The sequence below is a fragment of the Nelumbo nucifera genome, chromosome 4 (genome assembly GCF_055504915.1).
Source record: "Nelumbo nucifera cultivar China Antique chromosome 4, China Antique-T2T, whole genome shotgun sequence".
Classification (NCBI taxonomy): Eukaryota; Viridiplantae; Streptophyta; class Magnoliopsida; order Proteales; family Nelumbonaceae; genus Nelumbo; species Nelumbo nucifera.
This window is the reverse complement of record NC_142652.1, coordinates 21360042-21427128: the sequence shown is the minus strand read 5'-3', so window position 1 is coordinate 21427128 and position 67087 is coordinate 21360042. Positions and strand designations below refer to the sequence as shown.

At 39.2% G+C, this 67087-nt stretch overlaps 4 protein-coding genes and 1 long non-coding RNA gene across 5 annotated transcripts; 2 read left to right on the top strand and 3 right to left on the bottom strand.

The window, feature by feature from the left end:
- Positions 1 to 1682: 1682 nt before the first annotated feature.
- LOC104597895 (cytochrome P450 85A1-like) lies at positions 1683 to 6088 on the bottom strand. Its single transcript, XM_010259673.3, has 9 exons — positions 5496 to 6088; positions 4520 to 4841; positions 4001 to 4150; positions 3680 to 3925; positions 3503 to 3589; positions 3342 to 3420; positions 2418 to 2524; positions 1976 to 2100; positions 1683 to 1878 (listed from the first exon to the last, which is right to left on the bottom strand). Exons 1-9 carry the CDS (start codon positions 5837 to 5839, stop codon positions 1794 to 1796), a joined length of 1545 nt encoding a protein of 514 aa, XP_010257975.2. The 5' UTR covers positions 5840 to 6088; the 3' UTR covers positions 1683 to 1793.
- Positions 6089 to 20622: 14534 nt separating this feature from the next.
- LOC104597897 (PLC-like phosphodiesterases superfamily protein) lies at positions 20623 to 28167 on the bottom strand. Its single transcript, XM_010259674.3, has 8 exons — positions 27960 to 28167; positions 27716 to 27838; positions 24096 to 24233; positions 23902 to 24000; positions 23500 to 23803; positions 23164 to 23387; positions 22702 to 22788; positions 20623 to 22230 (listed from the first exon to the last, which is right to left on the bottom strand). The coding sequence occupies exons 1-8, from the start codon at positions 28044 to 28046 to the stop codon at positions 22189 to 22191; spliced, it is 1104 nt and encodes a 367-aa protein (XP_010257976.1). The 5' UTR covers positions 28047 to 28167; the 3' UTR covers positions 20623 to 22188.
- Positions 28168 to 30172: 2005 nt separating this feature from the next.
- LOC104597898 (cytochrome b5-like) lies at positions 30173 to 35572 on the top strand. Its single transcript, XM_010259675.3, has 3 exons — positions 30173 to 30481; positions 35007 to 35073; positions 35160 to 35572. The coding sequence occupies exons 1-3, from the start codon at positions 30395 to 30397 to the stop codon at positions 35402 to 35404; spliced, it is 399 nt and encodes a 132-aa protein (XP_010257977.1). The 5' UTR covers positions 30173 to 30394; the 3' UTR covers positions 35405 to 35572.
- A 1577-nt stretch (positions 35573 to 37149) lies between these two features.
- On the bottom strand, positions 37150 to 39231 carry LOC104597899 (uncharacterized). The gene is made up of 3 exons (XM_010259676.3): positions 39073 to 39231; positions 38845 to 38933; positions 37150 to 37526 (listed from the first exon to the last, which is right to left on the bottom strand). The coding sequence occupies exons 1-3, from the start codon at positions 39094 to 39096 to the stop codon at positions 37376 to 37378; spliced, it is 264 nt and encodes an 87-aa protein (XP_010257978.1). The 5' UTR covers positions 39097 to 39231; the 3' UTR covers positions 37150 to 37375.
- A 5965-nt stretch (positions 39232 to 45196) lies between these two features.
- LOC148792071 (uncharacterized) lies at positions 45197 to 47826 on the top strand. The gene is made up of 2 exons (XR_016085512.1): positions 45197 to 45675; positions 47241 to 47826. It is a non-coding gene; the product is annotated as an uncharacterized LOC148792071 (long non-coding RNA).
- The last annotated feature ends 19261 nt before the right edge of the window (positions 47827 to 67087 follow it).

Genomic DNA, 67087 nt, shown 5'->3' with positions numbered 1-67087 from the left:
GGGTTGTTGACATGCTTAATAAACATCCACATAAAAGTTTCCTCATCTAAAACTATTAATGGTCAGGTTTCTGATGAGATTAGGCTTTATTCCTCCTTTGAGTCTTGAGGTTTTCAGTCCATACATTATGTCATTACAGACTGTGAAGAAGACAGCAAATACCAATTTGAGAGTTGAGACATAAACATAGAAGTTTTATTTTTGCTTGAAACTTGAATGGCCTATAAATGGGCTTTCCTCTTTCACTGGCATTCTTTTCCAGGCAATCTTCATTTCTTTTCTTTTCAACTTCCTTTTCTTGGAAAGGCTACTGGATTGATTAGGTTTAGCTTTTATCATTCATATCCACGTGCTTTCTAGTCCTGTAAATCAGACAGAGTCTACCAATGAAGAGGAAGCCATAGACAACAGGACAGGCCCATTTCTGGTATCCCTCGCAAAAAGCCCGAAGTGAAAACTGGGGAAGTTATAATACACTCGGTTGGTATCGTTTGCTGAGACATTTTGCTATTTTTGGTTGTATTTCTATAGCCGCTTTCTACCTCAACTTCATCATGGGTTCTACGAATAATGCCAAGCCCATCTTGCAACTTGCAAGCTTGTGGGTGCAGGCCCATACCCCCCCCCCCCCCCTCCCCTAATGGACAGTACTCAGTAGTAGTAGCAGCATCGTTGATCCTCCTGCACTTTGTTGAGAATCATCTATATGCAGGGTTTATTTAAAGGAATGGGGAATGGAAGAGATTAGAGTGATGCTTGGGACCGATGCCGATTTCTCAGAAATTGGCACCACATCAGAGACACACCAGCAATTCAAAAATCACTGATTATTTTGGTATTTGGTTGGCCGATTTCTGAGAAATCATAAAATTATTATTAAAATCAGGGCTGAAAAGAGAAATCAACAAATTCAATAATTCCTCTTTTCAAACAGATTCTGATTAGTTTTTGATAATGTGAGATAATTTCCATAAACACAAGAATCATTGTTGGTAATCACTACCAAGCAAAATCATAACTAATTTTTGAAAAATTAGCTGACATGACATCAATGGTACCCTACAGACAATTTCTCTCAGAAATCAGTGATTTTTGGGAAATATCATCAGAGGACCCTAGTTGGTAGGTATAGAAAGTTAACAACTAGCAATAGGTTGCTCTTCACGCCCTCAGAAAAGTTAGCATTTAGCACCAGAATGGGCTGAGAGTAGTCAGCCAGAAAGCCGACGTGAGCTTGTGCTGTCATAGCGTTGCCTCAGATTCAGATGTGAATGCGATACAGCGATAGAGAGAGCCAAGCGGTTGCCGTAACAAGCAGTAACAGGTTAAGAAACGAGAAAAACAAGTTAAACAACGATCCCGTGAAGCTCATTTTTTTTCTGAAATCAGCCACTAATTAGACAAGGTTGTTTTAACAGTTCAACAGGTCTCGTACCAATGCAAAGATCCTGGACATGGCCCTCTGTAAGCAAATCTTGATTTTCATGTAATTTCGTCAACAGGGTTGGTCCTGATTAGCTTTCTCTACTTGGGCAGTTAAACGGTGGGCAAGTATTTCAAATATTCCTCCTCTTGAGTCTTTAGATTCTTCCAGTAGGAATTAGTCATCTGTCAGTAATTTGATAACATGAGCTATGACGACTAGGGTGCCATTTACTCGTATTCAGGAGCCAGTTTGTTGGTTTTGCCGACAAAAGGAAAATTTTGTTATCTCATTTTATTCATCTGTAGGAACATCTTTTACATCCAAACTTCTATAATGCTATATTTCTGTACATCCATCTGAAGAACAATTAATAACTTGAAACCCTTATATGAAGTCCATTTGGTGCTTCAACTCTAGGGAATTTTAGTAGCTTATCTCCTCCAACTTCCCACCTGCAACAAGATCATTCAAGTGCAGAGTTAGTCAAAGTCCATTAGATGTTTAAGATGTTACAGAAAAACAAACCAGGAGGGGAGTCGTGTAGATTACCTGTATCTAGTCACAAAATAGTGAAGAAATGTGGAGATTTCTGCTACACCCAATTCCTTCCCTGGGCATAGCCTGCTTCCTCCTCCAAATAGCATGAAGTAGTTGTGCGATTCCAAACTCTTATCCTGAATGGACAACAATGGTTATTTAGCCAATTAATAAATATGATTTACTAAATCTAATATTGATCATTGAAAGACTTGAAGCATGGCCACAGCAGTGTGGCAATATGGGGCTTCAGTTATGGCAAACTGTAGCTATGCCCCATAAGCAAATTTGGCCTTCCAAATAAGCTTGTACGCTTTGTAAGCAAGGAGGTAAAGTAAAAGAAAGATAATTGCTATTGACTCAAGGACCATCCAAGAGTTTCTGATGATACTGATATCGCTCTTTCCATGGCTCAAAACTCCAAGAAAAATAACTAGAACTCATGGGCACTAACCAGCCATCTCCATGGATTGAAGGTAAAAGGCTCTGGATATAGAAGTGGATCATAGTTGACCTCCCTTGTGTAAACATATATTTTCCACCCTTTTGGAATAACAAATCCTGAAAATAACAAAAAACAAATGTTAACACATTTTGGTAATCAACTTCTAGTAATACTCAATGAGCATCATGTGATGAGAGGACATGAAATTGACTATCCCCAACCCCAATGGGGGCTTAGCAACCGGAAGACACAACATATCGATCAGATCACTGAATTGGTCCCCACTGCTTGAAAGAGTGAAAGGAAACTATGGGAGCACCAGAGGAACCCAACTCTCTGATCTAGAAACAGAAATGGAACATGATAATGTTCTTGAACTCTGTTTTTGTTTTGGAAGGCAAAAACAAGTTGGTTTTGTTTTAAAAAACAATGCATGTTTCTTGGAATCATCAAAATATTGTTTTTTAAAACCATAACAAATTTTGTAGTGTAGAAATTATATGATTATGGAACATGATATAAAATAACCAGATAACACATGTTCTTTAAATCAGAAGTTCAAGAATATATTGTTGGTTTCAGTTTTGGAAATGAAAAACATGCATATAACCAAAAACATGCTTTCTGAGTTTTTTTTTTTTTTTAAGAACCAATTTGTTTCTAAACCAGCTGGTCTTGTTTTGTTTTGTTTTTTGGAACTGGAAACAAGAAAAACAATTAACATTGAAGATCACCCCCTAAATGCTTGGAACACTTTTTCTAAAAATCGAAAGGAGTAAATAGTTTCCCAATAGGAATTGTTAACCATGAAGTTTATAAAAACAGGAAAGGGAGAAAAGACAGAAAAATCAGTCAGATCAACACCATGATGTCATTTCACCAAATAGCAATACAAGTTACGAACTACAACTAGTTCAGGACTCTTGAACCCACCATTCAATTTCATTTCGTGAGTTGTTTTCCTCAGCACTCCATTAACAATGGTAGCTAGTCTTGCAGTTTCAAGGATCACCTGCATCAAGAAAGAATAATGAATTTCATTTCTTTGATTTCCTTTTAATTAAAAGAAACAGGTGGATCACTAAATTGCTTACAGCACGAGTAAAACTCATGGATTTGTAATCATTCCAGTTGATTGGATCCTCTGGTCCCTTGCTTCTTCTGATTTCTAAATGTTCTTCCTGAAACAGAAACCAGATAAAAATCAGGAAATCAGACAAAAGAACATAAAATGAATTTATAAAACCTAAAAGGAGCAGTTCCAAACCTACCCTTAATTGTTCAAGTGCTCTTGGATGATCATGGAGGAACTTGACAGCCATCATTGAAGTGGTTGATACAGTCTCATAACCCGAATACAGGATTGTAATTAGCTGATCAATAATCTCCTCATCACTGAGTTTGTATCTTGAGTCTTCTCCTCTCAATAGGCCACCAAGCATGTCATGGTGGATAGATGAAGAGGCTCGTCTTCTCTCTATGATTGTTTTCAACATGCTAATGATATTCTTCCGTGCCTGTGGAACTACAGTAAGTGAAAAGGTTCACCCAAAAAAAATAAGACATCAAGAATCATTTTTTCAATAACATACCTGGAATCCACGTCTGTAATTTGTCCCTGGTAGATTGATTGGCAGTGAAAGGGTCCCTAGAACCAGTTTATAAAACTCTGGCTTGAAGCCTTCAGCTATCAAACTGGATTCGGTGCCAGCAATCTGATTGAGTGATGACAACAGAGCCATCTGCACAAGAGAACAGAATACTGTAAATTAAAACTGGAAATGACCAACTAATGGGATTTTCCTCTTTTTTGCTGTTCTGTCTATTTTTCTTGGAAATATGCAAGTTTTTATTCTACCCGATGACTCGGTGAATGATCTATTGATTCTGTGAAGCTTAAAAAGTAAATTTATATTAAAAGCTAATAAATTTCTCTCTTTTTGCTTCTCTTCTGCTATTTAACCACAAGGCCTTTACGGTTGTTCACTGGATCTCACAGTTTATTTAATTGAAATGCAGACAGAAACAGCAAAGAAATTTAGCTACTGTTAATCGATAATGTGGTTCGTTTCTGAGTCAGAGTTGTTTTGGGTTCTGAAGATTCAACTAACCTCTTTCGTTTTCTCTTGGATATCGATAGTTTTTCCATCCCAGTTACTGAGGTGGGATCTCATAAACTTATCAATCTTTGGAAGAAGTTGCTCTCTGATCATGACAGGGCTTATGAGGCTAAGCAGGGCTCCTCTCATAGACTTGTGTAGTGGACCATGAACAGCAGCAATGTTGCATTTCCCCAGAATATCCAACATGGACTGGGGGTAACCGGGAATAAGACCTTTTCCTTCGTTCAACAGTATATACCTGTTGAGCTCTGGATCCATGGAAACTATCGTAGGGCAGCCCAATATGTGTGATTTGAATAAGCTTCCATACCTGTTTTGTGGACAAAGGAAAGGAAAACTTTCACATATTGATGAAAATTGTAGAATTACAGAGGGAAGCTGTAAGAACGATAAGTGACTTCGAATGGTAATTCAAATCTAAATCAGCAAGAAGACCCAAGGTTAAAACTGTTTCATAGAAAGAAAACCCAAGACATAAAAGCTTTTTCATGCTTAAGATCTTCATAGCCTTTTTTTTAATCAAGAAATAAACCACCTTCTTGAAAGAACCAAGAGCTATTTCTCATTAACGGTATTCTATTCGTGGGAGGTTTGCTAGACTAGAAAGCTAGAAGACCAACTTATATCAGTAAAAAGGAGGTTCCCTTTTTGCATGTAAACTAACTTGGAAAGAGAGCTAAAAATAGCTTAAACAGGATACACGTTTTTGCAATGGTAAGCACCAATGCATCTGAACCAATATGGCCAGAAAAAGAGACAAGGAAGAAACCATCCCTAAAACAAGGAAAAACTGGTGATCTTAACCATCAAAAACAAGCCAGATAAGGAGAAAGAACAAAAAAGAGCAAGAAAGGCATGGTCGTGAAAGAACCAATATTTCATAAATGCATTAAAATGGGTAATTAGCATCGAGAGAAGAAGAAAAGAAGAAACACCAGCCATAACAAAAACAGGGAAAACAGACCTTGCTCTCTGGTTTCTCATGAAGCTTGGCCCTTGCTTCAAAAACTCTGTAGTCTCTCCAGCCACAGGCCACCCCATTGTCCCCGGAGGCAGCCCCTTCTTCCTATATCTCACCTCATTCCATCTCAACAGGGCAGTGCAGATACAGAGCCCCAAAACCACCCCAAAAACCACCACCAAAACCGCCATTGGTTCTCCCAAGAAGCTCAAAACACTCACTACAGAGTTCAGAGAGCCGTAAATGAAATGGATATGCTCTGATGCTCCGTTGCTCACGTTCAAGTCAGTCAGTGGTATATATAGACCGCTGGACTGCTTTCCAAGGAGAGAGACCACAGCGCACATAAGCCAAAGGCCATGCACGCCCACCCAGGATCCTATAACCACTCTATTAAAAACCCAATTAAGTCAGTAAAGCACAGGAAAGACTAAAGAGCTTTCCTTTTTTTTTTTTTTTTAACCAAGCTCTAACCAGCCTCTGCTCATTCAAGCGCTACGATTCCAACTTTCCAAGATTTGGTAATTAATTATTTGGGGGGAGGGAGTTGGAGAAGGGTGAAGGGACGGAAAGAGAGAGAGAGAGAGAGATGTGAGATTGAAGGTTGTAAATTTGAACAATTATGTAGGATATTGCAAATAAAAGATTTTTAAGGAATTAAACTGTGAAAAGGAAACTCCCCATCTCGGCCTCCCGCCCCACTAACGTGTCATAGGTGTGAAGTGGCACATGGTCGCCACACTATTGGAGGCAGAATAAAAGTACTCTAAGGCCCAGACCTTCACATGCCTGTCAACAAGATCTACTAATTCCAATGGACAAATCGCTAACAGACGGACTCTTGGGCTGCCATGTGAATTTCGGATTATGTGTGTGAGAGAGAGATAAAGAGAGGGTTCGGCGTTCCTGTTTTTAAGTTTTTAACTGCAGAGCTGTTAGGATTTTTCTGGGGAGTGAGAGTTGAGACAGACAGCTCCTCTACCAACAGGTTCTCAAGTTTTAACTGCAGAGCTGTTAGGATTTTTCTGGGGAGTGAGAATTGAGAGTTGAGAGTTGAGACAGACAGCTCCTCTACCAACAGGTTCTCAAGTAAACACTCTTGTCGTATGGTGAGGTTGTGGACTGAAAAAATCTGAAACTCAAAAAAGATGGTCCATAGAAATTGTTGTCTGTGGACTTGCTATGAATTACATGGAAAACCTCCTACTCAGTCAATGAACCAGTGATCCGGTTCGTTCAATTATTGAACCATTTGACCGGGCAGTGGATCACAAGTCAAATATTTTTTTTTTTGTTTTCTTGTATTTTTAACCATTTAAATTCATTTGTCACACTTAAATCAGAGATATGTCTTTTTTTTCATTGGTTGAGTTCACTCAACCAATTTAACTGCTAGCCCACCACTTTTTTTTAATAAAATTGAAAAACCCACAACTTGGACAAACAAAGAAATTCTAATTTTAGATCAATTTTAAAAACATTGGTTACCAAAATACCCATGTTATTCAATAATAGCGCGGCTTCATTATGAAATTTGAAGTGGTTTTGGTTTGTTAATAGATTTGTTTTAAGTTATTTAAATTAATGTTTTCAACACACCATTAACCGGATCAGTAGGACCGGTTAACCTGTCACCGAACCAGGACTTTTGGTCTGTCTGGCGCCTAAACTTTTAATAAATAGTGTCGATTTATTCAACAACCCAATAACCGGTTTGGTCAAACCAAACCATCATACTGTTCAACCCAATCAGTATATCATGGCCATGGGTCAGATATATCTTTTTTTTCTGTATTTCTTGTATTTTTAGCCATTTCTACATTTAATAACTACTATTCTCACTCATTATACTTGTTTTTTTTTTGTTTAAACTTTAAAATGATGAGCATATGATACAAGAAACATGCCCAATTTCTTATATAATTATAACACCACAAGTCCACCTGTTTGACTTGAATGATTGAACCACTGGCTTACCACCCAAGAGGAAATATGGTCTATTTCCATCATTTTTAAAATAACACATATAAGTTTCTCTATCTACAGGGAACCAAACACCTCCTTAGAGGGTTACAAATGATAAAATGAACCATTATTCCAAAGGGAAGCAAACGCCCCCTTATAAGTTAACAAGTCATTAAATAGTTATAAGTTGATTGTGACCATTTTATTCATTATTTATACTATATAAAAAGATATTTTTATGTATATTTACCTTGAGCTAGTACACTATATATACTAATCTATTCAATTAAGCAAGTAGAAGGCATTGATCTTCCTGTTTGAATGATGTGATAAACAATAAATAGCAAACTGGAACTGCAAATCTGTCTCTTTTTAACCCCTTCAAAGGAGATGAGTATATATATATATATATATAACCATTGTTGTAACCTATAAACCTAACCTAAATGTGGTCTGTTTCCAACATTCCACTGGTAGGTACTAGATCAGCCACTTTGTCAGGCTTTGTAGGCCATATCGTGAGCCATTTCATTAGATATATGTTCTATTTACAATATACTGCAACGCTACTACATTAACAAAATGTGTCCACAGATCAAAAATTTATAAACTATATAGAAAAAGGAGTTGGTCTTCCTACTGGCCACTTGCCTCATCAGGTCCGCAATTAGTACTTTAGCATCAGATACAAGTGAAATTCTTCTTCTTCAATCCCATATTTTTGTCTTCAACTGGCGTAAAAATTCGACTGGATAGTGACTTCAGGAAGACCATCAGATTCAGTATAATCCTTAGATAGAGATTTGACATACATAAGGTTTCATTCTTTTATTTATTCAATGATCCATCAAATTCACCCAAACGATATCTTAAATAAAAAGCATAGTGAATTACGACTTGACAAGTATCATTGTACCTTCTAGTAACATACATACATACATACATTTCTCTAGTATTGCCACGTGTATATGCCTTTAAATTGTGACAAGTGGCATAATAATCCTATCTTTTATTTAAATTCGTCAGAGGAGAAAATGTTGCCGACATTGAAGCCTTGTCTTTAATTTAACCCATGTAAAGAAAAAGAATTAAATTAAAGCATGCAGTATAAATGGGGATATGAGATGTGAAAAACAACTAAGTAAGAATAATAGTATATATGAGGGGGGAGGAGATTCACATGCATCATCTTCTGGACACGCTAGCAAAGAAACAAAAGACACGCCACTAGTTACAATGTCAGTCATATTAACTATTAATATTTTTCTTGCTGATGTGGCAATTAGTGGTTGAAGCTAGGGATATGCATGCAATGTGTGGAGCTAGCAAAATACATTAGTTATGGTGGGGTCCAAACAAGTGCAGAAAAGGGGTAGTTACTAGTTACATACACAAGGAATAAGGGAAAGGTGCTGGCGTAAAGGGATGTATATGTATTAGATATGGAAGAAGGAAAAGGGAAGCAACAAACCCATACCCACACATGCCATCTTTTATCCTTGCTCTATTAATAAAGTTATGATAACAACCAAGCCTTGGTTGCACGAGGGCCTCTTTTTTGTTCTCTTGTGCTTTTATTTTGGGGCTGATGGGTTCTGGGTACCTCTCCTTTTCCAACATTATTTCCTTTTAATTATTGATTCCTCAGACACTTTCACACACACACACACGAATGGGCACAAGAGCTTCCACTTCCAAACAGCCAATCCTATCTCAACCACATGGAAGGATGCATCATGTGCTTAGCCTAACCTTCCATTGCATAGTCTTCCCCATCAAAGCCAAGCTGCCATACAACTGTGGTCGGTTTTCCAAATCTTGGTTGAAGATGAATAACCCACCAATCTAAGCTGTTCTCCTTTTTTGTGGCATGGGCCATGGAGAGATGCCCAAATTCAGACAATTTATAAATCGGGAGAACTTAAATTTTGATCATGTATTTAGATATTTTCCCACCATGCTTCTCTACTTCATTTAAAACTTTAAAGGGGTAATTTGCCACGTGGCAACACCTTCCAAGATAAATAAATTAGTCCGCACTATAAATAGAGGGTTAGGAAAGCGTTTGTTTGGCATCGATGTCGTTGCTCCAAAAAACGGTGATATATCAGCGTCACATCAGAAAAATTAGTGCTCCTGGAGGAAACGCTTATTTGTTTAAAGCCGTTTTCCTTAAAAAATGGTGCTTCAAGCCATGCTTTGGAAATTGAACCAACGCCGAATTTGGTGTTTTCTTAGATTGCAGCTCATTGTTGCTAATGAGGATGTGATGTGGCGGTGACGTGAACTTTCTATAATGGCTATAGTGCTGAAAACAGACATGGACTTTTTATTCGGCGTTGCTCCAAACTATGCCTTCTCGATTTCCAAGACGTGGCTTGGAGCACAATTTTTTATGAAAAACAATTCCAAACAAATAGGCATTTCATAGAGAATCGTTTTTTTTTTTTTCTGGCATAGTGCTGATGTGTCACCGTTTTCTGGAGCAACGACAACCACTGTTTTCAAAACTGGACCGGACCAGATGGTCAGATCGGAAAAACCGGGCCTGACCGGTTCTGTTTTCCTCCAAAACCGCTTTTTCCCCCCAAAACCATTGATTTTGGTCAGCAAACCACTGAACCGGCCGGTTAATCGTTTGAACCGTTCAAACGGTTTTGACCGTTTTCCAATTTTTTTATTTTTTTTATCAGAACGGGCTGGCCGTTCGGGTCGAAATGGTCAGACCGTCTGAACTGATAACCGGCCGGACCCTGACCGGTTCAATCAACAGTTCGTTTTTAAAAACCATGATCCCCATTCCGGAATGGAAAGAGTTTTAATAACTTTTTTTAAATAGCAGAATGGAAAGCTGGTTGTAAAGCCCACCAAACAAGACTGAAACTGAAAGGACTTTCCTTTTTTCTTTCTTCTGTCAAAGCAACCGTATGACCGTATGGATTCTGGGTCATGTTTGGTTTTATCCGGAAATTCGGTGCACCTGGACCGGAGGGGGAGAGAGCTATTCTGCTTTTGCATCTCATCATCTACCTAACTAGCCAAGAGAACAACTGAAAATAAAAGGATAAAAATACATGCAAATTGGGACTCTAGCTCTAGCTCCCCAAATTCTATTCTATATTTTATCCCATTGGGAACTGAGGGGGAAAGTGGGTCAGGTCCGGACTCAGGTGTATGATGATTTCTGAATTTCCATCAGTACTCGCATGCACGTGTGATACATCGTACCCACGTGCTCCCGTTTTATTCTCTGACTTGGTTTTTCGTCTCTTTGTGCCTCTTGTTCACAATTTCTATTTTGAATGCCTCCCTCTCTCTCAAAATTAACTTTACTCTTAGTAACATTACATTGTAACAGTGGAAGCCCATTTTATTTATAGTCTTTCCAAACAGTCATTATAACGGCACGGCAAGCAGGAAATGTCACAATATCTTCTTATCTTTTTGGCTGGCATTCCCCTTATACCCCTAAAATGGGTTCTCCTCTCATCTAAAATGGGTTCAAATTTGTAGGTGTAGGTTCCGTCCAAGCATGTTTTACTCGCATCCTATTTTTTCCTATCTAATTGGATCTGATAGTTGTTTTCCAGATCCTATTTATTGGGTCGTGTTACTAAAAGGTCATCGACAACATTCATAAAAATAAGTGATCCGTTGCATGTTGAAGGGATTAAAAGGGTTAAGAAACTATTTAATTAAGGGCTCAAAATTTAATAATGGATATGACACTGAATCGAACAGAATGGTCAAACAGTAAGAAACAATTACCGGATTAGATCAGAAGAATCAGGAATTGGTCACTTGTTTTATCTCAGAATCGTCATTTTAGTAAAAAACTATTGATTTAGTTAACAAACTGCTGATTTGGGTAGTGAAACCGTTCAAAGCGTCCAGTGGTGTTTAGCTGTTTTTTATTTTATTTTTTTAAATTTTTTTGTCAGAATAGACCATCTATTCGATTCGAACAGTCAAACCATTCAACTCGAGAACCAGATCCTGAACAGTTCGTTATCCGATTCCGTTTTAAAATCCTTGAAATCATGTATTCAAGTTGAACGTGATCATAGATGAGGTGTAAAAATTCAGAAAGAGACCCGGATAATCAGATTGGACATGCTGCGTGAATTTGCCACTAGGTCTCCATGCTAATAGGGCCGTGTTCTAAATTGACTACCATTAAATATAATAACACACGGAGTCAAGTTGGATCTGGTCATTGATCATGGCTACAAAGTTTGAGGCCAGACCCCACTAATCAAGCCAGACATGCTGGGCGAATTGATTTTAGGTTCACGCCAATATGACCTTGTTCCTACTAATTCTGCAGTAGTGAATGAACTCAAGTTGGGTGTGATAATTGATGGGGTGTCCAAAAAGTTTGATCCCAACCCTACTGCTCGGATCCAATGTGTTGGATACCCACTGACATGCTTAACTAATGTGTTCCTTGTAAACCACTATAATACAATCTATCTATATTCCATTCTCTTAGACATTGTTAATGCATCCATTAACAATTTGTGATGCTTGGTTTTGACAAATTCGTTTAGTGTTTTCAAGTTTCAAACAATGGAAATGGGACTGGTGGGATTGGTGGGATCATTTTGTCTGGTCAGGTCCGGGCCTCGATTACTTGGCTTCACACCTTCATGTTGCTGGGTGACACACAATGTGTCACTTGCACAAATTTGGTCCATTCAGAGCTTTATAATCAGTTAAAGTAGTAATTAATTAAACTCAACACACCACGCTCATTCATTCATGTGATGCAGCTTAGAGGCCAGACATGGTTGGCTGGTGCTAAAGATTGAAGAGCGGCTACAAATTTTAACTAAGAAACGTACCTATAACAAGAGCCATGGAGCAAGGGAAAACTCGCCCAAACAGAGCCCAAATCAATACATTATACGTATAGGGGTAGTGTGCTTTCATGCTTTGTCCTCACACTACATTGATTTCAGAATTACAGAAACTCCACTTGCAAGCACACCAATCAAACTTCTTCAAGCCACAGGAATAGAGTAATCCGCGCGCCACTGTGAAAGATTTCCAATTGCACACATATACAGACAGACAGACATCTCTCTCTCTCTCAAAAGATGATGGAGTACAGGGGTTTTGCGTCACCACTTGATCAGCCACATGGAAGGTTCCCGAGTGCCAGGAGGCACAGAAACACGTGTGTGTGTGTGTCTGTTGCGTACTAATTGTGGGGGTGAATGGCGTGTACTCTGGGTTTGGGACAGGTGCAGTTGTGCAGACCTTTTAGGTTACCACGTAATATGCCACATGGAGGATTCTCTGTGCTTAGGACACACAAACACGTGTGTATGTCTCTTTTTGTGTACTGTTTGGTATCGTTGTGGATTCCAATCGGACCGAATGCACAGACCATTTGGACTGGCATTGAACACCCAAATGGTTCTTGCGACTCTCTTTTCTTCCGCATGCCCACACAAGAACACGTATTGCCCTCTTACTCTTAAATCTTAATCCAATACCCCTCTTCAATTTGAGGGATGATATCATGATGGTGTAGTGAATTCATCATTTACAAATTTACAAATTAGCAGTGCTGCCAGTCGGACTCAGACCACGCAGATTAGGGTCATATTTGGAATGCATTGGTGTTTTCCTGAGAAAAGAAAAGGGTGTTGCATCGGTATGCCGTTTTCTTAGAAAATATTTGGTTTTAACTTTTGTTTGGGACTGTTGCTGGTTGCTGCAATATAGATATTTTTTAATGCCACATTAGTAATTAGTATGTTGTTGTTAATAATAATAAAAAATTAAGAAATATTAAAAAGGATTTTTTTTTTATAGGGAAAATTTATGATATAGAAAATATATAGTATGGAAACAGTTTTGACCAATCAAAATTCACCCATGAATTTTGATAAAAAACACTTGATTCCTTATCAAGTTTATGACTCCAGTTGATTGGTCAGATATTTTTCGGATATCATATCTTTTCTATATCATAGTTGAACCCTTTTTTATATCAAACTTTTCCCGATTTTATTTTCGAAAAGAAAAAACATATAATCAAACATCCGACGTTGTCTGAAAAAATAAAGATTTAAAATGTGATGCTATTTTTCAAGAAAACACCATTACTTCCAAACACTAGTTAGATGGTTGAACCACTTTTTTTAGATATATACTGACTTGTTCTAGTTTGATTTGATGTAAAAATGCCGATGCTCACTAAAAGATTATAAATGTTAGCAGCTCCTCTTATAGTAAGAATCTCTATAAAAAGTAAAAACCAAAAAGCAGAATTTGCTTTCACTCTTTGGACCCCATTTATTTACCGGTAAGTTATTTATTCGGATAAATATAGTTATGCAAGTGAGTGTTTCTTAGGTAGGCGTATTTACATGTATTCTTTTTTATTAAAATTTATTAAGATAAAGTTTTTCTATCACCATATTTACCCTTAGAGTTGTTGAATGGATATTTTTGTCTCATTAAGGAAGGGAGAAGGACCTCCAGACCACTAGTTGCAGGGTTCAAATCTAGTGAGAGGAACTAGAACACTGCTATGTCACCATCAATAAATTAAGGAGTGTAAGTTTTCTCTCTTCTTTCCATTCTTTCCAACTTAGAAAATGACTTGCTTACAAAAGAGAAAAAGATACAAAAATCAAATTAAACTCATAAGAAATTACTTGCTTATCTCATTTCCCACAAGCTAGCCTGATCACAATCAAAATTAGGCTAGAGCTAGACCTTTTTTTCATCTTTCCCTTTGCCCTTTGGAAAGTTAAAAGTCAGATTCCTAATTAATTATCATGTTAATTAGATAAAGTAAATTAGGAGGCGTTCTTCTTTTGGATTTTGAGAGGGGAAAGTAGGTCAATGTAGGGCTGTAAATAGATCAGATCGGATTTAGTAAGGGCATATCTGATCCGATCTGTTAAGAAAATCTGACTGATCCGAATTCAAATTCGAATATATTATCGGATATCTGCTTTGATTAGAATTATATTTATAAAATAATATATTATATTATTTATATAATATAATAATATATTAAAATATATAATATATAATCATATAAATAATATATAGAATACACATATATAATACATAAATAATATATAATATACTATTTCATAATTAACGGATCGAATCAGGTCACATCAGATTGGATCGGCCAGTATCCAAATTCAATCCATTAAGTTAACAGATTGGCTTTTCCAATCCGATCTGATTTGTTAGGGTCATGAGGGATATCCAAATCTGCCTCTTAACAGATTGGTATTAGATTTGGATTGGTTCTGATCCGACTTATTTGCAGCCCTAGTCAATGGGATTTTGGTTCCCATTGACCAAGAATCTCATGTTCTTTTTTCAGATTAATGTAAGGATTAGGGAAAGTTTATTTTCCTGGGTATCAGTTACCTTACCCAGGTAAGTGATATCCAATTCCTAGGTGGTTAAATAACTTTCCCACCTAGGGGGGAATTTTCCAACACTTGAATTGGATAAAAATGTCCCTTTTAATAATAGATTTTTATGGTTAAAATGGTCATTTCCTTTTTTTTACTTGGGAAATAAAAGAACATGGGTAAATACACTTACCTAGCTAGGCAAGTGTTTCCTAGAAAAAAAAAATTTACCCAAATAATTGTATTTACCCGGATAAATAACTTATCAAAAAGCAAACGGAACCTTAAAGGAATACTGAATTGGAAATTAGCAAGTAGAGGAGAAAAATAAAAGCTGAGGCCATGTTTCTACAAGATGTGTGCTTCCAACCAACATGTTGCAAAAGATTCTATTCGGTTGGGTTGGCTCCACTGAAAGAAGAGAAGCACCCCCACCCATGTGTGAAGGTCCCCATAACATTTGTTTGATGCCAAAGAACTTGTCTTTGCTGTTGGTTGTTTCTTTGATCCCCTCCCTTTTTCACTTTGTTCAGGCCACATTAGGTAATCTCAAGTTGAAGTGGTAGTAAGCCATGTGATGGGGTGTCTGTCTGGCCACATAAGTGCTGGATCAAACTCACCTCTTGTGGGGCTCCTACAGAGTGTTGGTTGTCACTAACAACCAAAGAAACAAAATCATTGCACGTTATCCTATTCATAAAAGGTTTCCAAATCCTCCTCGGTTCTGCAGACACGGACATTTGACAACCACCAGACTCAACCTCAACCTCTCTCCCATGCTAATTAGTAGTTGGAGGACCATCCATCCTCCGGCTGCCTCCGGTGGGTCTACCTTGTTCATCAAGTGTGTCGGTGCCGGTGCCAACTACTCCTACGCAATGCAGCATTTCATGCATTTCCTTCTTCTTGCCTCACTCAATCCCCCTAATGTCTCAATACTACTTGCTGTTTTATCTTTTTTACTCAATAAAGCTCAAAGCTAATGCTCTTTATATATGGCCACATTAATTCACATTGCACTCTTTCTTCTTCATTAATTTTTTAGTTAGAGACTAAATATAATGAAGAGGGTAATTAAGAAAACCAGAAAATAAGAACCTTTGTTTTGTTTTCCATTTCTGTCACCCTCTCTCACATGCAGTGAGTGACCAAGCTTAATTAAAAGACAACGTTAGGTTAATCATGGGGTTGTTATATATTATCATGTGTATCATAAATTAATATGCAACTTCTAAGATGCCTCCTATTCCTATAGCTCACCTACCCACATGCTCCACATATAGAGATGGAGAAGAGGCGTGATTAATCACTTTTTTTTTATGTACGTAATTGCTATTTAAATCCCAAACATATCTACAGCTCAAACTAATCACCACCTTTTTGAAATGGGCTTCTTTCTTTGATAATTCTGTTTGAGCCAAAACTCTATCTATGATGTTCTCTCTGGTCTGCTGGAAACCCTGCCACATGATCCATGATTCCTCGATTTCAGGGGACGGAATCCAATGCGTGGACGCATCATGCATGGTCGATCAGTAGTATTTATTCTAATCTTGGGTAGCTAGCTAGGCTAAACTGTGACTGTGTTGTGGTACTAGAGACTAGAGTTGGCATCAAAATTCAAATACTAGCTCCTTAATGCACTGCACGACAAATATTGTTACAATTAATGAGTTAAATCTCAGACTCAGAGTGGATTCAACTTCCACCAGCTCTGTGACCTCGAGAAGAACAAAATGGAATGCACATATAGTTGCACAAATTAATTAAGAAAGAACCCATTTATTCAATTCAATCTCACAGCACTGCACATACAAGTCTGTCAGTTCTTTCCTCCCAAGTGACTCAATTATCTTTAGGGAAGAATTAAGGATCTTTCGGCTGAGCTTTTGACTTCATGCCTCCATAGACAAGGATAAATTGCTGAAACCATGTTAATAAGCTATATGACAGAGAAAATCCAAGTGGGATGCAGAAAAGTATGGTGAACGTGAAGATATCATTAATTTATCAATTCTGTATTCTCTTGTGGCAGAATCAAGAATGACAGAGATGCATGGTTGGGCTTAGCCAAACCAATGCAGGAAAGCCCAATTAATGTGGCCTTATCGACTTGGACCTAAGGGAGTATCTCTAGGCCCGACTTGGGTCTAACAATTTGGCCAGCCTACCAACTAAATGCTTGTATTTGTATATAAACGATTTACCAGCACACACCCAAACGAATCATTCAAGTTCCATTAACAAAATCAGGCCACAATCACATGGTAGAGTAGAAGTGAAATTTTGATGTGAAGTCTAGCTAATACTTGGTTCAAGTAATATTTTTTTTAGTTAATTCTAATTTAGTTGACACCATCCTTGTGTCTTGTTATATAGTTTATGGATAGACCCTTTTAAATATTTACATTATCAGAGGATTATGGCTTCATTACCAAGATGATCAGATACTTAATCACGAAGTACTACTGCATGCTTAAAAGGTGAGAAGCAATGCTTAGAAACTAGAAACTAGAAACTTTTTCATCTTTCTATTTTCAATTAATATATCTTGAGCTTCCATCCCTACTTTTCACTTGCAACCCATTAATCATACAAGAAGCAACAAGGAAGCAGGTAAGTGATTAATTAAAATGTAAAACATTCTCAGCCAATCTATGTACAATATATAAAGATGAAGTTATTCTTAATGTTATCTCGGGATTGCTACCATGAGTTTGATCCTTGATCATACTCTTTCTTTGTACTTGTCTACATATAAAAACAGTAGAATAAAATCATAACCATGTGTTGAGCACCTACCTCCATTCTGTTATTATCACACCCAACACCCATGACCCATGTGTGAAGATCCCTCTCAGGATTTATTTTGTGTGCTTTATTGTGGACAACAAGTAAGCTTCAAACACACCTATTAAGTCTTTTGTTTTGAAGTAGAACAAAATGGAAGAAAATTTTCTTCAGTTTGAATTATATATTTGAGCTTTACTTTTTGCCCGGAAATAATAGCAGAAGATCTTCAGTTTGGGAAGTCATACTTCAAAGGAAAATTTTACAGAACAAAAGGTGGTGAATTCAAATGGTCATTACCCACCTCTTGTTGGTCATCACTTGCTTGCAACAAGGAAATGCAGTTAGAAGATCTTCTCCTATTTGGGTATATTGTGGGGGATTTGGAACTGTTCAACTGTAAAATATGCATGCTGAATGGGAATTGGGAAACACAACCCTTATATGGTCAGTGGGCCCAATCGCACAAATTGAAGTTGGCCCACTCCGGAAGTGGGTCCCACACCAGATAATTGGGTGGGCCCAGCCACATAGCTTCCAACTTTAATGACATCAATTGACATGGAGAAGTGGACCACAGTACCACACCCACATCCACATTGAATGGGAGACCCACTCTACAACTTCAGAATCAGTGAAACTTTTCCAATTTCTATAACACCCATCTACATAGTAAGGCGTCCCCTGTGCTATATATTGAAGTGGGCTCCGCTCCACTTGTTTTTTATTTTTGAAAAAATAAAATTAAATTAAAGTTTTCTTGACAGAAAATAAATAAATAAAAATAAATGAACCCCCACTTTTGAGTTTTGATGGCATCGATCAACTATAATTACTTTCAATTTTAAAGAAGCCCATGCAAATGTTTAAAGTGGGCCCTACTTGTCATGGGAAATAGTAATTGAAACTGGAAATACACCCTTCTTTTTCAACCTTCATTGGGAATAGACCTGTTCATGGGCCGGGTGGCCCGACGGGCCGGCCCGACCCGATCCTCGGACAGACTTAAACGTGGTTATAGGTTTATGGGCTTAAATTCGGGTCAAAAAGCTCAGCCCGCAATAAATTCGAGCCGGTCTTAGGTTTTGTCAAAATAGCCCGGCCCGAACCCGGCCCGTCCTTAAAGTGAGTAATGTGATTATGTCCATTTGAATAATTTTTTTGATTTAAGAATGTAAAACTGTGTTTTAAAATATAAAAGAAAGGGAAAAAAACCATCTTGTAGGGCCATTGTTCATTTGAATAGGAAAAAAAACTATCTGAATTTTTAATTTTAATTTGAATAGGGAAATTTGTTTTTTTTTTATTAGGTCGGGCTTCGAGCTTTTTATCAAGGCTGGGCTCGGGCCCAAGTTATAGGCCCGTTGGTTGGGCCGGGCTCGGGCTTGGGCCTAGCATATTTCCCTTAATGACAAGTGAAAGCTCGGCTCGAGCCCGGCCTGGCCCGGCCCATGAACAGGTCTAATTGAGATTAACTCCCCCACACAGGTACACAGTAAAGGTTGCTCGATGACTGAAGCCGAACTCCTTTTTTTTTTGGTATATGAAAACACCCAATTCACTTTCAATTTCATGAAATGCATTTTACAAAAAGAAATTATGTGTTTGATTCCGTTTATTTATTGAATAAATGTTTGTACTTTATTTGCTGATAAAATTGAGAAATGCAATAATTACAATTGGGTGTCACTAGGCATGTCTTGCCATTTATGGAGAGCAAGAGAGAGAAAATGTCTATGTGGCACTACCAATAAACGTTGTAATGTTGTCATTTACTAGCTTTCTTTATAAATTAGAGAATGACCCCCGTTAAGTACGTGGTACCTAAATATGTGTATAATTTAGTTTGAAGATATTAAATGAGATATATTTTGACCTATTTTATTTGAAATCCACTATTAATTTATGCTTTTTATTTTAATTTGATTTAAGATATTAAATGAGATCTTATTGGTAAACAATAACCCACTTTATTTGGTATTTACTTTTTATCTAATAAATCTATTTTGTGTTATTTAGTTTTAAAAGTTAAATTATGTTGCTTCCTAAAAGTTAGATCAAGTTTGTAATTAATAAAGTATTTTTCTTTTTGAAAAAAAAATCATTTAGGCCTTGTTCACATTTCGATAAATTACTTACTTGGGTAAATGCACTTACACAGGTAATTGTTTCCCATTAAAGATTTACCTAGGTAAGTGCATTTACTCATGTTCTTTTATTTTCAATGTAAATAAGGCAATGACCATTTTATCCATAAAAATCCATTATTACAAGGGGTATTTTTGCCCCTTTCAAGTGTTGACAATTTTTCCCCAAGGTGGGAAAGTTATTTACCCACGTAGGAGATGGGTAGGGTAAGTGATACACAGGAAAATAAATTTTCCCTGATCCCCACATAAATCTAAAAAAGAAAACATGGGATTTTTGGTCTATGGGAGGTTTTATGGTAATCTTTTAATGGATCCCGCCATTTATATTTAATAGACTATGGATAAACATGTGTTAAGCTAATAAATAACTATCTATTGAGAATGTTTAGGAGTTAAGCTACCCATTTTTTGAATCCTATTTCTTGAATTAATAGGATGCCATGTGTTTGAATGGTGGTAGTGGGTTGTGAGCTTTAATATCAACTTCTGAGAAAATGACACGTGTCTAGATTTCTAGAAAAAATGAGAATGCCACATGTCTGAATGGTGGGGGGCTGTAGCTTGGTAGTGGGCAATGGGCTTTAGCAGGAATTTCTCATAAATTGTCGGATGTCTAATTTTCCAAAAAGTGAGAATGCCACTTGTCTGAATGGTAGTAGTAGGTTGTGGGTTTTAATAGCAACTTCTCAGAAAATAATATATATTTAAATTTTAAAAAAATGAAAATGACACGTGTCTGAATGATGGAGACTATAACCTGAACACGTTTCATGTTAATATATATGAAGGCGTTTCACATGTTAATGATAGAAGCTGTAACCTATATATGCAGGCGTTTAACATGTTAATATAGATCAAAAGTAGATAATTAAAGTACATGTAAACTTGCATGAATCATACAATCAATGCACAGAACAGCCTCTATTGCATTGTGTAGTTTCCAAGAAAATGTCATAAAAAAAAGGATAGATATGGGCCATATGGTTCTTAACACCCTTTTTTTCAGAGCCATGAAGTCAATGCGCAAAAGGGGTATTAATGATGCGTGCAACCATGCCACTATTGTTCAGTTCTGAGATCTTTATTAAGGTTTTATGAGGCCGAGTTGTTGGTGGGTGGATGAGATCCAAGGTTGTTTGACACTTTAAGGTCAGGTTTTCCTCTTCAAAAAGTTAATACCAAGAACCAACACATGAGAGCTTTGATTGCTACTGCTAGTTGAGGCGAGAGAAGGTCAAAGACAGAAGAGAGAAAAATGACTCTTCTTTTGCCTTCCTCTATAACAAAACAAATAAAAAGATCATGTCCCAGGGAATACATTTTTATCATATGTTCTCTCAACTTGGTAAAACCCTATTTTAATAGTAAAATGGATTTATCACTTCATTATTGAATTTCAGTTTTCTAAGTAGAAATATAGAGGATAATGCTTGTAAGTAAGGTTTTAAAAACCAGATTCGACACAGAATTGTTTTGGCCACCGGTTCTCATGTCAAATGGTTCGATCATCCGGTTCAAATAGATGGCCTGTTCTGATTAAAAAAAATTAAAATAAAAATAGTCAAAAACCATTATTCGAGTCAATGGTTCAATTGCCCAAGTCAACGGGCTGCAAATCAAGTCAACGATTTTTGGCCCAAAAATGGTTTTTAGGGCGAAACAGAACCAATTGCCCAACTGGTTCCTAGGTCAATTGGTCTAACCACCCGGCCTGATCCATATTTCAAAACCATGCTTGTAACTAAATGATGAAATGGCGATTTTCTATTGTTTCATTTTCATCCTGCCCTTGTTGCCTTGTTGGCTAACCTGGCCTACAGTTGGGGGCCAACTGGGATTGTCCCTGTCCAGCCAAAAGCCTTACGTGCTTGGTTCGACCCAGCCAGGGCCGACAAGGTGCCTCCTTCAGTTCCCAACACAACAAAATGGTTTACATATTCTAAGTTGACCTTCTTGAAATCATCTCAGCACCGATGAATAAAAACGGTTTACAGTAGAGGAATAAGCAAAACTTTTTGCTTTCTGGTTTGATTTGTGGGGCCGGACCCACCACCATCTGAAAACAAGAACCTTATTCCTTACTCCAACTGGGGTTGCGACATGGTTGGGCCCCCAGTATAAGATCCAACGAAGCAAGGCCATATGGGTTGTTCTGTCACCGAAAATGAACCGCCGTTTGTTTTATAGGAAAATATGGACCCAATTATGTTCGTTTCTGAAGATTACCAGGCCAGGCAAACCATTTCATTTATTACTTGTCTTTCGGGTTTGCATTTCTTATTCAAGAAAATTGAAGTTGTAGACTGAATCTTTTGTGTTTTATTCTTTTGATGTGCAAAAATTATTTCTTTGAAGTTTGAACTGGTAAACATGCCTATGATGAGTTCCATCCAATCCTCATAGAGACGGAGTAGCGAACGCTGCTGAAGTAGATCCAGGCTGAAACCAGAAGGTACAGAAATAGATGTTAATCCCTGATCCTCCTCTTCTTTTACACTTTGAATCATTTCCAATGGTGAAACTAGGGCCCATTTAGTTCACGGGAATAGGGGTTTTGAGTCGGAAATCGGAATGGGAATTGGAATGGCCCATATGTTTGGTTGGGTAGAATCGGAATTCCATTCTCATAATCTCATGTCTAGTAGAATGACATTCTTCATTTGAAGGAATGACCATGCCCTCCTTCTCCTTTAGGAATGAGATTCCACTTCTGATTTACTAAATAGGCTAAGAAATAAATCATTCTGATTCCAATTCTAATTCCAACCATGAATGGATTGGGTCCAAATTCCAACCCTTTCGTTTTTTCGTCTCCATGGGCTACACAACGGGGGTAATCCATCCCCCAAGCCCATAACCTCAGCAGAGGCCTTACCAAGTACCAACCAGCCAGAAATATGAACATCTTACCACACATTCATGTATATCATCACGCCCACACAGTAGCTCCCCGTTGAGGGTATCTATGGCCTGAAATGCTCCACCCCCATCACTCCTCTGCATTGAAAATTAAGAAATTATGGATACTCTTCTGAGACATTTCAAAATAAGCTATCCATTTGGACGATTCATCCTATCTGATCAGTTGGGTGATCCAAAGTATCTAATCAAAGAATCAATTGGCCAAAAAAAAAAAAAAAAACAAGACAAATGGGATGATCCGATCAATTCCTTGTGATGGTTTGATCAGAAAAACAAGTTCTACACTGGATCATTTTATTTGGTTAAGTATGACCTAAGGGCTTTTCCTATGTTTACCCTGTTTGGTGTTTGTTTCAGAGTAAAGAAGAGGAATGGATTGTGATGATGATGATGATGATGATATTGCCATTAGATTAATCCATTGTAGGGCATGTAGTATTAAGTATATACCTTGTAATAATCAACAGCAACAAAATTAGCCCATCGGTTGCCGGCTGCACTATAACATGTACGAAGCATGTTGATGAGATCTCCAGAATTGTGCTTACATGCAGTTTGCTTGATTGGAACTGATTCAAAGTAATTCACCAAAACCAGAGATCTGGTCTTGTCACCAAGTGGAGACGATTCGCCACGATTGGGGCAACTTCCTGAATGCATTCCACCTTTTCCATCTGCAAAACTAATTTCCTTTGATATTAAAACATGACCCAAAAAAAAAAATAAAAAAGAATGAAACACAATATGAGTTAGTTCAGAGAAGATGGGAATGCTTTTGTAGCTTACATTGATTTTCTACCATGTAATTCCATTGATATGCTATTCCTTCAGTTTCTTGCTTGGACTTCATTGATGTAAAGACAATAAGCCTCTGATTATTAGCGACCATGTCTCTAACTAGAGGCCAATCTCGGCCATTCTGAGGCATTTTTGACAATGGAAACCAGTACTTCATCAAACCAGCATCAGTGAAGACTTTTGTCAATCCATTTGGAGCCTCAACATAGTCTTCTAAGATTAATGTGATAATCTCTGATGGGTTTGCAGCCAAGAAGGCTTCTATTTCTCTCAGGGTATCTAGAGCTGGTCCCTTGCAAATAATATGTAATTATTTATGTTAATAACAAAGAAAATAATACTGCATGTTGTCAGTAGAGAAAAATAAAGGTGGAAAGAAGAAATGCTTACAAATGCAGTTAAGTTATAGCACCGTCCTCCAAAGGAATGACACAACCATACATCTCCTTCAAAATCATATGTATCCAACATTAAGGCTCTAACTCCATTCTGCAGATGAATTGTAATTAATTAGCTAAAATAGACTAATAAGTTAACAAATACAGTGTCATGGAAAGGTTATTACTTGTTAGAGATAATCTTACATTTAGTTGTTGAGTGATACTATCTTCTTGATTTGTGAAGGTAAGTCGAGGAAGCCCAGTATGAGATGGTTCTCCATCAATGGCGTAAGCATTATGGGTTGTCAAGAATGCATATTTATTGAAAGGTAAAGAATTATTCTGTTGGAAAAAGAAGATTCATGAAACTTTCCGCAGTAATTAAAATGCATGTTAGCTAGAAAAAAAACCTTGATTCAGTTTCTTTGCTAAAATATTAATGATTCATAACAGAAGATGAAGTTTGGATAGCAGACTTTTGTAAATAAAGCTTACATTGCACATTTACAATTAATAGGCGCAAGAGAGCTATTTGTGGTCTAGGGCCCTCATAAGTCATAACTCATCATATGGCAGTACTTGAAAAATCAGAAGTTCAGAACCAGTATTTTCTCTTTGTTATGGGTAATTTAAAGTTTTAAACTACTCTAATGGTGTTGATTTGTTAGTTGTGGTCATAGGAGACACCTTTAGATTGGAACCAACCAACTGATCATGCATTTACTAGAAAGTGCTAAAGTAATCTCTTGATGATGGCAATTTGTATTGGGAGATGTTCCCAATACACGGCGGGGATGTGCTGTGGGACGTTAGACAAAACCATGGACAATGGGATGGGTAACCTTTCACGAGTGAACACGCCCATGTTGGACCCACACCTTATGCCTACAGAACACTGGTGTGTTCACTTGTGATAGGTTGCCCAGTTTGCTGGGTATGATTTTGTTTCCTGCCAACCCAAACCGACTCCTATTGATGCTCGAAGGGTATGATACTAGAAGAATTTTGACCAATCAGAATACCTGATGAACTTTGATGAATACCAGCTGATTGGTTATCACTTTTATGATACTCCTTTTTAGGTGTTATATCATATTCAGACTCTCCGTTGACCTGTGGATTGGCAAAAGAAGAGGAATTTGGAGAAATTAATAAGAAAGGAATAGGGGTTCACCTGTTAAACTGTCTTTGTCTTTTCTTGTAAGTACCAAGAGAGCCTCTAGCAATTAGGGGTGCCAGTGGAGACAGGTTAGGTTGGGTTGAGATGAATGCCAGCCGATTCTGGGTTGTTAAACCCCAACTCTGACCCTAATCCAACGACCTAACTTGATAGCATCGGTATCAGGCTAAGGCTGGGTTGGGCTCATTTTCTTGACAAGTATGGTGCTTTGGGGGTTACATGACACTTAAAATTACTAGTAAATGGGTACATGAGTTGCATGTAGAATTTTCAAATTATCAAAGCAATTACATATCATACTTATATTTTTGTTTAGTGTGATGAATATATAATGTTAAAGATATGTTCAATTTTTTTTTTTATTTCTTGTATTTTTATATTTTATCTACATCTATTTTTAAATTTTTTTTATTTAATTATGATACCATTGGTTAACTCATTTGACCTAAATGATTGAATTGCTTTCCCTTATAGGAAGGAAATGGCTTTTTAGATAATTACTTTTCAAAATATTGATTTTTATACTATTAAAATTAATGTTATAGAACTTAATGATGAGAAACAAATATACCTTAAATATAGGATTTAATGAGAGAATGAGAGTTAATACCTTATATATGAGATTTTATGAGAGAGAATCGGAAAATGGTTTCATTTGTAGTTGGTTTTAAATTTTATATTCCATTTCCATCATTAATAAAAATGTTTTTTATTTATCAAAGATGACCCAAAGATTTCTATACATTTTTTATATTCTATATTTTATTTATTTTTATATTTTTATTGCTTAAAAATATACATTATTATATTATTAATTTTTATTGTAAATAAATATATATTTATATTTATATTTGAGATATGAAAATTTTTGTACAATTGTTTTGTATTTTCTATAATTTTTATTTCTATCTACTTTTTGAGTTTTTATTGTATAATTATGATATCATGGGTTAACCCATTTGTTTTGAAAGAAATGAAATGATTTTCTTTTTAGGTGGCTCTAAATTTTCCTTTCCATTTTATCATTAATTACAGAATAATTTCTTGTTTATCATACTTATCTTTGTTTAATATGGTAAATGTATACTTTTTTTAGATGTGTCAATTGTAGTTTGTTATTTCAATTTATTTTTAACTTTTATTATTTAATGATGACATCATTGGTTTACCCATTTTGCCCAAATGGTTGGACCACTAACCTTCCACTTAGATGGAAAAATCAATTTTGTATGTTTTTGAGTTGGTTTTATTTTTTTATTCCAACTTATTCATTTATAAAAATAATTCTTATATATAACACTTATTTTTTGTTTAATATGATAAATACATAATATTAGAGAAGTGCCCAAATGTTTTCTATAAAACTTTTGTATTATTTAATAATTTTTTTGTTTCTATATTTTTAAAATTTTTATTATTTTATTATGAAATCATGGATTGACCCATTTAACATAAAGGTCAAACCATTAACCTACACTTAAATAGGAAAATAGTGTAGTTTTTAGGTCGATTTTAAATTTTGTATTTCATTTCATCCATTAATAAAAATACTTATTATTTATCATATTTTTGTTTAATATGGTCATTATATAATATGGATTTTTATTGATTCCCACACCTCATAAATTTTACTGATTTGTATAATTAAGAATTATAGCAAGTAGAGAAATCTATCAAAATACAAGGGGTACTCTATCATAGGTGGGGGTTTTGGTAAATATAAATATTTACGAGGTGAGGTAAACCATAAATTTCCTATAATAATTTTAGATATGTACCCAAAATTTTCACAAAAAATTATTTATTTTTACATTTTTATATTTTATTCATTTTTTTTTAATTTTTATTGTTTAAGACATCATGGATTGACCCATTTTACTCAAATGGTTGAACCACTTACCATCCACTCAAATGAAAGGACAATTTCATTTTAAAGTTGATTTTAAACACATAGGTTTTATATTATTAAAATTTTTGGGTGTAAATTTAATTAGTATAATTTATTGGTGAGAAATAAAAATAATTAAAATACAGGACTTAATAAAAATGAATTGAATGGAGTGAAAAAGTAATAATTTCAGATAACATTTTGTATTTAAAGTGTGACTAAATTAAAAAATAAGGGTATTTTAGTCAAGAAAATGTTCATAAATCTCATTTATTTAATATCCCTTAAATATGGGATTTAATGAGAGAGAATAAGAGTAAATACCTTAAATATAGGACTAAATGAGAGGAAATTGAATGAACCGGAAAATAGTAGTATAGATATCGACTTATCTGCAAAGGTCTAGAATCTAGACCTCATTCCCATTTACAATAGTAATATAGATATAGACTTATATACACAAACATGACCTTTAGAAAAATGTAAATATGAATTGTGATGCTAGGTTTGTATTGGGTTGAATCTAGACCTCATTCCCATTTTAAGTCTCCAAACTTTTATTTGTGAAAGGAGAGTTTACTTATTTTATGAGATCATTTTGCCCTCTGGTATTGTATATTCAAAATCCAAGTTTTAAAAATTTTCCCATTTTCTTTTTTTTTTTCTTCTTCGTTTTTAATTTGTTGAAGAGAAAAACAAAGGAGAGAGAGAAGATGGTATGATAAATAGTTAAGTTGACAGGGAGAGAGAGAATACCAATAGCTTGAATTGGTCTGTAATGGTTGATCTAACGCATCTAGAACCAGAAAATCCCCGAGGACAGGAGAAGCAGTACAAGCCAGACATGCAATCTCTGTCAGAGGAGCAATCATCGAGGAGCTACATTTTGAGATATTTAATTAATCAAAACTGGAATATTCAAAATCATATAGTATCATCAAACCTCAACAAATTGATAATTGGTAACAACAGAATAAAGAGTAAGACAGCAGCCACTTACCCTGCATTCTCCATTTGAACAAGCAGAAGCAAAAGTAAACACAATTGAAACAATGATGAAGAGAGAGGTTCTCATCATAGGAGCCATTAGGGATTCTGAGATGAGATGAGAAGGAAAGGTGAGAGAGAAATAGAGAAGGTAATCCTACCATATATTCATTCAGTATATGGGTTTCTTCAAAATTCAAGTAAAGAGGGAGCAAAAACCAATAAGCGCTCTTTCTTGCTTAGCTGAGAAAACAAAGGCTGCATTACAAAACTTCCACGTTTGGGAAACAAATGCATAGAGACATTTTATTTTGAAAAAATTAAGAAGCATGAAAGGAGTTGTTGGTCCATCCACCCGAGGAAAAAGCCGAGTCGATAAGAAATAATGAAATATAATTATATGTTTTTTCTTTTTTTTTTTATAAATAATAATAATAATTAACTATATGATATTATTGATGAGGTCCATCAAGCACCATGCAGACTCTCCCTTCACCATACACGTTTCCTTCCATTAGATATGATGGAATGAAGCTTGACTTACATCAGAATCCATCAAACAGACACTACATATACATTGGCCTTTTACTCTATCAGGTCTTGGGTAGTTGGTTCATTATCAAATATCAACAACAACCACCGCTTTGCGCTTGCTATTACTTTCGTGTGTTGGGCATACGTATACGTTTTCACTTAGTACACGCATCGATTATGCTAAATGTAAATGGTCAACAAATGAATGAGCCAGAATTCTAGATGGACGGCTAATAATGCTTCTTGAGTCAACAACAGTCATGGAACTGGAAGGGTTGGACGCCTACCGCTTGATTATGAGGATGGGTCAACCAAGCCCCAAGGGCCCAAGGGATTGTGTACTGTGTACTGTGGATGGGGATAGGATACCCTACTTAACTGTCTCATTTCATCATGGGCTGGCTCCTCATAAATCATAACCACCAATGGGATCCTAATCAGGCCCATCCGACCCATTGCTACGAATTTTATCTTCGAGTCCACTAAAATTTTGAAACATCATTTCATGCTTAACTGTTCATCACTTACAACCGGTTGGAACTTAAATAATAATTGATAAAAGATATAATAAAAAAAAAATCTATATTCTGCAATCTGCAGAGCCCTGTGACTCAAACCTTCTCCCCCCCAACCAGTAACAACAACCCTTATTAATGATATTCAAACTGCAACAAAACCACATTAAAGTGTTCAAAGGTGAATGAAACCCCAAATTACAGAAGGAAGAAATTGAGAACAAAAAAGCTAATGAACCCGCTGATTTGTGTTCAAGAATCCTTTGTAAGACTGAAGATCTTAACTCTAACTCATTTTTGCAAAGTTGTCAACACCAACCAAGTTAATGAATTCACTGATTTCTGTCCGAAAATCCCTAATACCACTTTTTCGTATTAAAATCTGAAACCCAAGAATCCTTTAGAAATAGAAATTTTTGAGAGCCTATTATGAAAGAAAATCCTATGCATGACAACGTGACTGCTTGAGATATCTTTGGAGAATTGGAGCTATTGTTTTTATAAGGTTCGAGTATGAGAATATGAGGGTTTCCAACTTTCTGTCAATATTTAGTTAGATTTCTTTATAAAAATTTTAAATTTATCAATTTTTATCAATCATAACCCGCAGTAAAACTTCAGCCGGTTGCCGGTGATGACCAGTTTAGCATCGAAAGACGTGTCAAAATTTTAGTGGACTCGAAGAGAAAATCCCTTCGAGTCCAAACGCACTGAATCCGAACTGTGTCGCACAGCCCCAATCCTTTCTTATCTTATGAGTTATGGCCTATGGGCCTTGTTTTGGGACTGAAACGAGTTGAACTGAGTTAGATCCATTCCATTTTGAGTTTGACATTTCTTCTGCCGTACGCGCAGGCACATGCAGATGCAGGGATCTCTAGGTTCCTGGTTCGCCTGCTTTTGTGTTTTGACGAGGAAATGGGAATCTTTCACCTGAAACCCGACCCCACCCACCATATCGAGAGGTTAGTCATGTAGTGTCACCTTCTTAGGCCTTAGTTCTTAAAGGATGAATATGGTAGCTCACTGGTGGGTCCACGTTTTCATTAAGATCGCATGCACCCGTTGGATCGATGATTCTGATTTCTTGGAAGCATCATTGTTTGTAGAAATGATGTATGTTGGTGTATCTCCACATAAAGGAAAGGAGCTACCTTTCTCCCAAGAAAAAACAATCGAGGGAAATGAGTAGTAGGGTTGGGTTCTTCTGATCTTCTTCTCCCGCTCACGGTAAGTAACTGTTGGAGGGTACAATACAACCGCAACTCCACGACTGGGTGAGAGTCGATACCTTGGGAGTGGGAGAGATTCCACTCAGGAGGAGATCGGAGATTCTTTCTCCTTCCCTCCTTCCTTCCTCTCTCTCTCTCTCTCTCCATTTTCCTGTACTGAGCGGAAAATGCCAACCATCACTAGGATCTACACCCTGCAACAAGCTGCAGAGCATAACAAAAGAGACGATTGCTGGGTCGTCATCGATGGAAAGGTATACCCAACTCACCATAAATACCTCTCTCTCTCTCTCTCTCTCTCTGTCTCTCTCTGTGCGTGTGTATATGCTTACCGAAAGATGCTTGTGTATCGTTCTTGCTCTTCGTGAATAACATTTATGGATTTTTTTTTCTGATTTGGGTGTTTTGCCATGCAACTGATACATACATGATCCTGTAACCTCTTGAAATTCTAAATCGTTATTGGGGTCACTGCTTGGTTCACTGGGAGTATTTGCCCTGTGTGGATTCTTTCTCTCTTTTAATCTCTGTATATGGTTACTGTCATATTGTGGGTGAAATGTGATATTTACCCTTACTATGTTTTTTGGGGAAAAAGTTTAATTTTCATCCTATACAGCTTACTAGAACATTTCTTTTTAGGGAAAACTAGAGAATGACCCCGTACTAAGTACGGGGCTAGTATTTTTTGATAATTTTTATTTTGTTTAAGCAAAAAAATATCTAACTTTTTATTATTATTTCTTTATTTTTTAAAGATTATTTGTATTGTAATATTTAGTTAATTAATTATTGGTGTTGTTATTAAGTATTTAATTAGTGTTTTTATTATCATAATAATTATTATACTTAAAATCTTTACTGTAAAAATTTCTAGTCATGGGAATTTGTCTAACTTTGGAAAAAGAATGTTTATGAACATGTAGATGTGAAGCATCTGACATTTGTTTGGCCAAATGTGGAAAACAAAATGAAACTGTGTTTAGATTTTAAATTGGTTGGGTTAAGAACATCATCATGATATTCTAAGCCTTATCCTAACTATATGGTATTCCTGATTTTCCAAACCATTATGTTAGGGTCATGTCCATTGTTAAATTATGAGTGTTTAAATCCATTTCTTACTACTTGGCTCCTTGCCCGTTTTGTCCACCCTTAGCCCTTCTAGCCTTTTCAACTTGTAACAGATTGCTTCTTCTTACCAGTGCTATAGGTCCACGTGATCAGACCATCTTAGTGTACCTTCTCTCATTTTATCAGCTATTGGAGCTACTCCTAGGTTCCTATGAATCACTTCATTTCTGGCCCTACCCTTTCTAGTTTTTTCCACCCATCCATCTCAGCATTGGTTGGCTGAGGCACACAAAGGAAATATTGTTAGGAAAATGGAAATGATAAAATACTTTTAAGGATTTAGCTCAAACTTAATAGGGCTTTGACTAAAAAAGGCCATTACCCAATGTTCGTCGCAGCTATCTAGGGTCATGGGAGGGGTGAACTGGATATGGTCCTAACCTTTGGTTTATTATTATTATTTTTTTGTTCCACAGAGTGGCCTCTCTCAGACTCGAATCCATCTTCTCATGCTTGACAGCATAGTTTTCAAGGTGCCAAGGCAAGGCTGGGCGTTGGGGGGGGGCACCTTGTCGCCTAGTTCCCTAGGTACCATAGCCACATTTCCTTAATAATTATTCATAATTTTCATAAGAAAAGTATAGAGTTCATGTTAAAGTATAGAAAATCAACATATTCATGAGAAGAAAAAAAAAAGAAGGAAAAGAAAATTCAAAAAATATAGGGGCTGAACCCTTATTTTTGTTATAGTAGTAGTATATTTTCTTATTTTCCTAACAAATAAGAAAATAATAAAAGCAAATTAGTATATAAACACACAAAATGAATATTTTAGTTTAATAGTGCCTATTTTATAATTATAATGTCAAAAAATAAAGGATGAAAAAGTATTTTACAATACATAGTACAAAACTGCTTGGCGATTAGGCGAGGCGAGCCTCAAAGGGCGCCTTGTCGCGTAGGCGACACAAAATGAATATTTTAGTTTAACAGTGCCTATTTTATAATTATAATGTCAAAAAATAAAGAATGAAAAAGTATTTTACAATACATAGTACAAAACTGCTTGGCGATTAGGCAAGGTGAGCCTCAAAGGGTGCCTTGTTGCCTAGGCTTCACCTTGACAACTATGCTTGACAGCCCAAGATTTTTACCATTACACCAAGTAATTGCCCTTAATTACATTTTATGGCAATATCGTATTAAATATTAATATCCATCCTAAGTAATAGGTATACTAAGTAGGTGTTTGGCATCGCTGCTGGGAACACCACACCGTTTTCTCATAAAAACAGTTCTGGGCATGTGTGAGTCACTGAATTATAAGCACCATTTTATTCTTTGTTTGGAAGTGGTGCTGCTACATAGGTTGTTTTCTGGGAAAACAGCACTGGTTTTGTTTGGTACCAAGTGCTGTAGAACCGCTTTCAGCATTGGTCATATTATGCAACGTCCAAGATGATGCCACATCATTGCACCGCTAGCAGCAATGAGCTGTTTTCTGAGAAAACATCAAATTTGGTATTGCTTCAGACCACACTTTTCCGATTTGCAAGGCGTGGTTTGAAGCAACGTTTTTTATGGAAAAACAATACCAAATAAGAGGTCGTTTTCTGAAGCACCCACTAAAGGAGTGATTATTTAAATAAACATGAGTATATATTCCATCTTTGGTTTAGGATTGATGGTGAAACCTTTTCTCATTTTTCTTGAAAATGTTTAGACATTTTTAGAGTTTTATCTACTTGTTTCTTGTTTGCATAAAGTTTTTAATTTCATTTAAAATATTTTTAACAATCTTAATCAAGCTAAAATGTCATTGCAATCCATTTTATATAATTATAAGATAAAATGCTAGAAATTCCTTTTATTTTGTATTAGTATGTATATGGAAGCAAAATCTGTTGTGATAAATTGATGCCATCAATTAAGAGTTGTTTGGATAAGATATTTTTTTGAAAGTTAAGTAAAAAATATTATATTGCTGAGAGAGGGGAGATCCACCAGAGATCACAAAGACAGCCCCTTGGAGGAGAGAAAGCTGACAGTATAAGCTATTCATATCATATACAAAAAATGATCAAGCAAAAAGAGATCGGACAGGATTGTGAATGCCAATAATATGACCCCACTGATTATAAAAGTGATGAAAAAGAAAAGCCACTGAATCCCTCCTTAAGGGATGGCCATTTGATTAAATAGCCTCTATGCTTCACCAAATCACCGGTTCCACCTGAGATTGCCTCTGAAGATTTAGTTCCCCCCAACCCAACCCAAGACAGACACAAACAGAATCCAACAAATTACAAGGGGAGAGGAGAGCTACAGAAGCCTGCCCTTCATACTGAAAGTCTGAAACCACCTTCAGGCCATGCAGAGAACTGTGCACTGATATCAAGTGGTGGCACCGAGGTCTTACCAAACAGCCGAACAAAATGAATCTTACACAGAGAAAGCATATGGACAGTGGAAAAGCAAGTTGGGTGGCTGATTTGCAACCACTCTCTCATAGGGAGAACCAGTTCACCAACACCATACTTCTAGCTATAAGGTTATCTATGGCTTGGATCTTGTTAAGATCGCAGCCCATTTTAAAAGCACTACTTTCGAAGGGACACCTGACTTCCAAATCAGGCCCACCAGGAGGAAAAGAACTGATGCTTGCTACAAAGAATTCAGTTCCTCTACTTCCAAATACTGAATGTTTTGACTCAACCAAGGTGTCCACACCACTTGGTCACTGATGATTTGATAACAATTCCGCACCAAGGCATCCTTGTCACTTGTTAATTCAAAGATGTGAAGGAAATATTCTGTCAATAGTGAAGAACTATACTAGATATCTGGATAAGAATGTTGACATGTGTTTGTTGTGGGAGAATATTTGCAGTTGCCAAAAACCTAAGAATTTATGAACCAAGCTTTAAGAAGACATGCTACTTGGTAGAGTGGAATGGAAAAATTGGATCCACGTAGCCAGCCAGAATGGTTGGGTAGCTTTTGTTCATTGATTTATCAATCTAAGAATTTAAAAACATTCTGTTTGATTGTGCATTATCTTTGGTTGATTTGGGAGTTTTCCAGCATATCTTGATATTACAGATATGATATGCCATTAATATCACAATTTGATATTCCCGATACACATATTGATAATACCACATGATAAATTTTTAAGGTTGGGGTCTTCCCAATTTGACTTGTTTTTAGAGTTCAGAGAACAAGATCTTAATTTATGCATCTCACTTGGTCATCTTCATTTAATGCGGGGTATTGGCTTACCTCATTGCATTTGCTTTTACATAACACTGTAGCAGACACCTAATATTCACTCTGTTGTAGCAAAACTCAATGTTGCTGTCATCAGTTACGTGTGTTATCCTTCATAATACTGTATGCACACATTTCAATTCAATTGTTTTATCCTCCATATTTGCTTGTAGCCCTGTAGGATCTAGTATCTTGTAATCCTTAAATTTCATATGTTTGTGGTTTGAATTGGTATGCTTGCTGGTTTTTGACCCCCAGAGGATTTGTCCCTATCTTTGTGGACTTTTTTCTTGAACATCCACTTTTGTTTTCATTTGTTTTAACTGCATTAAAAACTTGTTCCTACTTTTCTTCTTTCAATTCTCTCTTCAATTTATTTTTCATTTTTTATTTCAGTTTGAGATCTGACATCCATTGTCTTTTTTATTGGAACAGGTATACAATGTGACAGATTATTTGGATGAGCACCCGGGTGGAGATGATGTTCTACTTGCAGCAACTGGTATCTCTATTTTTTTTTATAATCGTCTGCTGCCTCACATAGTAAAATAAATCTTGACCTAACTTTTGATCACGATTTTACTCAAGGGAGGGATGCCACTGAGGATTTTGAAGATGCAGGGCACAGTAATGACGCAAGGGAACTCATGAAAGCATATTGTATTGGGGAACTGGATCTTTCTCCTCCTCCTCCTATCGAAAAGGAAAAAGCAGGACTGATCCACAAGATCTGGGATGTTTGCACAATCCCATCTGCGCAGGATTATGCTATTCTAGCAACCATTGTTGGCATGTCTGTGGCAGCTGGCGTTTTTTATTTGCGCAGGAAGTAGAGCCATAAATTCCTTTTCTGGCATATACATTAAAAGAAATTTTGAGCTTTTGAGGACAGAATCAATCTGTCATTTGGAGAGGTTTCTCTTATTTCTTATTTCTTTTATTATTCTAAACATACGATCATAAGAGGATTTGGATACACCCATGCATGATGAATTTCTGCACTCCTCGAGTCTTGTCAAATGTCTTTGATAGATTACATTCTTCTTATTTTCTATTTAGGATAAAAACATAAATTAGTTTTCTTTTTTTGTTCATGATCATGCATGCAAATACGTTAGGCTTCTCCATTACCTGTGTTCATGCACATTGTTTGTTTTCCATTGGTTATTCTCAATAGATGTCTGATGTCTCACTGCACAAAGGAGGATAATTTGAAGATTAGAGACCACTTGGGAAGGTTTCTAGTAAAAGCATTGTCATTCCTAGGTTTATAATTGAAACTGGTGTCAATTAGCTATATTATACGTTGTTTGGCATCACTATATAATTTGCCTTGTCTAGTTGCAAGCATTTGGTTACGGACTAGCACATATACAACCAGGAGCGTGTTTTCTGTGTTTTTTGGTTTAAGAACTGATTTTGATTTGTTTTTGGTTGGAAGTCACAAGAAAAGCAATTTTGCATTTAAGAACAGTCCCTTAAGCTTTGTTTGGTTTGATAGAAAATGAGAGAGAAACAGAAGTTTGAACTTTGAAGTTTGGTTTGATAGAAACAGAGTGCAAACTAAGTGTTGGATGCAAATGCAAATTTCTCAGCTTGGTCAAATGCAGAATGGGAACCAAAGTTTGTATCAATTTTTTGGATACTAACTTTCGTTTTTTTATTTCAAAATTTTCCATGTAAATCAAGGTGCAACTTGGACAGGCTCGGTTTGGGCTTTTATCAAATGGTTACGGCCCAAAGGCTCAAGCCCAAAGTAATGTCTAATGCTGATTTCAGCCAATCCAAGTTGCACCCCTAATGGCTAATGCAAACACTGCAAATCCAAAACTGGAGGGTATGTTTACCCCAAGTCGGTGTTTGCACCACAAACAAACGAAGATTTATTTAAATATTTTCTCTACACTCATGAGATGTTAATGTACGTTCTGTTTTTGGCTTCCGATGAGCCAGCCTATTTTCAAATGATTTTCATGTCTCTTTATGTTGAAGAGGATGGATAACAATTTAATGATGGAATTTGCATGGTCTTAAAAAGCTTAAGCCTTTAAGGTTATGTTTGGTTTGAATTTTCAAATGATACCTTTCCCTACTTTTTCCTTCAAACCAGACACAGTTCAAGCTCAAGTGTGAGGCTTTCACCTTTTAAGTGGGGGTCTCAGATTTTGCCTTAAGGCTTGAGGCTTATATAACTTTAGTGTGAAGTTTAAGCTTTTGTTGGAAAGAGGTGTAAACCTCTATGCTCTACGACAATTGATTTATTTAATACAAAAAATTGTGTTATGTTTTTTCTTTTAGTTTAAAACATATGGGAGAGTACTTTGATAATTATGGGGCGAAAAAGGATTAAAATAATAGAATTCTTAATTTCTCTGTGTTTCAGACAAGTTACCTAAAGTAGCTTCAGTTTACTGTCATATTTCTTGCAATCTAAATGCCAATATCGGCTGTCAGGATTTTCACCAAACACAACTTTTATGAATTTTACATAGGCCCAGCTGAGAGAACGCAAGAAGCCACGTCCCAAACGGGCACTAAGTATTATTTACCATTTCTCGTATCTCGTGGAATGGTCTGTAAGCAAGACCTGAATAGTCTTTTCCTTTTCAGTAAGAACTCAGTCACTCTATATTATATTATGTAAAAAAACAAAAATTAAATGTTATAATAGAGTTGAAAGCAATAATGACAATAAATAGATTTATAAAAGAAAGAAAGAAAGAAAAAAAAAAAAGAAGCAAACTGAGGAGGAATGGAGAAGGAATAAAAATAGGTAAGCAGCACCAACTAGCAAGCCTCTCTATTTATTTAGAGTCAGTAGAGAAGAAATGGTTGATGGTGGGCATGATCTCAGGTGGACGCGTACGAAGGAACTTGCGGAGTCCATGTTCCGCATATTTCTCTCCTTCCTCGTAGTTCTCAAGCACTGCTGTTTTCCGATGGTCTTTGTTCACCCTGTATATTCCACCATTCATTTACATTTATTATTTTGGCAGAAAAATTTACAATCAATCAACCGGCTTCAGAAACATAAGGATGGGTTTTCATCAAAATTCACAAGGGCATGATGCCATTATAATTTAAAATTGTTATGCTATATACACAGCTCCTGTAAAAACATTGGCCTAAAATTTTAGGGTACCGTACATTTAGTTCATTAGTTCCTAATCAGAAGAATTAGAATTAAAATTGGAATCAAAATTTATTGGAATTAGAATCAGAATTCCTCCTGCCTGTTTGATTTAAATTGGAAATTAGAATCAGTTAGAATGGATTCTCAGTTCTAAGAAAGGGGGAGGGAATGGCTATTCGAACAAGAATGAAAATGAGATTCCAATTCTACCCCAACCAAACAGTTGGAATCATCCATTTCAATTCTGATTCCAGGCCTTTATTTCCCTGAACCAAACAGATTCTTAGTCCGGCAATCCAGACTTTGCTTAAAAGGTCCTATGGCATTCTAGTCTTGGCCTATGCCATTATCATAGGACAGTGAATGTAGCAGATCCAATTCTAAATTAGATTGTTAATATTTTGATTTGAATCAAATTCAGGGTCCATTTGGTTAGCAGTCGGAATGGGAATGAAAATTAAAATCAACAGGAATGAGATTTCATTCCCTCAAATGGGGGAATGCCGTTACAGCAGGAATGGGAATGGGATTCCGATTCCCAATCAAACAGTTGGAATCTAAATAGCCCATTCCAATTCCCGATTCCAGACCTCTATTCCTATGAACCAAACGGGGCCTCAGATTACAATAGAATGTTAAATAAAATTAAAAATAACCAAAATATTATGCCTTATTAATAAAATAAACTAAAAATGGCTTTTCATATTCTACTATTCCAACATAAACGCATGGATTAATAATAATACTGTTTGCAGCCCAACCATGCCAAGTAATTATCAGTATTCCAAGAGTGAACATGTCCTCACACAGCACTTACAACTGTGCATTCAAAACATGGTCCCTACTCCCTACTTCTTGTATATATGTTATCATTTATGGGGAGATATTGATGTTCTGTAAGGGAATTGGAATTGGGATTGGGATCTACTCCTCATACAGGATGCAGGGTGAGAAGTGCTTGTGAAGCACCATGCATGTGTGAGGAGAAGATACGATCTCGCAGTGAGGTTGGTATGAAGAAGATTTTGTGAGGAGCAAATCGATTTGTTTTGTGTGCAGTAAGTCTGTTATGACATGGCAATAAGACGCAGGCGTCTGCATGCCATCTATGAGTAGAAGAAGGAAATGTAAAAAGGTTACCTGACGTCGGGGTTGAGGAAGGCGTTCCTTGTGAGCTGAAAGACACACATGCTGGTTACGAATGTCATGGCCGCCATGAGCGGATACACCTATATCACATTTTGGACCGACTCAGCTCAACTCAAATCGGTTTCGGGGGTCATCAACAAAGGAGAAACCAAGTGCATGTACGTATCATCAAGCAGATCGAATTAATTTAATTAAGATGACGATGGAGAGAATACTCACCTCCGGTTTAATCCAACGTCCCATCTGAAGAATATATATGAAGAAGAACCAGAAGAGGAACACGAAGGAGATGATAATGATGGTGATCCGACGTCCTTTACTCTCCCAATGTAAATGTAAATTTTTATAAGCCTGCGCAGTTCATGTGCCAACTGCCAAGCTGCTATTATCTATATATATAGATAATAGCGAGCGAGAGATATTGTTATCGTGGATGAGTCGTAGCATCTAGCATGGCGGGGTTGACAAGCCCACGCTGGCGCCTTTAGCCTTAGCCTTTTCTCCATCTCAAAACAGTGGGCTGATGGGTTGACTATCACCTTAACTTATCCAAAACCGGGTGCATAGCCTCTGGTTTTAATTGCTTGAAGCGCGCTCCTCCTCTACCTCTTCCAATTTAGACTTTGAACGTTTTTCAACATTTTACAACTTGATGATCCTAGTAATTACTTGTATTTTTCTATATATAATATAATTATCCCGCCTATCCCTTACATTAGTTTTGTTCTTCTTTGCGCGTTTAAGATTAATTAATTGATTACATTACATTAATTACTCTGAAAAATTCGACTCCCCAACCCCACGAGCCGTTAGTTGACACCAACTTTTTGGAATAGAATGAATCACTCTCAAGTCTTCTGGAGTCTAGACCTACACCCGCATTGCTGGGTCAGGCCATCCAGACTAGATAATCGGTCAAACACTCAATTTTTTTTTTAAAAAAAAAGGTTTTTTTCGATCAACAATTTGGCTCCTTTCTTGTTGGTAAAATGGACAGTTGGGATGGAAAAAAAAAAGAAAATCAGAACTTCGACCTCCCAACCCAAGGCCGAATGCCCTCACAGCCAAGTGCCAACCAATCGCCTAGGGAATCGGGATATGAGAATTTGAATTTATTATTAAAACTTCCTACCATTACTCGACCATTAATCTCTCCTCCACCCAAAATATTGCTCGCTTCATGCATGTAATAAAATGTACAAGGAAAGTATTTAAAGTGAGCCATTGGTTATTTTGGTTTGTTTAGAATTAAATTTACTTTTTTTAAGGATCATTTACTTGAATCTAGATTTCCTGTCCACACAAACTCTGCCCATGTACCCATATAACATCATAATCATACGTACAGAATATCTCATCCTCCTACATGATGTTATACAAAAGGAGATGTTTCCAATTCATAAAGGTAGTGTGTTGTAAGTAGATATAGGCAGAGTTCTCGTGGGCAGGTGATCTGGATACTTAGACTTAGATTGGAAATATTATAAATACAAATATATATATATATATATATATATATATTATAAATTAATACATATAAAATACAACGTTTTGCACTCTACTTATTTGTATTTATACTCTTCCAAACTAAGGCATTAAACACCCACTGTGGTTTTGTTCATATATCTATTAATTTGGATTTTACTAAAACAACTCCTATAGTTGAATCTGCTTTACTTGACCCAACCTTCTGTTCAGATCCGCCTTTTGTAATTTATGCGGGAATAGTTATTTAGTGCTTTAGTGAGTGAAGCGGTCAGTCCTTCAAGCTCTGAGGAGGGAATTTGAGACTCTCGAAATGAAATCAGGTGAATGTGTTACTAAATATTTTGGTAGAGTTATGTCAGTAAGTAACAAAATGAGATTTCATGGGGAGCAAATGCGTGATGTCACCATTGTTGAGAAGATTCTTAGGTCCTTGACTGACACACTGACACACTCACCATCGATGAATTACAAAGTCCATTAATTGTACATGAACAAAAGTTTCACAAGAACAATGGGGAGGAGCAAGCTCTAAAGGTGACCACAAATGAGGGAGTTGGAACAAGAGGACGTGGCAGAAACAACTATAGAGGAAGGGGAAGAGGCAGAGGACGTCAATCCTTCAATAGAGCCACAGTGGAATGCTACCGATGTCATCAACTCGGCCATTTTAAGTATGAGTGTCCTACATGGGACAAGGAGGCCAATTATGCCAAGTCGGATAAGCATGAGGAAATGTTGTTGATGGCTTACGTAGAAAGGCATGAAGGAAAACATGATGATGTATGGTTTTTAGATTCGGGCTGCTCAAATCATATGTGTGGAGATGCTATGATGTTCAGTGAATTAGATGAGAGTTTCAGGCAGCAAGTAAAACTCGGGAATAATTCCAGGATGACAGTAAAAGGAAGAGGAAATGTCAGACTACAGTTGAATGGTCTCAACCATGTCATCACAAAAGTCTTCTACGTGCCAGAGTTGAAGAATAACCTTCTGAGTATCGAACAGTTGCAGGAGAAGGGGCTAGTCATTCTCATTCATGGCGGAATGTGTAAAATCTATCATCCAGATAGAGGTCTAATTATTCAAACTACTATGTCAGCAAATAGAATGATCATCTTGCTAGCCAATACACAAGAGAAGAAGGAGGCATGCTTTCACACAAGTGCACAAGATCTCTCTGACTTATGGCATCGCAGATATGGCCATTTAAGCCATAAAGGTCTCAATACCTTGCAAACCAAGAATATGGTACGTGGACTGCCTCATCTTACTCTTACTACTATGGTGTGCACTGATTGTTTGAACAGAAAGCAACACCCAAACTCCATTCCTAAGAAGAGTGCATGGAGGGCAACCCAAAAACTGCAGCTCATACATGCAGACATATGCGGCCCAGTGACTCCCACATCAAATAGCAAGAAGAGGTATGTCTTATGCTTTATTGATGACTTCAGTAGAAAAGCATGGGTTTACTTCTTAGTTGAAAAATCAGAAGCTTTGAATTCATTTAAATGCTTTAAGAAACTTGTTGAGAAGGAGACAGGCATGTATATCAAGTGTTTACGCACTGATAGAGGGGGTGAGTTCAACTCAAAGGAATTCAATGAGTTTTGTAGACAGTGTGGTATCAAAAGACAGCTTACCAATGCATACACTCCACAACAGAATGGAGTGACCGAGCGAAAGAGCCGAACAGTGATGAATATGGTTCGTTCAATGCTCTCATAAAAGAAGATCCCCAACACCTTCTGGCCTGAGGCAATGAATTGGGCCATATACGTGCTAAACAGAAGTCCTACAGTGGCAGTCAAGAACATCACTCCTGAAGAAGCATGGCCGGTGTAAAACCCATAGTGGAACATTTTAGAGTCTTCGGGTGTGTGGCACATGTTCACGTGCCAGACGCCAGGAGAACTAAACTAGAGAACAAGAGTTCAAGATGCGTGCTTTTGGGAGTTAGTGAGGAGTCGAAGGGCTACAGACTGTATGATCCAGTGGCTAAAAGGGTGGTGACTAGCAGAGACGTTGTATTTGAGGAAAATAGACAGTGGGAGTGGGACACTAGCTATGGGGAACAAGTGTTGGTAGATCTTGAGTGGGGTGATGACAAGAATGACACAGATGATGAGCATGAAGCAGAAGGTGATGAGAATCTTGAAGCTGCTAGTGAAGAAGAACCTGTGGGAGATGAAAATCATGCAGCCGAGAGAGTTGTATCTAATCCAGTGAACACAGGAAGGTCTGATGTTAGAGAAAGAAGGGTTAGACAGGCTCCTATTTGGATGGAAGATTACGTCAACGGTGAGGGACTATCCGAGGAAGAAATTGAGCTCAATATGGCTCTTGTTGCTTCTACAGATCCCATCAACTATGAAGAGGCAGTGAAGAGCTCAAAATGGAGATTGGCAATGGATTCGGAGATTAACTCAATTGAAAAGAATCAGACCTGGAAACTTACTGACTTGCCAGCTGGTGCCAAAACCATTGGAGTAAAATGGATTTATAAAACGAAGTTGAACGAACTTGGAGAAGTAGACAAGTACAAGGCTCGGTTGGTAGCTAAGGGTTACTCTCAACAACAAGGGGTAGACTTCACTGAAGTATTTGCTCCAGTAGCTCGTATGGATACAGTGAGGATGATAGTGGCACTTGCGGCGCAAAAAGGTTGGAAGATTTACTAGTTGGATGTAAAATCAGCATTTCTCCATGGTGAACTCAGTGAAGACGTGTATGTGGAGCAACCGAAGGGCTATGAAAAAAAAGGGAGTGAGCATAAGGTGTATAAGCTGCATAAAGCTTTGTACGGTCTAAAACAAGCTCCACGAGCTTGGTTTAGCCGTATTGAAGCTCATTTCATTAGTGAAGGCTTCCAGAAGTGTCCAAATGAGCAGACTTTATTCACCAAGAGGAGCAGTGAAGGTAAAATATTGATAGTAAGTATTTATGTGGATGATCTGATTTACACTAGTGATGATGAGGATATGATGTCTGATTTTAAGAATTCTATGATGAAAGTTTTTGACATGACTGATTTGGGAAGGATGAGATTCTTTCTTGGCATTGAAGTGTTACAGAGACCGGATGGCATTTTCATCTGTCAAAGGAGGTATGCCACTGAAGTGTTGAAACGTTTTGGGATGTTTGAGAGCAAGTCAGTAAGCAGCCCCATTGTGCCAGGTTTCAAAATGGGTAGAGATGATCATGCAGTCACAGTGGATGAAATGTATTTCAAACAAATGGTGGGGAGTTTGATGTACCTCACGGCAACTTGTCCAGATATAATGTTCAGTGTCAGTTTGATCAGCAGGTACATGGCTAAACCCACTGAACTTCACTTACAAGTTGCGAAAAGGATTTTGTGATACTTGAAGGGCACTGCAAACTATGGGATTTTGTATAAGAAGGGAGGGGAAGAAGAAGAATTGCTTGCTTTCACGGATAGCGACTATGTAGGTGATATAGAAGATCGTAAAAGCACGTCTGGCTATGTGTTTCTTTTAAGCTCAGGCTCAGTATCATGGCTGTCCAAAAAACAACCCATAGTTACGTTGTCAACCACTGAGGCGGAATTCGTGACTGCTGCTGCATGTGCCTTCCAGGCAGTATGGATGAGAAGAGTGTTAAAAAGGTTGAGTCATGAACAGAAGGGTTGCACCACTATCATGTGTGACAATAGTTCAACGATCAAGCTTTCAAGAAATCCAGTTATGCACAGAAGGAGCAAGCACATTGATGTGCGGTTTCATTTCTTGAGAGATCTTACAAAAGATGGTAAAATTGAACTAATTCACTGTGAAACTCAGGAGTAGGTGGCTGATTTGATGACGAAGCCGTTGAAGTTAGAATCATTTCAGAAAGTCAGAAAGATGATGGGAGTGTGTGAAGCTATTGATGTAAACTAATTGCAATCTGCAGTTAGTTTAAGGGAGGGCATGAAGAGGTCGTTGTTTGGAGTCAGATTTTTGTTTTACTTAGTCTGTTTTTTTGTTTCAATAAATCCTAGTTTTTAGGGATATTATTAGTTAACCTATTTCATTGCTTTGATAATCACATAGCTAAGATAAGGCTATCGAGTACTGATTTTACGCTTTCTGTTAGAGTTGTAAATGGTTATAAAAACCAAGTACAGTTTCAATAAAACGGCAGGTCATTCAGTCCACTCTCTTGAACTCTTGTTATTGCATTCGATAGTTGCATTCAATTGTTTCTAACAAGTATGGATCATGTTCCCAATGCACGGTTAGGACATGCTGTGAGGAGCACTTTGTAAGGAGCAAATCTAGACCCGGAAACATCTCTCATAATTGTGAAAGATGTTTCCAATTAGGGCTGCACACACGAATCAGATTGGATTCCAATCAGGGTATATCCATATTTGATTGTATCTTACAAACATATGTTCAAATTCAAATCTGTTAATAATATCGGATAACCGAAAAGATCCAATCCAATTTAATTTATGAAAAATTTAACAATTTATATAAAGAAAAAAACAAAAATACAAATATTTTCTTTAACTATTTTCATTACATATATACGTGTTTTTTTATAAAAAAATACAAAATATATAAATAAATAACAAACACATAAATAATAGGGCTGACCCGAATCCGACAGAATAGAGTGGGATTTCGGATCGGACCTGGCCCGATCTATTGGCACCCGTATTCCCGATACAATACAAGATTGGATGTAATGTGATGTCGGTGTGACTTGTAAGGAGCAAATCCCGATTTGGTAAAAGATTCTTTTATAAATTCTTATCTGTGCCCTATGAGAGCCCCACAGCACATCCAACCTTATATTGAAAATTACTTAAAGATGTTCCCAATTTACGCTGAGATGTACATACAAGTGGGACGCATTTGAACTCTTCTTTTACTTATCATCTTCTTTGAAATTGCGTGGACTGTGGAGCTGTGGCGGTGAGGTTTTGCTTTCTTGGAAAACTAAAACCGTGGGCTAGAATGCTATATACTAAGTGGTTTACTTATCTGGGAAACATCTCTACTTTGAACTCGGCTAGTATCAATCATGCAGTCCAACCAAAACCCTATTTCTTTCTTCGGTGGGTCAGCTGGAGATCCGATGAAGACGGCCGGCCATGTTTGGAAGCGACGTGAAATGGAAGATGGAATTCTCGGGAGTAGTGGGAATGGAGGGCTGGGACAATTCTCCTTTCCTATGCTCCTATCCTTCACTCTTTCTTTCCTGGAGGAGGGCCAAGGCCTAGGAGATCGACGAATTTTCCCACACCGCCCATTCCTACTACCTCCGAGATCCTCTCCCCTTTCTACCTCTTCCCTTTTTTAAATAGAGTTTCTGCTCTCACTGGTAAACTACACATTATACAGCTTTTCCCTTTTTCTTTTCTCTTTCATCTTAATACAGCCATTAAAAAACATTCTGAATGACTGCTATTTGATGAACCTCCCCAATAACTCATCTCTGTTAGTAGTTATTCCATAATTAGCAAATAATAGTTGTGACCCGTGGTTTTATTCAGAAAATTTGAGAAATTAACTTGTTAAATGGTGCTCATTAAAGTCCAATTCAAGCATTTGTTTCGGTTTTGTTTAGTTTATTCGATGACAATTCAATTTGTACTTTTGAGAGAATGGCCAGGCTAATTTCTATGTTCTATATAAATCTGTATTATCTTTTATTTTTTTATTAATTTTTAGAATTTATTTTTGTATTTTTTTTAAGTAAAAAATATTTTTTTTTAATTTATTTTTGAATAAAGTTGGTTAAAGGTAAATTTATTATTTCAAATGGCTATAATTTTTATAATGTTTTTTTATCACTACTATAATTTTTATGATTCAACTCATCATTGTTTGATATGTTTTCGAAAACCTACTGTTTTGTCGGTTGATTTGGTAAAAATTTATTCAACCTAGGCAGTTGAACCATTGGCCCATTTGATTGAGTCATTGGAGTGATTATTTTTTCTTGGGTGAAATATAAAAACTTGGAAAACCATACAATTATCTCCCTTTTGTTAAGCTTTTAGACAGAAAAAACGTTGACAAAGTATATTGAAATGGTTTCCTTTGTTGTAAGGTGCTAACAAATTCACAAATTTTCTCAAGTAGTCATTGTTTCTAAACTCCCAATAATTGAAAGGAAACCTTAGAACAATGATGTTCGAACAAGCAACATCCTCTTCTCTAATATTTGCATTTTTTTTTCACAATTCTCTTTCCCAAGAAAAAGAACACAACAACATCACAGACAACAAATAGGAATATAGAAATGGAAATTTTAGATCCTAAAATCCTCAACCTTGGCAACAAAGGAATTTATTGTTGGTTCAGATTTGTCTTTCCGTTCTGTTGATGGATCAAATCACCGTTTTCTGTATTCAATTTTCAATCAAAATACTCCCCTGTTTCTGTGGATTTTAATTATTTTTTCGCAGTGAGGATTTATTTTAATGGATTTTATACTAGCTTTGAGATTTCAATCACACCCCAACCACCTGTGCTTTTGTGAAATAGTTTAGTTTCAATTTCCATCCAACAATAATAGTTGTCTGTGATCGTGCGTTGAGCCTGAGCCATCTCTTGTGTCTAGTTCCAATGGTCAACAGACTAGCTCTGCAATTGTTGGGCAGAGAAAATGGAAGCGGATTCTATTGATTCAAGGTGAATGGCCCAATAGGCAATAGAGTGGAGTACATAGTGCATTCCATGGTTTTCAAAATCGGACCGGATTGGACGGTCGGATCAGAAAAACCGGGAAACCGGTCAGGTTCTCTTTTTTCCGAAAACCAGATTTTTTTTTAAAAAAAAAAAAAATTGTTGATTTTGGTCAACAAACCATTGATCCGGCGTTTGAATGGCTTGACTGATTTTTATTTTTTTTTAATTTTTAATTTTATTTTGTTAGAACAGGCCGATCGTTCGATTTAAAACCCGGGAACCAGACGCTGATCGATTCGTCCTCCGGGTCGGTTTTAAATATAAAGTAATGGAAAGGGAACGCGTGAGAACAGTGAGGATGGATGCAAGTATGTCCGGTTAGAAATGAGAGTGGAGAGCCTCCCCAAGTTTACGGCCTCACGATAAGGTTTTGGTTGCCTAACTATTCCGAATTTCCGATGTACCCCCAAAACCACTCACAACCCGAAACACCTCTTCTAAGGGCGTATTGGGAGGGTTCCGATTAGATATGCATCTGCCAAGGCCGATACGGGATAATATTTTGAACCTTGCGTATTGTAGCACCTAAGAATATAGTTTTGAGACGCTTTTGAAAATTAGGTTTCAGATTGTGTGCAATAATGCTCTTAGTCATTAGGGCATATTCGTAACTTCAATTATCACTGTTACTCGAATGTTAATTAGAGGGAGGTAACTGTATGGTTTTCCAAAACTACAGGGGGAGGTATTTATTATTGTTGAAACCTATGGGAGGTTTATATTATTGTCAAAAAACTTAGTGGAGTTTTTTATATTTTACCCTTTTTATTTTGGGTAACTTTTCACAATCTTTGCAATCTCATTATACAAAAAATAAAAAAATAAAAAACTCATTTTCTGGTCTCAAATTTTAATTGTTGGCTCTTTTATTTATAAAAAATATAAGTTGAATCTAAAATAATATATTCACACGCAAAATGTAATTATATTTATATCATATTATACATATAGAGAAGGATAATGTATCATGGTTTGATTTGTCCAACCCGAACAGTTGAACCATTAATCCATTAATCCATAACCTAAAGGCAAAAACTATTCAACCATTAAGGTAATTTTTAAAACAGTGGTTTATTTGTTGAGTGAATTAAATGATATTTATTCTAAAATATAAATTACTTAATTAATTATCTTTTAAATTTATGTAGATTATTTAGTCTAATAATATATATCATTGAATATCTCTATTTCAATATAATTATTTTTTATTTATAATTATAATTTAACATAATATATATATATATATATATATATATATATTATAGATATAGATATACTTAATGAATTTTAGGCAATTTAATGAAGTAATGAAGAGGAAAGAGAATTAATGGCAAGAGTTATTGAGAGAGAAAATTAATGGCTTAATGAGAAGAGATAATTAAAAGAATTAATGAGAATGAGGAGAGGGAGTTAATGGTGAATTAATGAGATGAGATAAAAGTTTTAAAGCTTATTGGCCACTTGAGTTATTTTATTCAATTTTAAAATGATAAATATTTAAAAAAATTAGAAAAAGATAAATACTTTCAAAAACAACCAGAAAAAAAAATGTGATTCTAAAAAAATAACTAGAAAATAGGAAACTGCTAGCTTGGCACAATCCATTTTAATATATGGAAATAGTTTCCCTTTTCTTCTGAAAAAGGGAAATTTACAAAGTATCCCACTTTGTCCAAGATGAACAATATTTCTTAGCACTGGCCCACCGGCCCACTTACGGTTTTAAAGGATGCCAAATCACAATGCCACCGCTCCTCAATTAGCCAAGGCCCTTGCCCTGCGGCTACATGGCTGCTTCTCACTTTGGCCATAAACTAAGGGGATGTTTGGAACCGTAGCCGTTTTTCAAAAAAACGGTGTTACGTCGGATTCACATAGGTGTTTGTTGAAACGCTTAAGTATCTCATTGTTTGCTTCAGTCGATTATTAAAAAATCGGGCATGTTTTGAAAATCGGGACCCCATTGACCCTTTTTCCCTAATGGTTGACTGATATGTATCTTATTTGGTGCTTACTTATCAACACATACATGAAAAACGGTAATGAAAATCACCTTACCAAACAGTATAGTGTTGCTCACTGCCTACATGGCAAAACTGTTTTATTATTATTATTTTTTTTGTAAAAAACAGGTCTTGAAAGCATAGATGTTTTTTCTTGAAAATCGATCTCAAAGATCACCCACACTTTCAAACACTATATAAGTTGGAGACCATGACTCCTAACGGATGAATCACAGTGGCCTCCCCAAGGATAACATCAACAATAACACTTCACAGTATAAATGGCTCATTTGCTCCTTTTTCACTATCCTCATCATTATGAATTTGTTACCCACAAATTGTTTCTACATCCCTTGTTAAACAGTTTTGTATGCCCTTAGCTTCAATCAGAATGATGTACTTTATGAGTTTATTGTAAATGAATAAAAATGCATATTTGATTCATGTTCCCTTGGTATGTTTCTGTGTAATATCCTTAAACTGGACATTTAATGAGACTCGTGTTAGTTTAGAATGTTCACAACCAGTGGATCGGTCTGGGGAGACCTATTCTGACAAGGTTGACACTATGGTGCCACCAAGTCGGTTGGGGTGGCCTGTCTCAGCTGCCAAGGTGAGACCCTAGGCACATACAGTGTAGGACTAATTGAATCTTTGAACTAGACCAGATTTCCAGTATTGCCCTGGACCTTGGAGATTGATGGGCAAAACTGGAAAGTTACACCCGACCCCTAGACGATTATGATACTGCACTATGTGTCGGATTGGTCTGTCTTTGATGTACCATTCAGTGAGATCCTTAGCAGGAGTCAAAACCTGGGTATGTTGGGACAGTCTGAGAATTCATCTAAGTGGGTGATCATAGTGACAGGATCAGCCCCTTTGTCGGACAAAGGTAATGATCGGGGATGCACTCTCACTGATGGAAACCAAGACTGCCGGCAGCCGATTTAACCGTTGAGATTTGTTTTGCAAAGTATATTTTATATGAGATATAAAAGTATATATATTATGGTTTCTAAAATGTTTGCACGAAGGTTTTAATTCTCGGGATCCATATAAGTAGAGAGTGCAACACTGTTCCTTGCAGCCGAGGGAGAGGTCATCTCTTGTCGGGCAGTGTATGATCATTATGGGCTGAGAGGTTAAGTGTAAGACCATTGAGGATAATACCTGATGGGCTAATCTTGCATCTGCCCACAGTCCCTGGGTGTTACAAGGTGGCTTGGCCCAGGGACCACTTAGGGTAAGTGTTGGGCCCATAGAGCCCATTTGATGGGTTTCAGGGGGTGCACTGTCCATAACAGTGTATTCGGCCAGGCCTTGTAACAAAGGCTGGGCCGAACCCATGTGGCTGATGTGTAGATCAATGCTTGGGTCCCACGCCATACAAGGAAGCCCAACTGGGCAGCAGTTAGGAAGGTTAAGTGAACACATAAGCTAATGGGCCTAAAGCCCATTTCGAACTGGGCTATTTTATTAGTTAATAATGAGGTGAATTCTGAGATGGAAGGGTTTATCCCTATCACCTAAAAGGGGTCTTATCCAAATATGATTTGGATAAGCAGCTCCTAATCCAATTAGGAGCTGATCTTTTAGGTTAACAAAAGATGGAGGGGGCGGCAGTATTTAGGAGACACACAATTAGATTTTCTTCAGTGCCGCCTCCCTGCGAATTCTTTCTTGCCGCCTCCCTGTTCTTGCTGCCCTGTTTTGCCAGTTCGATCTCCACTAGTGGGAGAAGTCAAGATTTGATCTTGACATCAGTTCTTGGAGGAAGAATTGATAGGAAGCTGTGCTCACGTGCCATCCTGCTGTTTCTTGCGAATGACAGAGTTCTTGGAGAAGAACATTGTTGATTCTGCTCCATCCTGCACTGCGCCATCTTCAGTGGGAGCAGATTTTGGATCCTTCCTTGGGTGTGAACACCTTCATTGAGAGATATTGTTTCTCCGTATCAGGTATAATCCTCTCCTACTCCTTTTGATTCAGATCTGGTTCAGTTTATGGTTCAAGAATGATCATTAAAAATATGATTTTCTAAATAGGAAATGCGATTCCCAATTGAAATGAGAGAAATTTTTGAAATTCGCCCCATTATTCCACAATCTTTGGGCGTTCATGGAATGGATCTCTCATCATTATGAATTTGTTACCCACAAATTGTTTCTACATCCCTATCCATTGAAAACCACCGCCCCTGTAATGGAAATATCTCCCCATGAATTACACGGGAAATATTCCCAATGCACAGCTGTGAATTAGAAAGTTGAAATATAAATTGTTTCCACCGAACACCACATCCCTCCTCTAGTACGATGGAGGTTGAAGAACATCATTATTCAGATTGTGAAGTGGAAAGTTGAATTTTTTCTCTCGGGGTGTCATTGTTGTGAAAAGCTGTAGATATATAGAGCATATAGTACCAATAATATACTAATATATAGAGAGAGCATATATTAACAATAGTATACAATATGGGGGTTTAATACATTTATGTACTCTCATTCAGTTTTGCAGTGTAATGCATTTATGTGTTGAAAATGATGGTAAACAATGTGAAATATACTCCCACTATGATACCAATAAGGTATGATACTAAAAAAACTTATAATCAATGGTAACCAATCAAATGGTATTCATCAAATTTCAGGAGGGGAGGGGTTGATTGGTCAAAACTATTTTGGTATCATACGTTTCCAATACCATAGATTTACTCTGATTTTGTCTCTCTTCTTATTTGCTTCAAGTATTTACCACACTACTTGACCATGCCGTCTGCTTTGGTTTAATTAACCACTTACTCTTTTTTTCTGCCTTTTCTCTGGAAGGTTATCATGTAAAAAGCTCCCTCTTCACTTTTTCCCACTTCTCTCTAAACTTACCCTGACTTTTCAAAACTTCCAGACACCCTATTAGAGAACTTTTGTTATCCAAAATATACCATCCATTGACTCCCCATTAGTCATGAACATTAACAGAAGTTTACCAAACTAAACCTGATCCTCTATTAAATAATTGTTTTAAAAAGAAATCAAGTAAAAACATAAGAAAATGTTTCTTCATATATCCTACTCCAACTCAAAGGTCACAAGCCCATTTGGATGAAGAAATGGACCTAAAATCTCATATGGAGGGGTGGTATAATAAATTTCATCATTGCACATTTCATGACAAACTCTTAACGATGGATCTTTACCAGGGGGTCTTGGGAGATTTTGAAAAATAAGTGTAAATTTACAAGAAATGATAGAAAAAGGAGGGGGGGGGGACCTTTCTTGAAACTTCAATAATGAGTTGATGTAACTGGTTTTTTTTAGGGCTAATCATTTCTAGCCCAGCCCAACCCACACATTTTTAGCCCTACAAGCCCCACCAGCAATATACTTATACATTTTATACACGCACATTCACTTTACCATCTCAAAAGTCAAAACCCACGTAGAAAGGACATGGCTAGCCTCCTACTTAGGAAAGGAGTCAAATAAATTTTAACTTAAACTAAAAATTACCCCGTTCTATTAATAACAAAGCAAATCTAGTCTATCTTCTTAGCTCAAACTCAAAGAAATGGCCACATTGGCCTTCGATCCTATTCTTTCATAAAATGGGATGTTAGTTAAAAATAAGATCCAATTTGATATCTTAATTAAATGAAAAATCCCAAAAGAAATTTACCACGTGAATAGTGGATCTCAACAAAATACATAGGTATAATGGCTTTGTATTGAACTCAACAAATGATGTTGTTTCACTATTTCAGTAGATTTTTTTTCCTTTTAATTGAAGGCCTCATTCGCTTTTTGGTAAGTTATTTACCCCGGGTAAATGCATTTATTCGGATAAGTGTTTCCTAGGAAAGACTTACATGGATAAATGTATTTATCCATGTTCTTTTATTTCCCAAGTAAACAAAGAAATGACAATTTTAGCCATAAAAATTCATTATTAAAGGGGACATTTTCGTCATATTCAAGTATTAATGACTTTCCCCCAGGTGGGAAAGTTATTTATCCACCTAGGAGATGTGTATCACTTTATCCGGATAAGTAATACACAGAAAAATAAACTTTCTCTAGTTCCTACATATATCTGATAAAAGAACATGGATTTCCTTGTATTGAGTACAAGTGGCATAAAACAGTGTTACGTGTCCAGTTGATTGGCTCATGCAAACTACGTATAAGAAGTGAGAGGTGGAAGAGAATACAAATGGAACAAAAATATATGAAGAGAAGAAAGATAGAGTGAGGGGAAATAAAAATAACTAGATTAGATCATAGTGGTCTACATGCAAGCCAAGGCAAGTATTGGCATCTATAGAGGGAGGCAAGAGTACTCTCACCTCAATTCTCCCAAGAACCTCCTTATCCTTGTATTTCTCACACATGTAGTTATTTAATTTTAAGTTTAATTATTAAAAATAAAAAATTCTTAAATTTTAATTGTTTATAATAAAATTCGTCATTGCTCTCTCTAATAAGATCATTCTAAAATCTCTCTCTCTCCAACACTCAATATATGTAATCTTTCCCCCATAAAATCATAGTGCCTCAATCTCTTTTGGTTCTAGGGGCAAAAATAGATTGAATCAGGTTAACGACCAATGCAAGATGAACCCTAAATGTGGACCCTAACCTGAACCCAAAGTGATGTCAAAACCTAAATTTATCTAACCAAGATTCTATTTAACTCCACTCATTTTATGGCTTTAGTTGCTAGTTATATAGGAAAGATAAAGAATTAATGATCATGATCCTGCTCCTGCTCCTAGGGATGCAAATAGATAAAATCAAGTGGAATAAATATAGGTAAATCTAAATTTAATTTGTTTATACTCAAATTTGAATAGGAACTTATCCATTGAATTTATGTTAAATTTGAGTCTAATTTGGATTATAATTTCATATTGACTAGAATAAATAAACTAAACTAAAAATGATCAAAATATTATATATTATTAATAAAATGAAATAAAAATGACTTGATATTGTATTTAATGAACAAAACAAATTGATTCTTTTTGTTACAAAAATTGAATTGGAAATTACTTGTATGAAACTTATACCTATGAAAATTTAGTAAGCCACCGAGAAGCATGATCATTTGGGCTTGTTATGTTCCTCAAGGAGGATACCGCAATGGCAATGGGCAATACAGACTATGCAGAGCTGAACAGTTTGGATCAATAAAAGATAAAGGGTTCAACTATGATAATAGAACATGATAGCGAAGAAACTTATAACCAATCAATTGATATTATAAAAATGATAATGACATTGGCGTCTGATGCGCAGGTGGTCTTAATGAGGCAGGCATCAGCTGTTATATATCTCCCCCTTAGGGCAATTCAGGAGGATATTCGTCGGCTTCTGAATGCTTTCCCCTCGACAAGTTTCTCTTTCATTCATCGACAAGGCAATTCAGTGGCCCACTCTTACACTAGGCCAAGTTGAGCATGTATGTGGATCAAGTTGATGGAGGGTGATTTGACCCCACCTATGAAACGGTGACACATGGACACTGAATCAGCGCGAGCGACAGCTCAGTGTTGTAACCTGGTACGACCAAGTGACGGGCCTGCAAAGCAGCTCGCTACGTTGTAGCTCGCAAAAGGATTTCACCGCCACGCGAACCCCAGGCTCCCCGAGCTACCTTTGAAGAGATACTCCGAGGCAACCTTAGCTCACGAGCTAAAGTTATTAGCTCGTCCGAGATCCCAAGCAGACAAATCATTCCAAGGACCAATTCCACTAAGGGTAATCCTGGAGTGTTCCAAGCTCGCTACAAAGCAGCTCGCGAATGAGCTGCACGAGCGCTCTCCAGGAAGCTTCTGACTGACTGACCGTACCAGTCAGACTGCGCCATATCCCTTATTGACGGTGCAGTCCCAGTCCTTTCGGCAGTTTGCATCCACGTCTCTCAGCAGGCAAAGGCGTATCTGCCACTTTGGGAACGTGTCACTCACCCGGGCGAGACGTACGCCACAACGGCCACTTGCGCAGCCCTAGCAGGTAATGGCTGTGGCAGAAGCCCAGTGGCAGTTATGCCCGACCTGATGTGAGTGTCCCTATAAAAGCCCTCAGGGCAGAAGAGAAACTTCTTCTTGAGAACTCTGATATCTCAAGTATAGTAGGAACGCGCTATCTACACTCTTAGCCTTCGTCTTCTTCTTGCTTTTCCTTCATAGTACTAACTTAAGCATCGGAATATCCCCATCGGGTAAACCCCCCGGGGATTCTTCTTCTTCCTCATCTCAGGTACCTTCCAGGAGCCACGTGAGTGCCAGCTAGGAGTGACCGGATCGCGCCGCATCATTTGGCACCGTCTGTGGGAAGCGCTTCAAAAAGCCTTTCTCTAAACTTTCACATCTTCTTACTCTCCGAAAAACTCAACGCTCATGGCTTCCTCTAGCAACATCAGACGAAGCACGGAGATGAATAACTCCACGGAACAGCCCCGGCTCCCTACTGTTTGTATCGGACAGTTCACCGTCCCCCTCTCAACGGACGGGATCCCCAGTTTGAATGTGCCTCTTGCAGGGGCACCAGTCGTTGCTCCACTCCCTACCACAGTCAAAACGACCTTCACTGAACCCTCGGTTGTGCCCCCAGTGGCCAGCCCGAACCAGCTGGTAAATTTGGTGCAGTGCATGCGGGCCATGCAGGCTCAAATGCAGCAATTTCAGTAGTTTCAGATCTATCAACAGCACATGTTGCACCAGGTCTCTCAATACCAGTATCAGCAGTAGTTTCCCCTGCTACCGCAACCTCAGCTTCAGCAATCGCAACTCCCTCCTCGGCACTTAGCCTCGCAGCAGGCTAGGTCCCATCGTCAAGAGGAGCACCTTTCCCGCCAAGGAAAGGCCCCCCGGAACCCTCCAAGGAGCTAGGCCTCCTCCCGCAGCAAGCAGGAAAGGCCGATCACTCCGGCCTCGCCACGGGAGGTCAGGTCGGAAGGACCCCAGCCCTCCAAGCCCAGTACCCCATTCTTAGAGAATCGGTTCGAGATCCTGGCCGCAGGCTCCAAGCAGGAGCCCTCTGTCTGTAGCCATCACCAGCGGCCTAAGCTGCTTCCTGCACACACCGTTCCTGATAGTACAGAAGTGAGCAACACGAATGTCGAGCCCGCCAAGAAGCAGAGACGACGCCACCGAGCTCACCGGTCTGCCACCCACGACCTGTCCAAGCTCGGAGGCAAAGAAGAAGTAAGCTCGGCCAAAGTCAAAGCTCCCCTCCTCTCATTTCCATCCCCCCTGTCTTCCGAACTCCTAGCAGTCCCAATGCCTAAAGACTTTAAGCTCCCCCCTCTTGAGAAGTACGACGGGTCGTTCGACCCAAATGATCACTTAGATGCCTTCCAATCGCAGATGCACCTGGCAAGAGCCAGCGAGTCATGCATGTGCATGGCCTTCTCCACCACTTTTAGGGGAGCGACCCGTACGTGGTACCGGAACCTGGCACCTGGGTCGATAAGAAGTTGGGCGTAGTTCGTGCAAGCCTTCACGTTCCACTTCGTTACCAGCAAGTGGTGTCCGCAAACTGAAGAGAGTCTCTTCAGCATAGTGCAAAGAGAGGGAGAGTCCATCTGGGGCTACATCAAGCGGTTCAACGACGCTTGTATGCAGATACCGCACCTGGACCCCGCTGTGCGCCTTACAGCAGCCAAGAAAGGCGTGACGCATAAGGAGTTCAAGTAGTACATGGTCGTCAACCAACCAACGACCATAACCAAATTCCTTAAGCTCGCAGACAGGTTTATAGCCACTGAGGAAGAGATCAACCAGAAGGGCGAAGGCACGCCCGAAAAGAGGAAGAGGAAAGGAGAGCCTTCCAGTCAAGGGGACAGCCAAAGGAAAAAGGATGCAAGTCGAGGGGCAAAGCTAGGTCAGTCGTTCCGAGCTCCCGCGGCGGACCGAACTGATTACACCCCACTGAACGCGAAGCGGGCCGAAATCCTGATGGCGATCAAGGACGCCCCGTACGTGAAGTGACCACCTCGTTTGAAGGGGAATCCCATTGAAAGAAACAAGAATTTGTACTGTAGTTTTCATAGAGATCACGGTCATAGTACCGAAAATTGTAAAAACCTCTGCGACGAGATTGAGGAGCTCATCCGTCGCGGGTATTTAAGAAATTTTGTACATAATAATAGTAATAGTAATAATAAAGCAGGTCGGCAAGGGGAGCACGGTAAGGATGCTCCCGAGTCCAGCAGCAGGCCGGCCGAACAGCCACAGAGGCAGCCTCCGGAAGAGAGGCCGGTTTGGGGGACCATCCACATGACAGTGGGAGGCTCGACCGTTGCGGGTTGTACTTCAGTAGCGGCTCAGACGTCAGTTCGTGAGGCCGCCCGAGAAGAGCAGAACCCTCCAAAGTGGCCGAGGACAGGAGAGCCAATTTTCTTCACAGAAGATGACACACGAGGAGTCCACTACCCCCACGATGACGCACTTGTGATAAAGCTGAGGATCAACGACTTCGAGGTCAGACGCGTACTCGTTGACTCAGGTAGCTCGGCAGATATCCTCTTCAAAGCTGCGTTCGACCAGCTTCAGTTGCAAAAAAGTGACTTGAGGCCTGCAGACACTCCTTTGGTGGGCTTCAGCGGAGAAGAAGTCCGGCCCCTTGGGAAGATAACAGTACCTGTGGAAGTCATCACGTGGCCTTGCGTGGTCAGATTCAAACACGACTTCCTGGTGGTCGCGACCCCCTCCCCCTACAATGCCATAATAGGTTGGCCAATCACCCATGTCCTACGGGCGGTGGTCTCCACTTACCATTTGGCAATGAAGTTCCCAACAGACTTCGGCATGGGGGTAGCATGGGGCGACCAGCTCGAGTCCCGCAAGTGCTACGTCGTCGCCCTAAAGGGAAAGACCAAGGTGGCCGATGACCTCGAACTGGAGCGGCCTACGGTGCAAAGTGAGGAATAACACGCGCCCATGGAAGAGACAGTCGCAGTCCCGACCTCAGCGGCAGACCTAGCTCGGACGCTTCAGATCGGTGCTTCCGTCCAAGAACCTCTACGATCCGAACGGGTAAGTTTCCTACTTCAAAATTTGGACATTTTTGCATGGTCTGCGGCAGAGATGCCCGGTATAGACCCCGACCTTATAACTCATAAGCTGAATACTGATCCTGTAGTTAGGCCCGTTAGACAGAAGAAACACAACCTAGCCCCAGAGCGGTGGAAAGCAGTCACGAGGAAGTCGAAAAGCTCATCGTAGCTGACTTCATAAGAGAAGTCCATTACCCGAATTGGGTAGCCAACCCCGTCCTGGTAAAGAAGGCCAACGGCAAGTGGCTCATGTGCGTCGACTACACCGACCTAAACCAGGCTTGCCCAAAAGACTGCTTTCCACTCCCCAGAATTGACCGCTTGGTGGACGCAACCTCAGGGCATGAGTTGCTAAGTTTCTTGGACGCCTATTCGGTCTATAACCAAATCAAGATGGACCCGACGGATGAAGAAAAGACTTCCTTCATCACGGAGTTCGATCTATACTGTTACAAGGTTATGCCCTTCGGGTTGAAAAACGCAGGGGCAACCTTTCAAAGGCTTGTAAATAAGTTGTTTGCGCCACTAATTGACAGAAAAGTAGAGTGCTATGTAGACGACATGGTCGTCAAAACTCAATTCTCACATGAATTAATACAAGACCTGCATTCTGTTTTTGAAATTTTGCGTAAGTTTAATATGAGGCTGAACCCAAATAAGTGTGTATTCGGTGTGACCTCGGGCAAGTTCCTAGGATACATCGTTAACCGGTGCGACATTGAGGCCAACCCAGACAAAATTAAGGCCATCTTAGATATGAGACCACCCTAGAAATTGAAGGAGGTTCAGAGGTTGAATGGCCGCATAGCCGCCCTGAGTCGCTTCATGTCCAAATCGGCGGACCGCTGTCTGCCGTTCTTTAAGGCAATCAAAAGCAAAGGGTTCGAATGGACCCAAGACTGTCAGCTCGCGTTTGACGAGCTCAAGAAATACCTCGCTAGTGTGTCGATCTTAACCCGGCCCGAGGAGGGTGATATTTTAGAACTGTACCTCTTGGCAAGCGACAAAGTGGTCAGCTCAGTACTAATAAAAGAAGTAGTTCGGGTTCAGCGACTCATCTATTATGTTAGCAAAGTATTGTAGGGAGCAGAGATGAGATACCCAGAGATAGAAAAGCTGGCTTACGCACTGGTAATTGCAGCCCGGAAGCTCCGCCCGTACTTCCAGGCTCACACTGTTATCGTTCTCACCGACAAGCCTCTAAGGCAAGTCTTACTTAAGCCCGAGGTCTCTGGTCGGTTGACGAAGTGGGCCGTTGAGCTCAGCGAGTATGACCTCCAGTACAAGCCGCGAACTGCCATCAAGGCCCAAGCCTTAGCAGATTTCATAGACGATTGCACATTCAGCTCCGAAGCCCCCAGGCCGGTTGAGCACAAGGCTCCCAGCTCGGGTGAGCCCGAAGCTCCCAGGCCGGTCGAGTCTGAACCCCGTGAGGTAGCAGCCAGTGTGGCGTCTCTCCTAGTTCGGCCAACCGCGAACTGGGATGAGGAGCCATGAATCCTTCATGTAGATGGCTCCTCGAACCAACAGTGCAGCGAAGCCGGAATAGTTCTGCACGGCCCAAGTGGCACGAAACTGGAGTAAAAGCTACGCTTCGAGTTCGCGGCGTCTAACAATGAAGCGGAGTACGAGGCGTTGATAGCTAGACTGGCCCTAGCCAGAGAAGTAAAAGCAAAGCACATCATTATCTACAGCGACTCCCAGCTCGTGGTTAACCAGGTCACCGGCGTGTACAAAGCTCGCGAGCCAACCATGATAGCTTACTTAGCCAAAGTCAGAGAGGCCCTGCTCGACTTCCAGTCACACTTCATCAGACAAATTCCTAGGTCGGAGAACGCTGAGGCTGACGCCCTGTCCAGGTTAGCCAGCACTAGCAACATCACCATGAGAACCGTGTACATAGAGGACCTGTCTCGGCCTAGCATTCTCAGAGGGGGAGAGGAGGTCGCTCCCGTCGTTCGGCAGAGCCGAGCTGAATTGACCCGCTCGCGAGCTTCTTGCTACACGGGACCCTCCCTGCAGATCGCAATGCAGCCAGAAGAGTGCAGTGCCAGGCAGCCAAATACGTCATGATAAACGAATGGCTGTACAGGAGATCCTACACGCTCCCCTATCTGCGTTGCTTGCAGCCTACCGAAGCCGAGCTCGTACTCCGCGACACTCATGAGGGGTTGTGCAGCGGGCACTTGGGGGGCAGGGCCCTTGCCCAGAAAGCACTTCGACAGGGGTATTATTGGCCAACAATGAAGGCAGATGCTATCGAGCTCGTTAAAAAATGTGACAAATGCCAGAGACATGCCAATATTCACCACCGACCCGCTGCCGACCTCAAGTACCTCACCAGCCCGTGGCCCTTTGCACAGTGGGGGATCGATCTACTCGGGCCATTCCTGCCAGCAACGGGCGGGAGGAAGTTCTTAGTAGTAACAGTGGACTACTTCACCAAGTGGGTGGAAGCTGAACCCCTTGTAACAATCACAGCCTGGAATGTCCAAAACTTCTTTTGGAAGAACATCATGTGCCGCTTTGGATTACCTCGGGTATTGATTTCTGACAACGGCAAGCAGTTCGAAGACATCAAATTCCAAGACTGGTGCCAAGACATGGGAATCCGACAAAATTTTACTTCGGTCGCACACCCTCAAGAAAATGGTCAGGCAGAAGTCACGAACAGAGCCATCCTCCGCAGACTGAAAGCACGGCTGGACCGGGCTAAAGGGTTATGGGCAGATGAGTTACCTAGCGTCCTATGGGCTTACTGGACCATGAAGAAGACCGCCACGGGAGAAACACCCTTCAATCTCACCTACAGCACCGAAGCAGTGATCCCTGCAGAGATCGAGGTGCCTACGCTGCGACTAGAAGCATACAGTGATCAGACAAATGAAGACGAGCTCCGTACCAACCTCGATCAACTCGACGAAGTAAGGGACCTCGCGTATATCAGGACTATAGCCTACCAGCAGAGAGTAGCTCGGTACTATAATGCCAGGGTCAAGAAGCGGAACCTCCGCGTCGGCGACTTGGTTCTTCGAAAGGTTATGGTACCTGAGCCCGGCGCTGGCAAGCTTGGGCCTAACTGGGAAGGACCTTACCGAGTGAAACGAGTACTCGGGGAAGGAACGTATGAACTCGAGACCCTCGAAGGGAAACAAGTACCTCGGGCATGGAATATTGTCAACTTAAGACAATACTATCTATAACAACCGAGCAGGCCATGAGCCACTCCCAAAGCCTAAGGGCCAAATTGCCGAGCTAACACGATCTCGACGCAATAAGACCCGGTCGCCTTTGAGGCATGAACGAACTTTAAAAGTGAACTATAAATCACTCCCAGAGCCTAAGGGCCAAAATGCCGGGCTAACACGATCTTGGCGCAATCAGACCCAGTTGTCTTAATGACATGGGCGAACTTCAAGTGAGGAATGTAAGCAGCTCGGGCTTAAACCCCGCCAAGCATAGCTTGTTCTAGTATGATGATCGAACTAGAGAAAAACCAACGAGCATATAGTTCGGGCACACGTGGTAATCGCTTTGTCATGCACCATAAAGATGCCTTAAATGGTTTAAGGAATAGTTCAAGGCAACAATTATCGAGGAGTTCTACTTCGGGTACGTAGCTCTAATAGCTTGGGTGTTGAGATCTGCTTAGCAAAGATAAAGAGAGCACATTATACTTGGAAGAAAAAAGGGAGAACTTTCATTGTCACTTCAAAAAAAAAAGAGAGAGAGAAGAAAAATAACAAATGCGGTAACCGAGCTAAATAGCTCGGGAAAGTCTGACTATCACAGGGCACAACCGCCCAACCAAAGACTTGTGAAAGACCGGGTTTACGGCACCCGGAAGCCACCAGGAGTCCAGAGAAACACTGCCTCAGGGATCCGCCTCCTCATCCTCTAGGGAGTCAGGCTCCTCTTCCTCCGCTTGGTCCGCCGTCTCAGGAGACAGACCCTTCATGGTAATGCCACCGAGGTTGAGTCCGGAGAACTTCTTCCGAACCAGCCACCGGCAAAGCTTAAACCTATAGCGGTATGAACCCGAACCATACTCCGCCTGGAGGTCGTGGAATTCCTGGGAATCTTTAAAATCCCAGACCGCTTTCTCTTGTTCAGCCTCCACCATCTGATCGAAGTTTTGAGTCCGATTTAGAAGAGTGGACTCCAAGTCCCGCACCTGCTGTCTGAGGAACTCCCTCTCTGCCGCCATCCTTGATGATTCCTTAATGTAATGTGCGCTCTCTTCAGAAAGCCGGGCGATTTGAGCTTCCTGGTCGTGGACGAGCAGCTCCTGAGACTCACTCCCCTTGCAGGTGTGATGGAGCTCACCCCGGATCCGGTCGAGCTCGCCCTGGAGCTTCTTGTTGGTAGCTCGCTGGTCGAGGGCATCGACGTGATGGACGCGCGTCTGGAGGGCCATGGCATGGATGGCGGAATTCACCTGTTGACAGAAGAGAAGATCAGAGGACAACGAAGAGGAGCAAAACAAGAGAGGAAAAGAGAGAGAGATTACTTACCACCATGCAGTAAGCAGAGGCGAACGCGACGAGGTCTCCGGGCTCCATATTCCCCCACTGAGCGACCTCATCATTAGTGATCGCCTTCCGGCTCCTCCGGCAAGCCACGAGGTAATCGTTCACCCCTTCCCATTTCCCTACTAGGAACCGGGGGTAAGGGCGTGGCTGGAGGGGGTTACAGGGAGCCTCCCCTTGATGAGGGAGCTCATCCCCTCCGAAGTCAACCCCGCTAGTTCCCTCGGGAGGGGGTGCCAGAATCTCAGGCGGAGGGGAGGATAAAACCGGCTCAGCAGACCCGAACTCAGCACCTCCTGAGGGGGGAGTCTGGTCGGGGCGTGTCCTCTTCGCATGGCGCCTTTGGCTGCTCGAGAGAAGGCAGCGCGAACCGGCACTAGACATGATGGCTACCAAGAAGAGCATCAATATTAGTCCAGCAAGAATGAAATATATGTATGCGAATGTGAGTACAACATCGTTACAGAAACCACACAACCTAAAAAGACAACCTACCCGGGCTCAAGCTGGCTACACGAGCTTCTCCTCGATCAAGTAGTCCGAGTAAAGGAAGCCTACCGATGCCCAGGATAGCATTGTTTTCCGAGTTTCAGGGTCCAGCTCTGCCCCGGGGTCCTGAATGGCGCCCCTCCAAGCGGTGGGGAAGGGCCACCCCTCAGGGTTGCAAACCACAAAATAATCCCACTTCCAGGCGGGAATCTTGTTCGGTAGCTCGTACAAGAGCTTATAGCCGGGACGGGGAGAGAGGTAGTAAAAGCGCCTCTCCGGAGGAACCCCAGAAGCAACATTTTTTATACAGAGGATAGAGGCAAAAATATCAAGGTCCAAAGGAAGACAGTACTCGTAACACAAAGATATAGTCCCGACCATATTTCGAATGGCGTTGGGATGAAGCTGGTTAATGGTGACGTTAAAGTGATTTAGCACCTCTACTATCAAGGGGTGCAGGGGGAGACGCAAGCCAGCCTCGAGCTGTTCCTAGAAGATTACTATGTCATTGGGACCATGCTCCCAAGGGAAGTTTCCAGTAGGGAGGCTGTAGACCAGGTCCCCAGGGAGGCAAAAGTAGCGGATTAGAGACCTGAGTCTCTCCGCTGTCATGGAGGAAGGGCCGAAAGTGTTGGGCTCCCTCCCCCTAGAAGTAGACGCTACATCGCCGGAGGCCTCCCGAGCCTCCGGGATCTGCTCCCAGGCTCCCCCCGAGCTCGAGGGAGCATCATCGTCCTGGTCCTATGGTAGGTGCGGTATGGGTACCCATGCATGGCTGACAGCGATTGGGACTCACCAGAAGAGACGAAACGAAGCAAATTGAGGAATTCGGGTAGACTAGATGAAGTGCGCGACCTCAGAATCCGAAGACAACAAGATGGCGTGGGAGAAAATGAGGCCCGAGAGGCCCCCCTATTTATAGTCCCCACCCTTTCAAATTGATGGCCTGGATCAAAGCAGATCCAACGGCTCACGGGCGCCCTGACCGCACGCCTTCTGAAAACCGAAGGTGATTGGCGGCACGTCTTCCATAATTAAGGTAATCGCAGCCGCACGACGTTCGAAGGTAAAAGCCACTTCAGCACGTTTTTGGAATCCGAAGAGTCAGGAAAGTCAGAAAATCTCTTGATTCCCGCAAATGCATTAATGTGGGCAATCAATCAAGTTTGAATTTCGGTCAAATCAGCCCGTCGCGCTTCACAAACTCCCTGCGCTAAGGCAGTGCTCTTAGCCCAAGGAGTGGGGGGCAATTGATGGAGGGTGATTTGACCCCACCTATGAAACGATGACACATGGACACTGAATCAGCACGAGCGACAGCTCAGCGTTGTAACCTGGTACGACCAAGTGACGGGCCTGCAAAGCAGCTCGCTACGTTGTAGCTCGCGAAAGGATTTCGCCGCCAAGCGAACCCCAGGCTCGCCGAGCTACCTTTGAAGAGATACTCCGAGGCAACCTTACCTCGCGAGCTAAAGTTATTAGCTCGTCCGAGCTCCCAAGCAGACAAGTCATTCCGATGACCAATTCCACTAAGGGTAATCCTGGAGTGTTCCAAGCTTGCTACAAAACAGCTCACGAATGAGCCGCACGAGCACTCTCCAGGAAGCTTCTGACTGACTGACCGTACCAGTCAGACTGCGCCATATCCCTTACTGACGGCGCAGTCCCAGTCCTTTCGACAGTCTGCGTCCACGTCTCTTAGCAAGCAAAGGTGTGCCTGCCACTTTGGAAATGTGTCACTCACCCGGGCGAGACGTACGCCACAATGGCCACCTGCATTGACCTGATGTGAGTGTCCCTATAAAAGCCCTCAGGGCAGAAGAGAAACTTTTCTTGAGACCTCTGATCTCTCAAGTATAGTAGGAACGCACTATCTGCACTCTTAGCCTTCATCTCCTTCTTGCTTCTCCTTCATAGTACTAACTTAAGCATTGGAGTATCCCCATCGGGTAAACCCCCCGGGGATTCTTCTTCTTCCTCATCTCAGGTACCTTCCAGGAGCCACGTGAGTGCCAGTTAGGAGTGACCGGATCACACCGCATCACAAGTTATGAGTGCTGTTTAGCCCTTATCCTCACTGGTGTAACATAAGGACTGTTTGATTCGCAGGAATAGGGATCAAGAATTGGAATAAGAATGGGCTATTCCAATTTCAATTATTTGGTTGGTTGGATGGAATCAGAATCCCATTGTTATTTTTAGTGGAATGGCATTTTCCCATTTGAGGGAGTGGTCATACCCTTCCCCTCCTTGGAACTGAAATCCCATTCCAACTTATTGTAATTCTCATTTCAATATCTGTTTGAACCAAATAGACAATGGAAATAAATCATTCTGCTTCTGATTCCAAAATATTTTGATTCCAATTTCGATTCTAATTCTGACTGTAAAGCAAGCAGATCCTTAAGTCTGGTTAGGTTGAAATTTTGTTAAATTGATAATGGGCTAGAATCCTAACCAAGCCTGCCAATATGGTTGATATTAGCATTATTAATCTTTATTCTTTAATCATCATCATTATATTATGTAAGCCTTTGTCCTGATTATATGAGTCCGCCCGTTCCAACAGCTTTTACAGCCTTGCGTTACGTTAGGAATGTCTCCATACTAGTGTATTTTATTTTATAGGAGATATTCCCAATGCAAGGTTGCAAGGGGCTGTTCAAAAGGTGTGAGCACCGACTTTCCCTATAGAAGCCGAACTCTGATTATATGGGTCAGCACCTAAGTAGCAGCGGTTTAAAAACGAAACCTAATATAAGCTGGCCAGATGGCAGGCGTGGCAGTTCAACCGGATGGTTCGCCATTGAAACAGCAATCCAGGAACTGATCAGACGTCTGGGTTCTCCAATCACCCGGTTCTGGTCAACAACGATTCTTAAACAGTTCCAAATGGTCATGGCAAGTATGTCCTCCCAAATGTATCTTAAAGGGTTCAATATGATCAGTGCACGTTTCACAAGACCGAATTCCAGAGTTGATGCACATACCCAAATGAAGATCTACTTAATGGATTATTCTATAGATGGACCATCACTCTCAAGTTGCACCAAGCCAGCATCCAAAATTCCAAATTAGGTCCAGCAGGTGGAAAATATGCCACATTTCGACTCTCATGGAATTGGAAAGTGTTGATGTTGCATCAATTGATGATGTGAATGCTGTGATTTTCATACTGAATTGGATCATCACCCATGATTTATATTTTATCATTCACTACTAGTAGCTTAAACTAGATTTAAATCAATAAACATTTAATTCTGTGGAACAATAACTTTGAACTTCCATGTGATTTAATTTGAATCATCCTGCATCATCCCACTAATTTAAAATTCAGAAGCAACTCAAGAGGTTTTATAGTCATAGTGTGACGACTTGTTAGTTAGACCATTCACATCTGTCGGTGGCAGTCATCTTCAGTTAGACATGTTCCATTGATACCTATAACAAGGAACCAGAGTTCCCTGTGAATATTTTTCTTTTCTGAATAAAGGAAAAACCATACATATTGAGAGTTCTTTTTTCTCTTTATGGGAAAATTGACAAATATTGAGTTTATTGTCTTTCTCATCAAAAACATAAAAAGTTTTCTTTTATTTTGTTTTATTGAGTGGGATTGGTAGAGACAGAGTGGTTCAATTTGCTTTTGAAGCATTCAGGTCTCTCTTCATGCAGTTGAGAGATCCTCATCAGAGGGGGAGTGACTACCTGCCCCAACTGCCCATTTACCCTCAAAACTCTTCCTTCTAACTGAAAACTTTGAGATTGAAATGGCAAACCCATGAAAGAAAAGCTTAGTTATATTTTCAGGGAAGCTTCCCTTTATCTTAGCATGACTAAAATGCCCATATATTCTCATATATGTTCACAACACCCCTAAACTTGTAACAAAAAGCAATCTATCAAGTGGTGTGTGATTCTTACAAGTTACAGAAGCAAATTAAATACGTTTATAAGA

Excerpts from the sequence above, each read along its gene's own strand:
- LOC104597898 (XM_010259675.3), top strand. The coding sequence starts at position 30,395 with ATGCCAACCATCACTAGGATCTACACCCTGCAACAAGCTGCAGAGCAT. Across the intron at positions 30,482-35,006 it reads GGGTCGTCATCGATGGAAAG|GTATACAATGTGACAGATTA; the intron begins GTATACCCAACT and ends TTATTGGAACAG. Across the intron at positions 35,074-35,159 it reads TGTTCTACTTGCAGCAACTG|GGAGGGATGCCACTGAGGAT; the intron begins GTATCTCTATTT and ends ATTTTACTCAAG.
- LOC104597895 (XM_010259673.3), bottom strand. The coding sequence starts at position 5,839 with ATGTGCGCTGTGGTCTCTCTCCTTGGAAAGCAGTCCAGCGGTCTATAT. Across the intron at positions 3,590-3,679 it reads GAGCACTTGAACAATTAAGG|GAAGAACATTTAGAAATCAG; the intron begins GTAGGTTTGGAA and ends TTTCTGTTTCAG. Across the intron at positions 2,101-2,417 it reads TCAATCCATGGAGATGGCTG|GATAAGAGTTTGGAATCGCA; the intron begins GTTAGTGCCCAT and ends TTGTCCATTCAG.
- LOC104597899 (XM_010259676.3), bottom strand. The coding sequence starts at position 39,096 with ATGGGACGTTGGATTAAACCGGAG. Across the intron at positions 38,934-39,072 it reads GACGTTGGATTAAACCGGAG|GTGTATCCGCTCATGGCGGC; the intron begins GTGAGTATTCTC and ends AATGTGATATAG. Across the intron at positions 37,527-38,844 it reads TTCCTCAACCCCGACGTCAG|GGTGAACAAAGACCATCGGA; the intron begins GTAACCTTTTTA and ends TGGAATATACAG.
- LOC104597897 (XM_010259674.3), bottom strand. The coding sequence starts at position 28,046 with ATGGCTCCTATGATGAGAACCTCTCTCTTCATCATTGTTTCAATTGTG. Across the intron at positions 27,839-27,959 it reads GTTCAAATGGAGAATGCAGG|CTCCTCGATGATTGCTCCTC; the intron begins GTAAGTGGCTGC and ends CTCAAAATGTAG. Across the intron at positions 23,388-23,499 it reads TTACATGGTAGAAAATCAAT|ATGGAAAAGGTGGAATGCAT; the intron begins GTAAGCTACAAA and ends TTAGTTTTGCAG.